Genomic DNA, 72089 nt, shown 5'->3' on the forward strand with positions numbered 1-72089 from the left:
GGCCATATTGTGATGTTAAACCTATTTCTATGCAATAGTTCCACTGACTCCTCATTAAAGATGACACATTTAAAACAGAGAGTAGCAGAGATGAAAGCTGCAGCAGGAATGTTTCTCCCAAGTACACAGCTAGACAGGCAGTCTAAATATGCTTACGCCTGCAACTTTTGATATGTCTTTTTTTAAAAAAAAATATTTGCAAGATTCTGTGTGTTTTACCATGATTACAATAGTAACTCAAACTCATAATAAAAATAACTGTGATGTATTATTGACCTACTTTTGATTAAAGTTGGAAACATTATAATTTAATTAAAATAAGTAAGATCAAGAAACAAATCAACCCCACTTGAGGTGCAAAGAACCAGATTCAAATTATTCTATTTTGGACACATCATGTGAAGAACTAGTTCTCTGGAAAATGCTCTGATGCTGGGAAAAGTAGAAGAAAAGAGAAGATGGCCCACAGCAAGGTGGATGGACTCAGTTACATTGGGGATTGGTGCACTGCTGAAAGGCTTGAAAACTCAGGTTAAAAACAGATTGCCATGGAGAAAAATCTATGTGGTCGCTAAGAGTTGATACAGACTTGATGGTACATAATCAACCAATCATCCATCAGATAAATAAATACTCCCAAAGCTACTAAGAACTGTCAGGTATACCAAAATTGAAGGTCAAGCATGATGAGATATCCACTCTTTGCTCTGATGGTCAATTGCAGCAACATAGCCATTTTCCTTTTATTTTCACTAGTAAATTATACTATTGCTATGATCTTTATATCAGTGGCCCTGAGTTCCACAGTTTAATATATCTTATCAGTAAAACGTAATATACTGAAAATGCATGCTATCAATTTCATCTCCTTACCACACACTGAACAAATATATTCTGCTTCTGTTCTTTTCTTTTCTTGAAGTTTTGTTTCAAGGCATAAAACATATGCCTCTAGGAATAATTATTTTGTTTTGCAAGATAACTCTTCTATTGCAGATGCACCTGTGGAATATTAAAAGACATCATTTTTCTGAAGTAATATAGCTAAAAGGCTCTTTTGTTTATATATGTGGATTTCTGTGCTTATTTCAAATGCTCGGACTGAAGAAAAAATGAGGTAAATGGTTTTTTTTTCATTTTGATAAAACTTTGAAATATCTTTATCTCTCAAAAGGCATTTTCTTTACCATTTCACCACTATAAAAGTGAATTAAAGAAACCCTTAATGGAGAAGAGCAAGAGGTCAGTTCTTGCTCTACACAGTATAGTAAAAAAAGAAAATGATTTTGTACAAAGGACTAAAATGCTTTTCTGTGAAGAGTCTCAGGATTGCCCCCATATAATCATACATTGGTTGTTTGAGGGAAAATGCTATAAACCTCAGCAACACACAAATGCAAATAGTATTATATTGCTACTGGATCAACTGTGAGATACATATCTATATTTTTTGTATCAGTGTGGCACTCTCAGAGGTGGCTTAACTACCGCTCCCAGCATTCTTCAGCATGCTGACTTTGCGCTGTAGCTCTCTGTAATGTGATACCCTCAAATTTGACATCCTTCTGGGATGCCTGGCAGAAAAAGGGTTGGAAGATTCTAAGATGCTTCCCCAATTCTTCCTCAGAGATTGGTTACGAAAGGTAAAAGCTGGAAGAATCATGTTCAGCCCCATGATATTAGACTGTAGCATTCCTCAGAGTTTGTCCCTGCTATTTAAAATTTACCTGAAATAAGGTAAGCTGGCAACCTCATCAGGAGATACAGAATATATTGCCATAAATATATGGATGGCCTGTGCCCTTGCTTTTTTTTACAGCTGCTTCTATTAGGGAAGGGAAGGATAGCAGCAATGGGCCTGATAAGAACTAATAAAATAAGGCTTAAATCTGGACAAACTCTGAATGCCAATGAAGGAGAATATTTGCAGCTCAGGGTTGAAACTATGAATGCTCCTCGTCAGTACACTAACTTAGGAAGTCATTTCCAACATTTTTTGTGGGGGGGAGGTAGGGATGACCCCAAAATAAGCTCGTAGTCCGGGGGTGCTTTGGAGGTTCATATGGTAGCTGTAGCCAAGAATGCCTTTCCCAGCTTAACCTTTATGCATTAATTCCAAATGAGACCTACCGGTAGCTATGGTGATACTTAGCTTTGTTGTCTTTGTCTTGAATTAATGCAAGATGCTCTACTTAAGGCCATCTTAGAAGGGATGCAGAAATTGTAGCTGTGAAAATGGTAATAACAGTTTTTATGCATGATTGTATTCTGCTTGTTTTAAGCAAACTTCAAAAAGTATTAATCCATTTTGCACCAACTGAAGTTTCTGTGTGGTTCTGCTTTCTGGGAGGCAGCCTCATGTAGAAGCTCTTATCCAGCTGTGTTGGGGATAAGGGTTTATTTGCCATGGCAAATTCCTTCTGCTCCTGGCAGCATCCTAACTGTCACCCTAGTCAAACCTGGGCACAGGTTGCATTGGCCATGCATGGCCTCTACTTTCTATCCAGTAGTAGCTATGAACTCAAGCTCCCAGGCTCTAGACTTGTTCCTTCAAAATGGCATCTCTTCATTCAGAGTTAATGTAGGAATTGGCAGAGAACCTCAGTGAAGAAACAGTACCAATTCTACTTAGAAAAAAATACATTATAAAAGTAGAATTTGTAAATTTGTTAATTTCAGAGAAATGAAGGCAAAAGATTTATATTTCTGTTGAAACTAATATGGGTTATGTTTAAGTGCAGTATTTTCCTAACAAGATGCGCCAATGTATTTAGATCAAGGATCAACAAATAGAGAACTAGATTAGATCATGGAGAGCAAGATAGCATAAATTGCTTGATGATAGATGGAAGAAATTAGCTTCATGGCTACTGTTGCTTTCATGGTATGCTATGTCTTTGATAATTAGTTATTTAGAAAAGCAACAGCAGTTGGACTATATTTCTTTTCCTTCCCCAAGAAGAATAAAAGGCTACCATTTAATTACTGAAGAGGAACAATATTATTTTTCTTCCTTTTAAAAAAATGTATCCTCCCAAGACTAATTATAAATCACAAGAGGATGATCTACTGTAAACATTCCTAATGTTGCATTTGATATATCAAATTATTTTCTTTTTCTACATAAGGATATTTCTGAGGTGTGACCTGAAATATAATTCTTCTTGCATGAGTGACTTCTGATATGAAGCAAAGAACAAGCAAAAATACTAAGCAAGAGGCATTGTTGGACAATCTGATGGGACATCTCGTGGAGAAAAGTTATCTCCTTGGTTGCTAAGAAGCAGCACTGACTTGATGGCACATAATCAATCACTAGGCAATAGGAAAAAAGGATGTTGCAAGAGCAACCAAGGCAAAATCAGAACTTAAGTACAAAATAAATAGCTAAAAATGAGCAAGCAACAATGCTCACAAGAATGCTTATGATGCAAAAAGCAACACAAAGCATTTTGATACCCTCTTGGGACACTGCAGAAACAAGACCTTGGCATGTGATCTTTTACACTAATCTGAGTCAATTCACTTAGATATAAACCAATTATCCACAGCCTATACTGATTATGTGCCTTCAAGTTGTTTTTGACTCCTAGCTACCACATGGATAGATATTCTCTAAAACAATCTATCCCTAAGCTATTTTTTCAAGTGTCCCAAAAGCACACTCTTTGCTGCTATAACTGAGTCCATTCAACTTGCTATTGGTTGTCACTCTATTCTCTTTCCTTCTAGCTTTCCCAGTATTAGAGTCTCTTCCAGGGACCCTTTGGATAATGTAACTGGATATAATCTGAGCCTGGTCATTTGTGTCTCAAGTGAGATTCATTCAATGACCTATTGGTTTGTTTTCTTGGTTGTCCAAAATATTTTCAACAGTCTTCACCAACACCAAAGTTCAGCGGTGTCAACAGTCTTTCTATCTTTTCTATTCTTTAATGTCCAACTTTGCTTGCATAGAATGTCACAGGGAATACAATGCCCCACATGATTCTGGTCTTTGTAGGTATACAAAGGCCACTCCTGTTTTACTGAGTGCTAGTCTATGATATATTTCTTGACTGCTCGTTCCTCTCCACAGCCTATATAGTAATTTTAATTCTGATAAATGACTGACGGAATGCATGAAATGCTCCATCACAAAGGACTCTAATGGTGTAAAAAGGCAAAATGTGACACAGGACAATCAATTTCAAATTGTACTTGATCATAAAATTCCTTATAAAATATCTTCTGTATTAAGGCATGGAGCATAAAACACTAATCATCATATGGGACAACTAATTGATATAATTTGGTCATTGACTCACACTGAAGTCAAGAACTGTTCTTGCTATATACAGTATGTCAGAGCATGCAGTCTTATTGCGCTGAGGTAACCCAGGAGTAAATATAGCAAACAGTGGTTTGTATTAAATGTGGTTTATATCACACGCTATCTACAAATATACACTAGGAACAAAATACATGATGATTCAGCAAACTCCAACACACAGCAATTACAAAAGGAAAGGGATGAGAGATAACACAGCAGCAAAAACCTTCCCTTTTATACTCAGGCTCTTAAAGGGATACAGACCCCTGCTGAGTCATTCCTAACATTGCATCATTCATCTCACATTATACAGATAGCTTCTAAATCATTACCTTGCCACAGTATTTCTTGACTACGAAATCAACAGATTCTTTGTTTTTTTCATGTGCCGAGTAGCAAACAGTGTGATCTTCTGATTTCAAGTGCCTAATTCCAGTACATTTCAATTTAATGATGCCTAAGATGTCAACATGTATTTATTTCATTTCATCTTTCTATAAGCATAAATTAATTATTTGATGGATCATTGGACTCCAGTGATGTATGCCTGACTGGTACAAATTGATAGGGCAGGCTTGTTTTTTGCTCCCCTCAATTAAACAGTGACTTTCAGTACCTAGGAAGTGCACCTTAGCAATAATAGCAATAGCATTTAGGCTTATAAACCACCACATTTATACCATTCTGTGGGCAGTTTACAATGTTAAGTATTATTTGCATATTGCCCCCAACAATTTGGCTCTTCATTTTACTGACCTTGAAAGGATGGAAGGCTGAGTCAACCTTGAGCCCTGCCAGGATCGAACTCTAGGCTGCGGGCAGAGTTTGCCTGCAATACTGCACCTTAAACACTGCGCCACCAGGCTCCTCCTCCACTTTCTGTGTAATGCGGTATGCCCTCTGGAGTGACACACCCCAAGACCCATATGGTTCTACTCTAATGATAGATGGACTTGAAAACCTGGCTGTTTTTCAGATATTGGTGTAAGATGGGTGGAACTCCCTTGTTTGTGATGTTCTACATTTTATGGTGTTGTCTGGCCCTCTTGCAATTACTTTGTACCTATTCATCTAATTTGTTTGGTCTAATTTACCGTATTTTGTTGTTATGTTGCTCTTTATTTTTGTGTGCTCAAAGTCTGTTGGAGTTTCATTGAAATTGAATAAAATAAATTTTATTTATAAATATATTTATTTATTTTATAAATATATTTAACTTATAGGAGAAATGTCTTCACAGTTGGAACAATCAATCAGTGGAATTGCTTGTCTTCAGAAGTTGTGCGTGCTCCATCACTGGAGATTTTTAAGAAGAGATTGGACAACCATTTATCTGAAATCATACAGGTCTCCTATTTGATCAGGGGTTGCACTAGAACAGGGCTTTTCAACCTTTTCACCAATTGTACCACTTTTAGGATATGGCAATATTCGAGTACCACCTAGCAAGGTGTCAAAAACCTGATGATCAAAAACAACAAAAAACCTGTTGAAAGTTGCAATTGCACTGAAATGACTTATGACCATTTTTCACACTTATGACCATTGCAGCATGCCCAGGGTCATGTGATTTATATTTGAATGCTTGGCAACTGATTCATATTTATGATGGTCACAGTGTTCCAGGGTCATGTGATCCCCTTTTGCAACCTTTTGACAAGCAAAGTCAATGGCAGGGCTGCTGGTGGCCAAGTGCTAAGGCGGGACTTCCCTCCCTCCCTCTCATTCCCATCTCCTTCTGAAGGAAGAATTTGAAACCCCCCCACCCCCCCATATTTTCTCTCTTCCATATATTCATCAAACAAAGAAAAGCCTCCGGAGACAGAAAAGACCAGCTGCTGAGTGAACTAGCTTAAAAAGGCACATTCCCCTTTAAGAATTAGCTACTGGCTAGAAAGGAAAGTTAAGCAGCCGGCACTTAAGGAAGAAAAAAAAATGTAGTAAGTACTGGCTGCCGGCTAAGGCAGCCTTGCCAAATGGCTCCATTCTTAAGTAAAGGAATGCTACAGGCAAAATCCATTCAGGAGAAAAATACTTCAAAATCCCTTGCAGCAAAACTTACAGCTAACAATGGCAGAGCAATAGAAGCTAACACCAGCCATCAGCCAAATAGAAATTGCCAAACACTCTTTAAGAACAGAAAGTCCACATTGCACAAATCCCAGGACTTCAAAGTCACAAAAGCACATACGAATCCTTCCACTCTCCATCTCCCTGCCTCACCTCCAGCCATTGCTGCCTTTTTTCACTCCTCTTGGAGGGCAACCCCTCCCCCACTGCATTTCTTGCCTGTTTGCTACTGCCAGTACAGGTGGCTGCCACAGCAGTTGTAGATCAGCTCATGACCAGCCTGCTTGATCTCCTCTCCTCTCCCCACACCCTCCTTCCCCTTCTTCTTTCCCTTCAGTGCAGCTAGAGCTGACTCTGCCTCCTCCCAAGGCTGCTGCTTTTTTTCGCTCTCTCCCTCTCCTGCCCAAACTGCCTCCTTTTATAGCCTCTCCTGTCTCCGCCCCCTCCTCCTCTTTTCTCATGGGGGAGGGTGAGCCAGAAGTGAGCCTGGGGCCTTTGCCTCACCCCAGCAACTCTGCAGCTCCGGAGGACTCTCTCACAGTAAGTCCTTACCTGCGCTGGCTCTTTCCCTCCCCCATTACACTAGGCTAGGCAGGGCTATGTACCACCTGCCACTTGTTAATGTACCACAAGTGGTACGCGTACCACTGGTTGAAAAGCCCTGCACTAGAAGACCTCCAAGGTCCCTTCCAACTCTGTTATTCTGTTAAATCTTTCACTGTGGTGAGCATTCCCATGTTTATGCTTCTTATAAGCCATGTTCCATGTAATTTTGTCTTTGCAGCTTCGGATTTTCTTTTCCTACATGTCAACATCAGTTATCTGTCTCCAGTATCTTCCTATATTGCTTTTGCCCAATACAGATGCCTGCTTGCTTTAGATCAGTGGTTCTCAACCTTTTTAATGCCGCGACCGCCAACCGGTCGTAAGTCAAGGACTAAACCGGTCGTAAGTCGAGGACTAAACCGGTCGTAAGTCGAGGACTACCCAACCGGTCGTAAGTCGAGGACTTTCCCTGCCCGGGAGTGCCGCGCATGCGTGGTTCCGCCCCCTGCGCCAGCCGAGGCGTAGCTGGCAAGTGGCAGAGACGGAGCAGGCCGACCACCAGCTAGCCCAGCCCAAGGGAGGTAAGGCACCCGCTGGAAAAGGGGGAAAAAATGGCGGACAGCCTTGCTTGGCGACCCCCGTGAAATGGTTGATCGACCCCAAATGGGGTCGCGACCCATAGGTTGAGAACCGCTGCTTTAGATGGGCAACTGGAATGACTTGGGTGACCCTACTGAAGTTATATTCTTTTGGTATGCATTCCCAGCATTCTTTGCTCATCCTTCCCAAATCCATCCTCTCTCCCCTGCCATGATGAGGCAGCACAGCAGAGTGTTGGATGGTAGAGTGTGTGGAGAGAACAAAATAGAATACAATAAAAACCTAACACATAATAACAATCCTTCCTGACACTTTAACCAACCAAGAGAACAAAGGTCAGGTCCACAAGTGGCAAAGCTAAAAACCTTGTCTACTTCTTCTGTATGCACCGGATCAAAAATCTCAGATAACATCACAGGATGCTACCTCTGATATCTCAGTGGATCCTGTCTATCCAGCTGTCAAAGTGAATGCAAGCAATTTGATCCATAGAAGGATCAGCCAATTAATCACAACTTGCCATCCAGACTATCTCTTCCAAGTGCACCTCTAAATGGTTCAGTTGGTTGGCATTCCTCAGCTGCAATAAAGCAAAGAAGTAATTTTGCTTTGCTGCCATAAAGTTGGCTTCAGTTTGAGCTCATGCTCATATCTAATCATGCATGCTTCTTATCCTCCACCAACAATGCCCCAGGCATCTCTTTACCCTCTTGATCATCCAGAACTCCTCAGAGATTTGGCAGGAGCAGAGAGGATGCTCAGGAGCAATCTTCTCTAGTGCCATCTTTGCTTTTTCATTCCAGAAGCTAACAAAGCATTCAACTGAACCGCTCTTTTATTGGCAGTCTGTCAACTACCTACCATCACAGTTTCAGTTATTTAAATTAATCCCCACCTCTGGAAATTTTATGTAACTGACACACACACACACACACACACACACACACACCAAGAAAATATAGTGAGCTAATGATGTAGCAAGAGCCTGCAATTCACTGGGTCAGAAATGTGAATATACCCAGCTTGTTGTGCTTCAAGATATGAGGAACCAAATAAAATGTTTGTGATTGAAATGTTCTTGGAATTTAAAATGGGAATATGCATATAGAACTGGTTTACAGGTAATGTGGACATTGGAGAATCCATTTTAACAAGGGATTTTTAATTTAAGAAGTATATTTAAATTATTTCAGTTGCTAAAATAGGTAAGAAGCAAAGAGGTTCTAATCTCTGGCCCTGTCTGCCAAGGTCTGGAGAGCCATCTGTATTCCTCTTTTTGCGCCCTCTCTCTATATTTATTATTATTTATAACCAACAGTTTACATGCATTAAATCAGGGGTACCCAACCCTTGGTCCATGGACTGGCACAAGGCCAAGGCATGCCAGAAACTGGTCCGCGCAAACAAGCAAAGCCCCATTAGCGGGATGCAGGCACTACAAGAAACCAAACCCGCTCCAGTCCGCAGAAAAACCTCTCTCCATGGAACCGGTACCTGGTGCTCAAAAGGTTGGGGACCTCTGCATTAAATGATCATTGGGTCTAGCTGCCTCCCACAGTACTTTCCTTCCCATTTATGCAAAGATACGTCAATTTAGATAAAATTCGTATTAAAAAAAGACAAGTGAACTTTGCCATCTGCACTATTTATATTCAACAGATAAAGTTATTCTCATCATAGAGAGTAACCTATATAGCTGCCTATCATAGTGGTCTTCAGTCTAGATCAGGGGTAGGCAACCTTGGCTCTTTTATGACTCGTGGACTTCAACTCCCAGAATTCCTGAGCCAGCATGTTCAGCTTGGAAACCTCTCCCTTTCCCCTCAGCAGGGCTGGCTCAGGAATTCTGGGAGTTGAAATCCACGAGTCATAAAAGAGCCAAGGTTGCCTACCCCTGATCTAGATGATACTGTTCATCAGCTGTTTTATTGTTTGGGGACCACTACAAAAATGAAGGAAATAGTGGCCGTGCTTTCCCCTCCCTATCTCTCCCTAAAAGAAAACCATTAAAAATTTGTATAGGTGGACAATAAACCCAAATGTTAAATTAAGCATTGATGCAAAAAAAGATTGGAGACCTCCAGCTTCTCATGTAGATGTTAAAGAAAAAAACAGCTGAAACCTACTTGATGGAGCAATTGGAAACAAAAAGAAGTACAAAGGAACACTCCCGCTCTAGTTTAGATTCTCCATTTTTCCACAGCAGAGAATATTCAGGGCAGGTATTAAAATCTAAAGAAAATCCCCAAAGTGTTAAAAACATTGATAAGTTTACAATTACATGAGTTACAAAAATATTTAGCAAAAGAGTTTCCAAGACCCTCCAACAATTGTAAATATACACTGGTGATGAAACGCCTAAATGGTGATAGTATAACTGTGGGGCACCACAACAGTCGTAAAGGGAAGGATTGGTCACGGAGCTGTTTTTTCTACACTAATGTAACTGATGTAACTTTTAATGGTTGCTAAACAAGGCAGTTGGTAAGCAAGCAGTACCTGTACATCACTCAACTCAGAGGGTTCTTGAAGAGGATTATATATGTATCCAAAAGTTCTTCCATACAAACAACACATACGCACAATAGATAACCGAACGTTTTCCTTTCTAAAGGATATTTTCATGGTTGGTAAAATGAAATGTGAGTTTTTGGAGGAGAGACTTACAGGGTTGCTGGGAATATACCAAGTATCAAATATTAACCACTAGATTCTAGCCTTTTGTTTTTCTGTTGGAAAAATGAGTTTTTCTCACAACACAAATGTAAGCTTCATTCGGGACAGAATATTTAATGTAATAGGAAAGAACTATGATCCTAAGGATGATGCCCATTAAGACGAAATAGACAAACAGTCGAACATATCTGAAGGAATCACCAGTTTGATTTTAGCAGCTCATACAAGTGTTTGATTAATAATTTCTAAGCACACTGTATGTGAACTGTTGCATTTCCTCACAGTTTTGAAAAAAATGCTTCAAGTACTGTCCTTAAAATTATTCAGCTGATTAAATAATTCCTTAGAGCAGCCGATTAGTCTAATTTTAGTGGGAATTGAAACATAATCTTATCTAATGTTGTTATCTAATACTGGGATAAATTACACTTAAAATAGAGACACAAAATGGTAGAAATTTAAAATCTATCTCTACGGCACCTGAAAGATTTTGTGACACAATATTCTACAGGCCCCAATGACATTAACCCAATGTTTTTTCTCAGTTTCTCTAGTTTTCAGGCAACTTCAGAAAACAAGGAAAACTGGGCTTAATTTTCCATGCAGTTAGTGATGGCAGAATCCCATTTTAGGAGCATAAATATTAGTTCAAGTCACATAAAGCTGCTTTTACTTCACCTTTAGCATTTTCTAGTGGTGGTGGTATAAAAAAACTGAGCATGATTGAGAAATAACTTTTAAGCATTTTATAAAGGAGAGAAATAAGCAAATATTCCAATAATTGCAACAATACAATTCTAATTTCCTAATATATGTAACAGGAAAATATTGTTAAAATAATGTAGCAAGCCTAAACATTTAAATACTTAACATATCTAAAAATACTTCGCACCATCACTATCAACTATAAGAAACCAATTAAATTCTCAACTGACATATATTCTGATAATAAAGAATATTTAAAGCAAATTAGATGAAACAAAAAAGCTTAATTTCCACTTTTCAATGGAAAAACATTGACCTATTGCAAATGGGATATCCAGTAAATTCTTCTGTTTTGCGTTGATATTATTTGCAATATATTTGTTTACTTGTAAACAAATATTCTATTATAAAATAGAAATAGCTTATGACAAAAATATTTGAGTGCATTCTAGTGGAGATCCTACAGGAATACAACTCTTCTGATTGAAACATAATTAGGAAAAACAAAATGTGCAATTTTAAATCAGTTCCCTAATAATGTATAAAACATCAATATCTCACATTTTGACTGGCAAGACATATTCTTTTGAGAAATTGCAAAGTAGTTATACTATACTGGAGTAGACTGTCAAATGGTAAAATAGGGAACCTTGCTTTTCTATATGAGATGGGGGACTAATAACTGAAAGGCTATGAAAAAAGCCAAACTTCCTTATAATGCCTAATGGGATTCACCCAAAATAAGGAAGAAAATCTCTAAAAATTATTTATTGTTTGTATACTTAAACCGTAACTCTCCCCTTTGTGGAGAACATGCAACGAGTCACATACAAATCTGAAATTAATCAGAACTGAAAAATGCAAAACATCAAGGCGGGATATTAAGCTACTCTCTTTATGAATGCAGGATCATTTATATTAAGGTTTTCATTCTAAACATGACTTAAGTATAGAGCCCAGTTATGAAATTGAAGATTTCTTCTTATTTAACTAGATTATAAATTTACTTGCTTGATGTTAGATCTGACAAGTGCAATTATAGCTTCAAAGTACATGCTTTTAAGGAGGAAAGGAAATGAATCCTTCAATAAATAAATATATAAATTACTTTTGCTTTCAGGCTAGTATATGAATTCTTCAATCTCTCTTTACTATTAAATGAGGGAGAATAAATCAGATGGGGATGACTATAAACAAGGAAGCTAGTAAAATATAATTCATGAGAAAACAGTCGCCTGCCCTACAATTTATGACCATAGATAAAGCTAAAACTGTCATCGGTTAAAGTGAATATTGGCTCCACTTCACTGTATGGGACACCGTCTAGGTATGGATTGGAAGGATGAAAATGTCTGTTTTAGACCTTCTGACAGAAAGGGCTCATCTCATTTTGGTAAGCTTAGCCCAGGAACCTAGAAGAGGAAAATTAGCTTTAAATGGTTCCAAAACATGGATCTTAAATCTTTGTATTTCTATCATTTTTTTAAGAACCGTCCCCAGAAAAAAATGGAATTATTCTGATGCTCAGGAACAGTTTTCATGAATTATATATTAGCATTTGAATTTTGTCAGCAAGGCATTTTAATATTTGAAAGATCCTCTCTTATGAACTGTTGAGATAGTTTTTCAATCTTATTAATTTTCCTGCTTTTTTCTACTAAGACAAAAATAATCTTTAAAAGCTTTAGAAATACAATGAAGAACTTGCCAGTAAATACAATATTCTCATGTATCCATAAAAACCCTCAATATAAGGGTCTAAAATTAAAAAAAAACTAATTTAAATATCTGGCTCTTTATATTTTTAAAAGGAAAAATTACTTGTCTTTCACATTGTTAGATATATTTTTTAGTGGTACAGCACACACACCCACACACACAATAATCTCACATATACATGGACACACACAACATGATCTTTCAATCTCCAAATAGTGTGTTGGCACCGGTATACTTTTCCCCTTGACAGATTTAAAAGTGGCCTACATCCAGAAGTTGATCCATCTGGGACAGAGCAAAGGGTTACCACACACACACAGCATATAGATCTGATTTGGTTTTGCCCATTTGCTGATTCCTTGCCCTCTTGATTTCCTAGGGTCAATCCAAACAAGATTGGATGCACACCTAATTCTTTGCACTAGGGGGCTTCCCCATCCTGCTGCTGTTAGGCTAACAAAGAGTGTGATAGTTTCACATAGGTTCATTTCAACTATGCTATGTGATGCCCTCTCTGATTGGCAAAACCATGGGATGTCAATATTCTTTTTTTTTTCAGGCTGATTAATCTATCTAGTACCCAGAGCTGATTGGAACATCAACCAAAAACTTCTAAATGTTAAAAGGAGAAAAATTCTGACACTTCATATGAAATGGCATCTCAAAAAGCACAACAAAAGCCAGAAATATGGTGGTGTGACTTATAAGAAAGTGCTTCTCAAGAGAAATAAAAGAAAATCCATGGCAAACAGCAACAGCAGTTTCAGGTGCTTTAATTTATGAATCTCTACTTATTTAAGATAGTTTAGAAAGTGTCATTCAGTACCAAAACAAGCACATTTTCCCCCCTCTGTCTCCTTGGAAAAGCCAGTTTATCATCTTTAATTCATGAAAAGCTACCTTAGATACAAGGCAAGGAAACAGATGCCAGAGTGCTGGTATAAGACTGTCAACATGACAGATGCTTTAATTGGCAGGACTTCCTCTTGTTCAGGCTGCTGGCAGAACTTCAATATTACTATCTATTACCCTCCACAAAGTGGACATATCCTTGAAGGTACCGATCACCAAAAATGTGAAGAGTTTGGGCTGACTTACCTTTTGGATGCCATGGATCTGTAAACTCGTATTTCCCCACACCAACAGTCCGTAGCATCTGCACCCCATTTGTGTTGTCCTGATTGCCCGTCGGGTTAGGAGGAAGCTGAGGAGCAGCCTGCCCATTGGTGGCTGGAACACTATTAGGTAGGGCAGCTGAAGGCAAAGCAGGTGGTGGTGGAGGCAGGATAGGACAAGTCATGTGACCATTCCCTACTGCCCCATGGCCTGGGTGAGTCACCTGACCAACCCCAGTCATAGAAGACATAGTAATGGGTTGACTGTTTGTGTACAAAGGCTGGCTTTGCAGATTCACAACCATGTTACTGAGAGGCCGTGAAGGCTGCTGCGGAAGCTGGTAATGAGCTGGCATTAATGGAAGCTGGGGGGTAACATGTGGAGGGAGTGAGGGTGTGACTCCAATGACAGGGGCTTGGACGTTGACTGCTGGGCTGAAGGTCGGTGGCTGATTCATCCCATAAGAATGAGTTATAAGAGTTGGTTGGCTACCTGCTGCAACTGTTGTAACCCATGGAGCTGTACCTGGAAAAAGGAAAGCTAGCAATAAGAACAATTTTTGCAAAAGGTCAAGTCCCCAAAACAACTCCCTCTGCAAATGTGATTCTGTTGAGTCTGTCCCCTCCTCCCTTATAACGAGAGGGATGGATTGACATCAGTCCAAAATGGTAAGTGCAAAGCAGTAAATGCTGTAATATGGCAGAAAAGCACCAGCGTTAAAAATCCTGATCAACGTGCAGGACAGTATGTTTTCTGTAATTTTCGGCTTCCAAGAAAATTAACCTCTTTCTCCAATGTGTTTTTGTGGCTCCCTGACAAACACTCAGTGTGTATAATAACCATGTTCCAGCCACTACAAAGAGATTATAATTAGGCGCCAGGCGTAGCTGCACAATGTATGTGTCAGGAAGCTGGAAAATGTTTCAGGTGGCTCTGGACACAAAAAGAGACTTTATGTATTAAACGCATCTATAATAACACCACAACCAAAGGACTTAAACCTAAAAAGTATTATGCAGTGGGATTTTTTATTATTATTATTATTCTGGCACAGAATAAACAGGAACAGAAAGGGCAGAAGAAAGAGCTTTAACAAACTTGCAGCATCTTAATACTTTTGTATTACCCATGGGATAGGAGTAACCTGAAGAGGTCTTTGTTAACTCGAAAGCAAAGCCAGCTGTGATATTTTAAGAAAAGGACTCATGATAAAGCCTTATTTAGAGTGGAATTGGAAAGAGCACACTGAATTTGCTTTGAACAATTTTCTCCAGCACAATTGTAAATAAGGCTGAAAGTATACCTGGGTTTTCAGTCTCCCTCATTTGTTTAGCTGGTGGCTCATCTGTATCCCAGGGAGTAGACTGATTGATGGGTGTCTGTCCCCATCTTACACTGGTTGCTAATCCTTGTGGTTGATTATCTGTCTTGGAAATGGAAAGTGTCTGCCAGAGAATGAAAGAAAACATATTAAAATTAGACATATACATACAGAATCCTTATGGATTTTTGCATGTTTTTGTATAAAGTTTTATATTGCATTTAACTAGGCCAACATTAGACAGAGCAAGCTAAATATATTTTTTATTGTTTGGAAGGTATTATGATTAATCCAACAATTGATACTTTAAAGCAGGCTGTGAAAAGAACACTTCTACTCCCAATCTAATTACTTGCCAGGACAATCAGTGTATACCACCGTAGAATTTCTGCAATGTTACTATCAATATGCAAGGTATTGGACAATTTGTGTCCAATACCATTTACTACTCATCACAGTTATCTGACTTTCCCCAAATTAAAAAAAAATAGCTATCTGGGGGGCATAATTTCATGCTGGGATCTTTTCTGCATTGTCCCTATTCCAATAATGAAAAAGCAAATGCCATTTTTGAAGAAATGGACTTTCTCCAAAACCCAACTGAGAAGTTGGAGAGCCTTATTGTATAAGAATCTTTAAAACTGAACTAATAATACATGAAGACAACATAAGTTGCACCAAGTCCGTACTGGCTATTTTTCAGGGTATTAAAAAAATGAGCAGAAAAGAGTAGGGTTCAGTAATACAAGCAAAAAGACAGCTTTATATAACTATCCAAAGGAAAATAAATGTTTAATATGATAACCAAGGTGCTTCCCAGTTTCTCCTTATGTCTCTGCTAGAGAAGGGAATTAGGCTTTCGGTATTATATGCCTCCTTGCACAAATCTAACAACAGTACAGGCCTTCTTCATCACCACATAGATACCTAGCCAGGTCCCAACAGAAAAAGAAATTGTCCAAAATATGTGTGTTCTAATTTATATTCATTTGGGGAGAAAATATCATATTGGTTAGATTAAACAGAATATCCTGTCAGTCAAAAAATGCTTTTATTCTGCCTCCCATCAAAACATGGCTCACAATTCCTGGTTCTTAATAAGTAGGTTTACCTGACAGAAGATAAGCACACTCCCAAACTAGTATTGATTCAGTCACAAAAAAGCTACAGATTTTAATTTACAGTGCCTAATAATCATGGGGTACAATGCAGGAAATGAAAAGATAGAGAAGAAATAATCCAATAAAGTTCTTGATTATTTATTAAATGTTCAATGCTAAATAATAGACTTATTTTTCTGTTAAACACATTGTTGTTTTAGAATGCTACATTTTGGTGGTCCAGAAGATATAAATTATTGTTTTGGAAATTCAGAGCCACGGTAAAAGGAACGTTTTGTCTTTGGTAGAACACAGGAACATTTATTTTAGCTTTAATTATCTGACATGTTCGTTGGCCACTGTAAAGAGATGGGCTTTCTAAAATGTTCTGTAGACATCACAGGGACTAATTGGATTATGCTGTACTTTGCTTTTTAGCTTTCATGTCACACGCTTATTTGGATTAAATAAGGAACACATGAAAGAGGTAAATTGCTTGAAACACACTTTCAGGTGTGCATTTCAAAAGGAAAGGAAAGAGAGGCCAAATGTCTACTTGCTTGAATAGACAACCTCTGAAAGGCTTTGTGGCTGTGATACTTCAAAAGCATGTACTTCAGGAAGAGACAGAAAAGAAAGGTATTAAATATCAAGATGCCCAATGGCATTATTTTGTTTATTTACTTATAAGATTGCTAAGCCTGCCTTTCAGTCAATAGATGCACACCTTTCAGGAAAAAATGTTTAACAATATACACATAGACAATTTTTTGAATCAGTCATAAAAAATAGAACAGAACTACAGAATTCTTCAGACAAAACAATAGGAAGAAGATAAAAGAAGCTGGTCTATTTCTATCTGGGAAGAGAGTTTTACCAGCTGAGGGTCATCACCAAGAAAGCCTCCAAAACTGGGACCTTGAAAAAAGGACTTATAAACTGAAATAACAAACTGGTTCACTCTTGATGGTGGAACCTAGACAATTTCCTCATGTGATGAATACAGTGGGTGCCCTGAGTTATATCCTTGTTTTTAAAATAATAGAAAGTCAGTAGATGGCCTTTGGAATAACCTGGCCCCAATCTAATTAGGGCTTGAAGGATAAGAACCAGAATCTTAATTTGAGCCCAGATGCTTATTGATGTACAATGTTAACATAATATGTATCCCAACAGTATTTTGGCTGATGTAATCTGTCAAATCTATCATTTCGAACTGCTTTCCAAAAAGAGCCACATGTAGCTCATTGTAATCACCTAGTTGAGATTATGTACAGTAGTGGTCAAAATTGTGGAAACCTTTTGGGAAAAGTGTATTTTTGAGGTTTGATGGCTAATAACACCACTTTTTTTTCAGAGTAGTACCGTAAAATTATATATCAATGGAAAGATAATTGAGTCAAGAATGTACTGCAACATAGTTTGTTCAATTATCTGTACTGTATTCTATGAAAGGTTATAGCCAAATAACTAGAAAAAGGAAGCACAACTTGCTTAGGTTGATATCAGGTAGTTTCCTTCATCTGATTGTAGCCAATGAGCATGAGTGTTTAGAGAGCCAATCAGGTGTCATATTGTTTTGGCAATGAGCCAATCAGATCACAGTAGGATTCAGTTATTGATGTCATGTATTGAAGCTGAGAGGAGGACATTTGTCAGTGTGTTAGGTGATCACTATCAAGTTGGTTGGGTTTTGTTTTCTTTTATTTAGTGAGCTTGTAAAACGTAATAAAATTAAAGTAATGGTGCAAAGAGTTGACTGGTTGCCCAGAAAGCAATGTAAAATAGTATTATTAAGTGAACAAGGCTACAGTTATAAAGAAATTAGAAGAAAAATAGGTGGAAACTTAACCAAAGGTGGCATTTCTTCTGTGCACTTTTCCCAAAAAGGTTTTCCACAATTTTGGCCACTACTATAGGTGTGATGGTCACCTATTTGTTTACAAGCTGTTTTCCTATGGTAGCCACACTCAAAGTACCTTACTAGATATCTTTTAACACACTTCCCAATAATTCATTTGAAAACCTGTAATTGTCACACACCTATCAATAAGTACAGTAATCCTCTCAATACCATGCACAAATTGGACACCAAAAACATGAGGAAACAAGCTGTGAAAAAGAGAAGGCTAAACTGCTAAGCTAAATGTTCTAAAGGTTTGTAAGTTCAAATTGTGGAAGAGAATGGATGGAGTGTAAGTAATATTCACATACAGCCAGTGAAAAACATATATAACTAAGGCTGAACTTGCCACTTTCAATAAAGGTGAAGCATCTCTACAGTTACAATTGCACACTGTATTGATAGTGAAGAAAACATTTGTCTCAATAAACTACATTCATTCCACATCAAATAGATAGGATGGAGAAGGTCTCAGCAATTAAATAAAAACGATGAGTCTCTCTTATTATAGAGGTAGTCCTCGACTTACGACCATAATTGAGCCCAAAATTTCCATTGCTAAGCAAAACAGTTGTTAAATGAGTTTTGTTGCATTTCATAGCTTTTCTTGCCGCAGTCGTTAAATCACTGCAGTTGTTAAGTTAGTAACACGGTTGTTAAGTAAATCTGGCTTCCCCATTGATTTTACTTGTCAGGAGGTCACAAAAGGTCATCACATGACCTCCAGACGCTGCAGCTGTCATATATACATGCCAGTTGCCAAGTGTCTGAATTTTGATTGTGTGACCATGGGCATGCTGCAACAGTCATGCGAAAAATGGTCATAAGCCATTTTTTTCAGTGTCATATATTTGAATGGTCATTAAACAAATGGTGGTAAAGTCGAGGACTACCAGTCCTAATAAATGGTTTCTGTTTTGCCTGCAGCAAAATAAACGGAATTCTTTTCAATGAAACGATCAGATTCTAACACTTTTTCAAACTAAAGGCATATGTACAAGTAAAAACCAAGCTCTAACACAGATGCATAAATTCAGGGAACAAAGGCTGTTAGGTTTCTTGCATTCCTCTGATGTTTTTACAGCTGTATTAAACCCATAATGCAAGAAATCTAATGAAAATGTTCTGTAACAGTAAAACAGCTGTTTCTTATGCAAAGTAAAAGTTTTACTTTACTTCAGTTTATTTTTAGATTTTTGTTTTGCCATTTTCTATCCTTGATTGCAAATAAACAATACATACTTATCTCTTAAAAGCTGTTCTATCACTCTGCACTAACCCATGGCAAAAACAAACAAACAAACAAAAAATGTAAAGGATGTGCCTTGGAAAGGCTTTAAAGGAATGTAGGGTTACAGCCTAAATTGTTACACCGTGTTAGTTGTGTGTAGACTGTAGGATGTAAATTTAAAACATCTGTTTGTATCCCTAACATTTTGATATCACAGCCTTGTGCTAAGCCAGTGGTATGATGGTTATTGTTGAAAACAATGATGAAAAATGGAGCACTAATCTCCTGGTACCTAATTTGGAGCTTATATTGTATATCCCTGAATGGTCTTACTTTTTTTCTCCCCATACAGTCCTTAATATGGGGCAAATGATCATATATAGACAACTGAGAAGTTACCATTTGAATCATCTTTCAAAGTATTTTGTGCATTAGAAACAAATGTTCTATCTCAGATGAGTGAAAGCAACAGCTTTTTGTGACTGGTGGCATGTAGCCATTATGGTTTAATGCTTTGTTCATTGTTAGACGACGGCACAACTAATGCCCATAAACACTGTTAGATGCAGGTGTTTTTCCAAATTGTGTTATAGATCTTTTAGGATAATCCTTCCTATGAAAGGTAAATCGCCAATCTTGTGTCAGCCTGAATATGGTTTGTATGTAACATCTCTTTGAAACAATCTGGTTAGCTCCTTCCTCTCATTGTCCAATATACAAATGTAATTATCTTTATACACACACTTCTTCATGTTTAATTATCAACTACACTAAAAGTTATACCATTAAATAATAGTCCCCAGAATAGAATATGTGTATTGAATAAAGAAGACACAAAATGATGATTCATATAGAGTTCTTTTTAGAAAAGTCAATATATAAATTTCACAATCTTTTTTTTTAACCTAGCTATCAACTTCTTACATCCTTACCCTTCATTAGTAAGATGGTATCTATCCAATTATGCCCCCCAACTGCTTAGCTATACCTAGATCAGTGGTGGCGAACCTATGGCACGGGTGCCAGAGGCGGCACTCAGAACCCTCTCTGTGGGCACGCGCGCCGTCGCCCCAGTCCTAGGCCTTCAGCTGGGTTTATAAAACCTTTTTGCTTTAGGCCTCCGCCGCTGTGTGCAAAAAAAAAAAAGGTTCAATCAATGAGTCAATTTCAACTTCTCGCGGGAAAAAAAAGATCTTGCAAAGTTGGAATTGATTGATTGAACTTTTTAGTCCCACCCAGTCTGCCGTTACCACTGCAGCCACGCCCACCCAATGGGCCACACCCACCCAATGGGCCACACCCACCCGGCACCCGACAATGCATAAGTGGGTTTGGGGTTGCAGTTTGGGCACTCAGTCTCTAAAAGGTTCGCCATCACTGACCTAGATGATACTTTTAATTTCATTCTCCTTAAGAAATTTGCTTTTCACAAAGAATATGCCGACTGTATTGGGGGAAAAAGTTTTTGATCAGTTATCTGGTAAAAAGAGCCTGCAATTCTAATACTTTCTTAGATCTAGTTACAGTTCTAACTTATCCAATCTTAGTATCTGGAATGTAGCAGTATAAAAAGCAGTCCAATTGAAATGCTTTAAGCAAAATGAAGAGGGAGAGGGAGAGAAGGAAGGAAGGAAGGAAATGTATATATATATGATTTGCATCTAGGGAGAGTGATTAAAAATGCACCAAAAACAGGGAGATGGAATGAGAGGAGCCATAGCCTGAAGGAGGCAGGTGCTTTAGAGTCACAATATGTTAGTTGGTTTATTCTTAGCATGGAATGTGCAAAATATCTGCTAGGATAGAAGCAGCTACTGAACAAGGCAACAAAAATGAACGAAACCCAATTACTTCTGCTTCAGAATACATACTTATAAAGACAAGGTATTATCAGAACACTATTCTGGCGCTGTTCCAGCTCCATTATCTAGTGGCAAATAGTGTTCTGCACTCATTTTGGGTTTACATATGGAAAATATTTCAAGTGCAAGTAGCTTTTTCTCTGTGAAGAAGTATCATGGCATCACTAGAGATAAGTTAAAAAACATAAAATAAGAGCAATGCAGTAAGACTGCAACAATCTTCAGAATGAAGTTTTCACAGCTATCAAGTAACCATACTGATATTTCTTCAGCTATGATTAATTTCTCAGGAGGCCTATATTTCTGAAAAGTTTAACAGTGCTCCAACAATAATCATGATGCATGCCAAAGCCATAGTTCCCTTTAGAAAAAGGTCGGGATGACTGACAGTCACAACAGTAATTATTTTCATTACAAAATGAAATGTATCTAACAATAAGAAGCCAAGTGATATCATCAACATGCAGGCTTTTTGGATACTTGAAATGCGGGAAGAGATGGTGGGAACTAGGTAGTTACATAAGGATGTACTAGAAAATCAAGATCAGTAGACAGACCATCAAAGATTATGGTCCTGGTCATCTGACAAGCTCATATTTTGCTTCCTGCTCCTGATTTTTTCCCCTCTTTTTAATATGGTGTAACAATCAATACACAATAAATGAAATGTGTGTTCCTCAATTACCATTTCCAGTACTTTCAGCAATGAATCTCATAGATAACTGTAATCCAGACTTCCCTAATTTGGATTCTTCAGATGTATTGAGAATTCAAATTCCAGAAAGTATTTAGCCATCTGGGAGTTATCTATAATACATTTCATCTTTCTACCTTTCCTTTTTTTCCCTTTTCTTTATTTTACAAGAGAGAGTAACAACGTATCTGGAAGACTGCTCTCCCATGTGCATTACAGGCCAAACCTAATGTATGTTTGTTCAGTTCAATAAATAATAAAGAAATTCAGAACAGTGCTTCCTCCTATCTTTAAAATTGGGCTAACACATTTGCCATGGCACATAGTTACTGCCCATCAGGTTTCAAGTTGCGCAGCATTGTTTCCTCAAGATTATCTCTGTTGTTTTGATGTTTCAGCTCTACAGCAAACAATGTATTACGTTTGTACCCTAACAAATGTATAAATCAAATATACTAAATCAAACACATTCTTTTCTGTTTGCATTTTGAGCACTTTCAAGGAAGAGACATTTATAAATGTTTTTATCTGGCTTTGTGATCATATCGAACATCCTGTGATCATATCTTTATGTCAAATATCAAACATGAATCAGTCAGAAATTCAATGCATTTGCTTGTAACCTCATATTTTTTAATATTTGGGAGATTCTACAGCCCTTCACATATTACTTTACTGCAGTAATTTCTACAATTTTTACAGCAGAATGGCTTTTCTTTCATAAAATCATGATTCTTTGATGAGTAGAAGTAATCCTTTCCGGGGGTAACATGCATGGCCACTTCTTGGAAGAAGGTAGACCCAGGGCCAATAGTTTTACCTATTTCAGTCATCCTACTTCCTACTGATTAAGCCCTCAAAGGGCCAAGGATGCATAGCAATGAACAGCAGCCTATTTATTCTTGCACAGATTATACCATAAATTATTTGCCATGCTTACTTACAATAGCTGAAAAACTCTTTTTTATTTCAGTTTTAGACAGATAGATAATTCCAGACAACACACACTCACACACACTATGTCAACGCTTGTAACATCGGATGTTTTTGCATTGACAACAAATGGAAATGTAGCCATCTTTTACCTTTTGCTTTTAGAGTTAGATAAGGCTGGGAGGGAGAATGTGAGTGAGAATCCAGCTAGACATAACAACACTGGACCCAGCGTGAGAAACAAGGTTTTTGTAATCAGAGCTGATAAGAAATTGGCAGGCTGGAGAACGGGAGAGGAAGCCTGCTCTTCAAGCTAATTGGGGAATGTGATTTATGACTGTTAATTGGAGGAGGGAATTGTGCTTTGATACTATGTGCTCAGGGGAGGGGAATTTAGTTTTTGGCTTCGTTTATGCCAGTGCTGATGCTATGCTACTCAAAATAAAGATTCTTTAAGGTAAACAATGCCTCGAAGTTCTTTGAAGAGATTCATCTCTTGAAACCATGACACAGTATTTACAATGCAGTATAAATATGAAATTACATTTTAAAAAAAGAAAAACTGAAAGAAAAAGAAATTGGAAAATTATATAAACAAAGTAATCCCCCAAACTTTAACCAGATTCTCTAAAGTCTTCTTCCCTGTCACATTCAAGTAAACCAAGTGTGTCAAACTGCCGGCCCACGGGCTGGATGCGTCATGCCGAAACTGCGCCCACCCCACTGCTGGCAATGGAAAAAAAGTCACGATACATCGCGACACGTCATGCGATGTTGTGAGTTTGACACTCCTGAAATAAACAGACAAAATAAACAAAAACTATCAAATGCTGATAAATAATAAACCACACATCAATAATTCTATATAAATTTATCAAGTATCTAAAGAAAACAAGGCACTGCATACTGTAATAATGATTTGGGGCAGCCCCTCTCCTCCCCCTCAGTCTGCAAGTCTCAATGTGTTAATAAATTATTGAGGTTTTCACTGCCTGGGCCAGGTGAAGCAAGTTGGTTGTTTTCAAATACTGTTAGGTCACAGTGCATATTTTCATAACTGGAAGAGATGTCATGGGACTGTGTGATATTTGTGGAAAGAAAGAGTTGATCTTGTCCTTTAGGACTGTTTGTGTTATGATAATGCCAGATGCCTACTGTTGTAGGCGTTCTCTGAGTTGGATGTTCAAGTTTTTTTTATTTAAGAATAACTAGAAACATGCTCTTGTGGTTATTTTTAGAGGACCTTTCTCTACATGGTACTGAATAATAAGATATGTGGAATCACTTGGGCCAGGAGGGGGCATCCTGATGCCATCTCACCATTGTTGCCAAGGCTGGGAGACTGTGTGACAGCTCCTGATTGCCCAATCTTAGTCCTCATTTACAGCCATTTAAATTCTGACAAACAAAATAACAGAGTTGGGAGGGACCTTGGAGGTCTTCTAGCTAACCCCCTACTCAAGTAGGAAACCCTTTTTCCATTTCAGACAAATGGTTGTCCAATCTCTTCTTAAAAACCTCCAGTATTGGAGTACCCACAACTTCTGAAGGCAAGTTGTTCCATTCTGGTTTGTTTGGTTAGGAATCATAAATATTTGCTTTAATGCTGCAAGATGCATGGAAAAAGGTGATTTCTAGACATAGCTTGGATTCTTTTGCCTATGAAAAAAAAATACATTATAGGACAATTCCTCTGTAAAAAATAGCTGGCAAATTGATTCTTTGGGTACATCGGGCTTTCGCATTACTACTTTGGACTGTTTTAATTCTGACATAATGTCTTCCAAATTTTTGCATTGATTCTATAAAACCTTACAGTCCTTCTTTATGGGGCACCTCAGGGCTCAGTACTCTCTCCCTCCTGTTTAACATCTACATGAAAGTGATGGGTGAGGTCATCCCATGTTTGAGTTTATATCTTTATATATCTTTATATTTCCATCCCAGGTGACCTGAGTGATGCTGTGGAGGTTTGTATCAGTGCCTGGAAGTTATGAAGGCCTGGATGGGGCACAACAGGCTTCAGCTCAAATTAAGCAAGACTGGGTGGATCTGGGATTTTGGTTCCAGGTACTTTCTATCTTTGGTTCTAAATTGGGTGGCACTGCCCCAGAGAGGCCCAGTGTGCTGTGATTAGGAGGGCTTTTGCACAGCTTCAGAGTCTGTGTCAATTGCACCTATTCCACAGGACCCTACTCATGGTCTTTTATGCCCTCTGGGTTGGACTACTTCGGTGTGTTAACATGGGTCTGTCCTTGAATATTATTCGGAAGCTTCAACTGATGTAAAATGAAAATGCAAAATGAAAAGAAGGACTAGAGGTGACATGATAGCAATGTTCCAATATATAACAACAAAACAACAATAATAATAATGTTGGAAGGGACCTTGGAGATCATCTAAGGGGCTGCCACAAAGAAGAGGTGGGTCAACCTATTTTCCAAAGCACCAGAAGACAAAATAAGAAGCAATGGATGGAAACTAATTCAGGAGAGAACCAACCTAGAAGTAAGGAGAAATTTCCTGACAGTTAGAACAATTAATCATTGGAACGACTTGCCTCCAGAAGTTGTGGGTGCTCCAACACTGGAAGCTTTTAAGAAGAGATTGTCTGAAATGGTATAGATTTCCTGCTTGAGTAGGGGTTGGATTAGAAGACTTCCAAGGTCTCTTCCAACTCTGTTACTCTGTTAAAATGTGGCAGTGCAGGCAGATACTGGTACCAGAATATTTGACCCCACTGCTTTGTGGGCTGCATTGGCTTCCAGGTGTAATTCACCTTTAAAGTGCTCATGGCTTAGAACTGGGTTGTTTACAAAAACTATAGTATCACTCAGGACATTTTTCTACCTGTCCTATTTGATCTGGTATGCAATGGGTATTGTCAGCTAGGTAGTGTTGGCTGGCATTGCCCAAGAGGAGAGCCTCTTCTGTCATGGTACCTGCTTTTTGGAACATCATTTCTCCTGAAATTTGATTGCCCTAATGTCTATTGGTCTTTTGTAAATCCTTGAAAACTTGGCTTTCTGCTTGAGTCTGGGGCCCTAGTTAGAGCCCATCTCTTGATTGTATGGATGCTAGGTTAGATAATGCTCACCTGCTATGTGTTTTTTTGCTTCCTAGTATGTATTTTGTATTTTTATTTGTTTATTGTAAGTTGCCTAGAGTCATGGTAAAAGTGAGATGGGCAGCTATAAGACACGTCTTACTATTTCCCCAACTTGGATTGAAATTCATAGAATTGGTAACATAGTTTTAAATGAATTGTTGCTACTTAACAATGCATACCCTCTGCTTAGCTCCGTCCCCAAAATTGAAATCTATCAATAAATATACATTTTTCATGAATTAGGAATAGCCAAAAATTTTACTCTACAAAGTTGAAAATTAAATATCTATCAAGTTGTAGAAAGGGATTTCTGATATGAGTGATCTAACAATGTTTGAATTAGGATTTGGGGTTTTATAATAAGGGAAGAAAATAGCCAACTTTGCTTTCTTTGAGATATACTTATCTCAAGAAATCACGTTACCCACTACTTTTCTACCAGCATTCATTCATTCCCATTCTTTAGAAAAACATTCTGCCATTGTAGACAAATTAATTTACATCGTCTGATTTGGGGGCATTTTTGTGTAACCTATAGTTCTCCACATCATTTTCATTGTCAAGCACAACCACTGTAATCTTCAATATGTTAATTTTCAGATCCATATTTTGTTGCATAATGCATCAAAACATCTACGACAGATCATTTAGATTCTCTGTACTGGTCTTTGACTGTAATGAACTGAAACATTTATCTTCTCAACCAAAAATAGCATATTATCTAGAAATGTAATGACATGCACATTTATGTTCCTGACCAACTTATTTCTAGTGTTACCACAAGCCTTCCTTATACTTTTTCCCATGAATATTTGAAAGTTAATTCATATGTTCATTTTTAACTTTAGAAGTTAGCTTAAATAAGGGGCATGGAGCTCAGTGACCCTGGAATGGCTATAGAAACCAGAACAGCTGCCCTTCCTTCACAATGTGAATGGAATGCTGTGAAAGGATGCACATACATTAAACATCACTGTTTATTGAACATGTTGATCATATCTAACAGGATAGAATCCTAATAGTGTAAAAAGTTACAGGCAGGTTAATTCCGGTAGTTTATCAAAAGCATTCCAGCTGTAAAGGTTATATTGTGATAAAATATAATATATAATAATAATATAATATATATAATATTATAATATATATAATCTGTAGCTTTGCTTTACTCAGAGCTTTGCATAAAATCAATATATACTGTAAGTTTTTTTCTTACAATCTTACATTCTTCACATTTCTGACATGCTATGTCCTGCTGAAGATTAAAAAAAAATCCCCTGCATGTTACCAAGTTGCATTGTACTTTCCAAATTTTGCTTATTGTCTTGTAATTTTTCAATCAGAATTCTGCCTAACCCTTTCTAGGCCTACTTATTTATGAATCATATTTATATAGCTGCCCATCTCCTTACAACCTAGGTGGTTCACAAAGAATTAAAAGAATATTAAAAACAACAAACCCATACAAGTAAACAGAATAAAATCATAAAACAAAATCCACAGCTGAGGTAATTGTCTCCATTTTTCACAACAAATATAGTCACTGCCCATTGGTACAACCATGTTTTTAAGGTTTGGAGAAAGACCAGCAAGGTCAGGGCCAATCTGATATCTGGGGGAATGCTGTACCACAGGGTAGGCACCATGTCAGAAAAGGCCCTCTTTCTGAGTCTCACCAGATACAGTAACAGATGGGATCCCAGAGTACGTCCCTCCTACCTGAGCTGATGGGATGGACAGGTGTGATTGGAAAGAGGCAGTCCCTCAAATAATTCATTCCCACACCATAAAGGACTTTATAGGTCATCACCACTACCATGAATTACACTGGGAAGCAGACTGATCATCCATCCATCCCACAGTACAGGGAAATAAGTGCACTAATCAAGAGCCACACTTAACTGCCAACACAACTGCATACTGCACCAGCTGAAGCTTCTGAATATTCTTCAAGGCTAGTCCCATGTAAACCACACTGCAGTAATCCATACGAGAGCCATGAGGAACTGTCAGCAAGGCCTTCTAATCTTAATTTAATGGAACTCACAGAGAATTCATATGCATTGGAAAAACGTTCCAACCTGATTTATATTTTTGTGTCGTGATGTCATTATTCAAATAATGCTTATTATTATACTTTATTGTTTAACCAATATTTAAAAGTAAAGACACCTCTGTTCTTAATTACATCATTGGTTGAAATAGGCTTTCAGATAATGTTTTTAGTAAGATAGGAGTAAATGGGTTACTTTAATTATACCTGCACCACATGCTGCAATTCCTGTTAATACCGTGTTTTCCCGAAAATAAGACCGAGTCTTATTTTTTTTTGCCTCCAAAAGAGGCACACCAGGTCTTATTTTGGGGGGGATGTCTTACTCGCCTCTGGCACTGATAGCCCTGCCCAGCAGGTCCACTTCTTCTGGGGCCAAAGGAGCAGCTTCATTCTGCAGCTGCATTCTGGTCTGCATTTTGCAGTCAGGCCTTTCTGGAAGGCCTATGCAGCCGAGTACCAAGCTATGGATTCAATTCATAGCTCGGTCCTTGGCTGCAGAGGTCTTGCAGAACTTAACTATGGATTGAATCCATAGCTTGGTTCTCAGCTGCACAGGCCTTCCGGAAAGGCCCGTGACTAAGAAATGCAGGCCTGGCTGCAGAAGACGCTGCAGAAGAAGTGGGCTGTTGAGGAGAGGCCTGGCTGGAAGTTAAATGGTGCGGGCACATGGGGCAGATACACACCCCTACTGCTGCCCTAGCTTGATTTTTAAGTGTGTGCCTCACCCCAAAACTAGGGCTTATTTTTGGGGTAGGACTTATATTAGGCCCATCCCCAAAAAAATCAAGCTAGGGCTTATTTTCAGGGGAAACATGGTAGCTAAGTATAGTACTGGACAATTTAGGTATATTTTGAGCAGTAAGCTCCAAGTGTCATCAAAGCTCAGTTTTACTCCAAACTTGCTCACACTATTCTAGCAATCTTGATTAGAGAGATTATGTTGCAAGACAACATACTGTTGCCTATATCCCAACAACAAAGAAGTACAAGCAGTGCATTTATATGCTCAGGATATTACTTGAAATCTTTTAAAATTCTAGATGTTTATAGTCAAATGAAAAATAGTGAAAAAGCAGTAATATACAATAGTACAATATACTTTTCCATCAGTTCTGAAAATGGAAAAATATACTTCAAACTATAGTTATAAAGGACCTGTATGCCTAAACTTGTTGTGGGGTCAATGAATTAACCAAATCCCCAAGGTCACATGGTTCCTTTAGAAACTTCACATGATGGTGCTAAACCTCCATAGCACAGAATCTATGGTCAAGGATCTTGATTTTCCACAGCTGTTAATTTTACTGACAGCCTGCATAGACAAAATAGCTTTGTACTAAAGAATTTCATGTCTATTAAATGAAAAGTCAAAATGGAGCACGAGATCTTGCAGGAAACAATAAATGAACGGGTTAGCAGCCAAGCACATAAGAGGTCTATGCAACAAAACATGTAACCCTTGCCAAAGGGTTGTCTGTAAAGTAAGAATGTTAGCGTTATTCTATAGAGCTTATGAAATTACTGGTATGGTTTATGCTCTGACAAGACCTCTACAATGCATACATGAAATTCTTTGAAAGTAATATCTATTTTTCATTCTGAAACCTTTTACTTGTGTGATATGTATTGAATATTGTTTTTATTTACATGCAGTGATTATTAGTTTTATTAATTCCATATGCAAAAACATTAATATAGATTAGAATTCTGACTTCATGCATACTGTAAAATGTATTGAAAGTGATTTCAAGGGAAACATGGTGAATTGAAGATGGCACAAGCATGGCAGAAAGAAGAGGTGGTGAATGTATCAGCTCTCCCAACTGCTCTCCAGATGAGGAGAGGATTTGGGATCACCCATAGTGCTTCACACAGATGCTCCTCACAATGAGACCATAAAAGAAAGGTTTCTAGCAGGTTTTAGAACTCTAGGAACTGGAATTTTGAACTTTGCCCAAGCCGCCATTCAGAGCCTTCAAAGAAACACTGGGTTCACCCACTTCCTTTCTTAATCACTTACATGGAAATAGGTTGTAAATTGGATATTCAGAAACATTAGAAGGAAAAGTTTTATCAGACTGGATGATTTTCCTTCAATTCCCAGAAAAGGTTTTTGTTCAATCCTCAGCAATAGAAGCTCCTGTAAATTTAAGAGCTATTTTTTATTTAGAAATTAGCAGCAAAGGGGTGATTAGAATGTTGATTTTGGAATATTTAAATGGACTAAAGGGCCAGATTGACCAGAAATAAGATTTTGTAATAATTATAAGACTACTTCCTGTGATTTGTTTAAAATCATATTAAAGATACAAGAAGATAAGTGTATTGGTAACAATACACTCAAAGCTTTATTTTTAGATTATCCATTACTATAAAATGGGTTCAAAAGAGGAGATAGAAGATACAGGCTCTTTTGGATATGGATTTAAAATTGACAGGATACAAGAATGATATTGACAAAGATGTTACACGAGATTTACAAATAAAACTACTGCATGTTTTAATAGGTAAAAGGGGCATACAAATAATGACTTGGATTTCTACTCAGAAAAGTGATTTTTTTTTATTTTGCACGTACAAAAAAGATGTGATATACCTATGAAAGAATTCCTGAGAAAAGATAGAGTGAATGAAAAGAAATCACCTTCTGGGACATTACTTAAAAGGAATAAACATCAGAACTTTTAAAAGGAAAAGGATTTATAACGTTCTCTTATTCAACCAAAGTTAAAGTGGATATGTTTTTTTTCTTAGCAACTTTTAGTGGGTTTTTCTTACCAGGATTGAATGATGAGGCTTTAGAGATTTCTTTATGGATAAGATATGGGAAGAAGAGATTTGTTTTGTTGTATTTTAGAGAAAGTGATAAGCTATGGTATTAAAATTGAAGGAAAGTGTTATACTTGCAAAGAGGTTTCTGAGAGGAGATGAAGATGATAAAAATTTCTGAGACATTATTTGAGGGAAATGGTATTTTGCTGATTAAGATTGAATGATATGATATATTATTTGCTAATAGATAAACAATAAGATATGATATGAACAGATTTCGGCTGAAATTAGAAAAGCTGATAAATTACTGAAATGGTTTGTTCTTGTCTTGATGAAGGTGGAAGCAATTTCTATATATTTTCCTTTTTTTTAACATTCTAAACCCGTTTTTTCTTCCTTTTTCCTTTTTTTCCTCTCTGTACTTTTTTTTGTATTTTTCTTACTTTGTATTAGATTTTTATCTTTGTATTTCTAAATTTCAAGAAATTATTAAAAAAATAAAATGTATTGAAAGTAAATAGCTTTAGATACTTCATCATCAAAGAGATTTACCATGCAGAAAGAGTAAATAACAAGAAAGACTTGCATAAAATACTGTATGTAAGTGCTAACATAAACATAATTGTAAATGTAGTAACAATTACAACAACCTAAATAAAAACTGCAATGTCATGTCATGTCATATTATTATTTTAGAGAATTCAAGTATGTCTCCTGTTTAGATTTGAACTTTTTAGAAAATGATTTATATTTTACAGGCTTGAAAATCTTTTGGAAAGAGTACACCTTCAACAATCTAACTGAAAACCTGGGGGGAAATCCAATTTTCTGTAAATGTAATTTTAAGTTGAAATTGGCACCTATGGGAAATTATTATGAGTTGAATGATATATCTAAAAGATTAAATAAATCCCAAAATTACCTGGGACACAATACTTAGCAATAATATGAAGGCATTACTGACCAAAAAGATGAAGTGTTTCTGTTATTCAAGTATGTTAACCCAGGGGTCCTCAACCCCCGATCCGTGGCATGCCAGCAACTGGGCCGCAGAAACAAGCAAAGCCCCATCTGTAGGATGCAGGCAGCACACAAAACCACGCCCCCTCTGGTCCATGAAAAAACCTCTCTCCACGTAACTGGTCCCTGGTGCCCAAAAGGTTGGGGACCTCTGTGTTAACCCATAGCAACAGCACTTAGCCATATACCACTTCATAGTGCTTTACAGCCCTCTCTAAGCAGTTTACAGAGTCCACATATTGCCCCCAACAATCTGGGTCCTCATTTTACCAACCTCAGAAGGATGGAAGGCTGAGTCAATTTTGAGCAGGTCAAGATCGAACTGCTGGCAATCGACAGAATTAGCCTGCAATACTGCACTCTAACCACTGTGCCACCATGGCTCATACTTAGTGTGCAAATGACATTTATCTCAAAATCTACTGAAAGGATGACCAATCACACTTAATTTGATCTGTTTACACTATATCACTATATGCTTCAGACAGGGTAAATCCAAAGTTACATGACCTCCAAAATCCTTACGTGCCATTCCAAAGCTCCTTCAAAAATGACGCTGAATTGTAATATTTAGTGATGAGTAACACATACATATGAAACAATACTATTAACATCATTTAACTGTATTAAAAACAAATTAATTTATTTTTCATGTTAGAGCCACCCATTCTTATTTATTCTTGGTAATGCTCTTTTGCTACATCAGAATCTGCCTTGTCATAAGTCAATCTTTTCTACTAGCACAAAGATACCTTTTAAAAGTCACTCCTTTCAGAAGGTAAAAAAGTGTTTGCTGTAACAGCACTACACCACGATTGACCAAAACTGTAATAAAAGAAAATCCACAAAGTGATTGAGAGGATCTGATAAACTGTAAAGGGCAAATTTAATTTTCTGTCAAAATTCAGCCCACTCCAAGCTGGCGATGGAAACAATCTGCAAGATATAAAAAGGCAAAAGCACAAAACGGTCCTTTTTTTTTTTTTTTGTAATGATGTAAGTGGGCCCCTCTACATTAAAATCAATCTAAATGGCATGTTAGGAATTGCTTCCATGGTAGATGTCTAGCACAGGTCTTTTCCTTGACAGGCTAACAGCAACTGAATTACTGAAGAAAGAATCAACCCATCTGGTTACACTATTATTGCTAAGACTTTGTCTGCCTAAGTGCAAAGGTCCAAGGCATGGTGTTCAGTCTGAGCAATTCAGTTTCATTAAATTGCCATTTCAACTACTGAATAGCTATTTCTAGAATTAAGAGTGACATTGTTGGTACAAATTGATCGAATTTTGAAAAGTTTTTACAAAGTAATCTTACTTGTATATATGAGCCTCTGATTAGTAACAGTAGGTGGTTTACCTAACTAAATGCATATGGTAGTGATTTTTGCAAACATTTCTATTCATTTTGATTATATGCCAGTTTTAAATTATAAATAGGTTACTTTATAACCACTTTTCTTAAGGAACAGGTATTCATTCATTTGTTTTATAGCACCAGTTGGTAAAATAATTTTTAGGTAAGTAGTTTGTCTTAATGCTTGAAGTATACATTTTTCTATTATTTCTTGTTTTATTTGCATATTTCTTTTCCGTTATTTTTTTATTACAGGTAGTCCTTGACTTACTACCGCACTTGAGTCCAACATTTCTGTTGCTAAGCAAGGCAGTTAAGTGAAGTTTGCCCCATTTTATGACCTCTTTTGCCTTTGTTGTTAAGTGAATCATATGGTTGTTAAGTGAATCTGACTTACCCCATTGACTTTGCTTGTTTAAAGCTGGCTAGGAAGTTTATATACATGGTGATCACATTACCCCAAGACAGTGTGATTGTCATAAATACATGCCAGTTGCCAAACACACAAATTTTGAGCATGTGACCACGAAGATCTGCAATGGTATTGTGAAAACCAGTCATGTCCCCTTTTTTTTTTTTTACTGTTGTTGTAAGTTCAAACATTTGTAAATTGAGGACTTCCTATATATTATTTTTCCCTATTCTTCCCCAGCTCATGATATTTCCTAATTGGGAATCATCATTTAATGGTGTTATTGGCTCAAATACATAACATTAATTTAGCCACATGCATTAATCTGCAACTGGTGGTGAACAATTCATTGAAATGTAAAGAACCCATTATATTTGGACCAGCCAGTATTATATTTATACTACATACAAGGGTATAAGCCTATAAGGATAGTTGTTTTATCGTAACACCTTCTCTATTTTCCCCCCCACTACAATGGCTGGGAGAAAAAGTGATTGTCCCAATTAATTTTCATGGATAAAAGTAGATTAAGAACCTGGTTCTTCTTAGTCCTAATCCAATATCTTAACCTTTACACCACACTGGCAGTACACTGTTAAGGCCATGACAAGCAATTGACATATAAATAGTAGTTTGTGGCCATATAGATTCTATAATTAATAGTCAGATTGAAAATGAAGGGAATATGACTTTTATTCAGATTTGTTACTATCTGGCACATCTATAATAGTGATATATTAAATATAAAATGTTTAAGATTGCTAGCAATTAATAAAAACACAATTGCCAATTAAGTAGTTTATCTATTGAAAGAATACATAAAGAGAAAATACATTAAGAGAAAAAATTAAATAACTTCTTTTGGATTATGTTTGATTTGGTTAAAATATAGATTGTGTGTATAATATAGCAACCGCTAAAGCTATTTAATTCAGAGTTTAATACTAATTTATATATTTCAATATATATATTGAAAAACATATGTACTTTGAGGATCATTTTTTTCCTGATGTGTTTATTTCTTAAGCATACTTTCCCAATAATTGTGGAACTTGTAATCTTGTAATCACTCATTTCATAGCAAAAGTCAATTGCTAGAAGAGAAAATCTCTGGAGATACTCATACTATAAGTTGATATATATCCTGGTGAACTCAGGATAGCTATCAAATGCAAACAATTCAGATGAAAACAAGAAAAATAGAAGCCAGCTGTATACTCATTTAAAAATTGCAATATAGAAGTTGAACCCCAGGGAAGTATAACTCAGCCTGCAAGCCAAGACAACCAAATCCCTTCTCCACATCAGATCTCCAAATAAAAGCAGCTCCTATTATTTCCAGAACTTGTTCTCTCCCTGCCTCTCTGTATTTTCCCCTAAAACTGGAGCAACTCTCCTAATTTCTTTCTATTCTTTTTTTTAAAATTCAGGCAGAGCTTGCTATTATCTTTTTTTTGGGGGGGGGGGGTTGAAGTGAGAATGGGAAGAAAATATGTTCTGCAACTATGTCCTTGATCTTTGGGAGCTGTTCACCCTCAATTTCTTCAAATAAAAATTGACTGGAAACATAGTGTTACTAAGGAATCTTTATCATCATACTAACTGTATTTCCAGCCCCTGCTTTCAAACTCACAATATTTTAGTGTAGCATAGTGGCTAATGAGTAAGATTTGGCAGATTTGATTCAAGTTCCCAAATCTCAGGCTCACTAAATACAAAGCTGGCAAAGAGAGTCAAATGGATTTTGAAGATGAGACTATAATCAGGAACTATCAGGAATAAATTGGAGTAACTAGGAAGATTCAGGATATTTTTAAAAAGTGGTCCTTGAGAAAACAGAGAAAAAGGATCTTCCTGCAGTGCTGACAACACAAAAATAGGCCAAGGTAAATTATGGTGAACAAATATGAGCTACTGGGAAAAAAACCCCCCACACACAATAGATGTTTTCCTGGTTATCAACCATTTTTTCCCCCAAAAGTAAGAGCTTCTGGGAAAAAACCCAAAAGAGAAATTCTTAACTTACACACCGATAAATATGGGATGAAGTGATTATTTACAGATAAAGATTCTACAGCTCTATATTACAAAAATTAATTCCTGCAAGAAAATAACCAAACTTGGACTGCAGCAAAGACCCCCCCAAAATTAATTTCTCAAATATCCCAATCCATTTTTCCCTCTTCACAACTATGCTGGCTAGGCATCATATACTAAAACAGCTCATATGATGAAGGTTAAGTCAAGAAGCTGAAGTAAAAGGTCCTTAAGAAGCAAGGCTCCACGGACAGCAGTGCAATGGTTTCTTCTTTAACATATCACCTCACAGCTGATGATTCATCATCATCATCATCAATGATTCATCATTGGCATCCATTTCAGTGGTGGACAGTGAAAAGGAAGAAACTTACAGCTAGAGGTCAAGTTCTTCAAAAGAGGCATGAAATGAGATCCTCTCCCTTAAAAAAGGACAGCACATGTGTGCTCGTACATACATGCTCATCAGTCACCTCCTTCTCATTTCATGAACAAATTGAAGCAATAATATCAAATAACAAATCATTTTATCTTAATTTCTTGTTTGATTGCTGTGAACTCCCAGAGTTGTTGGGAATCAGGTGGTATATCAGTTTAAATGCTAACTAGATACCCCATGCCACATGGGGTCAACCTTTCAAATATATCTCCCTATTTAAACAGAGAAACAGAATGACCACAGGAGGGGAAAAAAGCAACGGGAGTGGAAGCAACTTCTGACTTCCTACTGGCTTCCCCACTGATGTGGGAAGCTTTCAGGAAAAGTTGGAAATCACTCTTCCTCCTTGGCTGACCTGTGGAACTGCCTGCCACTTTGCTGGGTGGGAGGGGGAACAAAGGGAGCCATGGACTGTGAGGAAAATTGCACTCTTATTCTCTCACCCTGGGGTGTCTCCAAGGGCCCCTTCCTTCCAAGGAGGAAGAGGCCTCATCCATTGACTGTTGAGCTTCTCAAGCAGGCCTACCTTGCAAGCAGGCATACAAGAGAGTGTGAATACACCCCTTCCCATCTTCCTTTGTGTCACACAACCTACAGGGTTCTGAGAAGCATAAATGGAAGGCTCAGTGGTGCTGAAGCGGCCCACAACTTTGCCAAATTTCAATCCCATGGGAATAACGAGTCCCAGATTTTGGACACATTCTGCAAGTTAGCCCATTTGAGGTACCTTGGCTGAAAAATTGTTGTCCTATGATGCACTGTTTCGCCCAACTGAGAGTTACAAATAAACAGACATGAAAGTTTTAGTAGTCTATAGTTAATAATAATACAATTCTTAAATAATTCAGCTATATTTTATAGACTTTGATTGCATTTTTTTTGGGATTGTGAGATTAACTATTGGTACATGTCACAAACTCATGTAAATTTTCTTGGACTATAACCTCTCCATTGGTTGGCAAAAGAGACTGTATGTTTCCTCCTTGAAAAAAATCTCATAACATCAGGATATATTGTGGTAGACTTGTTCTAAACTGCTTTTCTTAGCACACTAAGCTATTACATGCTGGGATTGGTTTCCATTCTGTCAATTTCCCTAATGACTCATAGGATTCATATATATCATAGAGATTTATATCTACATTTTTAACTGATAACTAATGCAGCTGATTTTTATATGCTAATACATTCTTAAGGTTGATCCATTGAAAGCATGCATATGAATGCAGTGCTACAAATTTTGTGTTTTTTACATTTACAAGATTTACAAACACATAACTTAAATCTATAGCACTGACTGTATGCATTTCAAAACACAATACAAAATGCTTAACACAGGATTTATTATTGTAACCTTTTATTTAACAAAGGCGTTCATTATTTGTTCTTGATTTCTGTTTCTTTGCTGATACATTATTATAAAGTAACACTATGAACACATTTTCAGTGCACAATAGAAGCAGTTCATGAAGTAACACAAACTAGGAATTGAAAAGGTGCCAAATAAGGTAACTCAATTCTTTTACGGTACTTTAGAATTTCTTTTTTTCATGATGTATTTTGTTCAGTTAGGCAACTCAACTTTGTTTTGCACAAAAACTATTTCCCTTTAGAACCTATTAATGGTTATTGTTATTGTCCTCATAGTCATATCCCCAATTTCATTAATGAAATTTATTAACATTTACAGTATATACAAACTTTTATCCAAGCTTTCATTTTATTATTACAACTTCACTGCGGCTTACGTAAATTATACTTTATACATTAGTTTAGGAATCAAAGCTATTCTTTTAAGACCCAAAGAATTTGTTATGTATACTTCTGTATGGAAACTACAGGTAGTCCTTGGATGATTAGGGTAAATAGTAACAGAATTTTCATTGCTAAGCAATGCAGCCATAAAATGGTGTCATGTGACCCCACTGAATAGTGATGGAAATCCCAGCAGACCTTGTTGCCATAAAAAATGAATCCCACTGGTCGTTAGGTAAGGACCATCCCGATCCAAATCACTCCCAACTTGGCCTCTCCCTGCTCTGAGTCTCAGTAATTTAAGATGACTGCTTTCCCTGCCTCCTCTTGAACTCCCCCTAATCTGCCTATCTCCCCACCCACCTTCCCTGCCCTTTGGCCTCCATGCACAGAGGAAGGTAGTGGCAGTGCGGGGGCCTTCAGCAGTCTCTACTGACAGACTCGCACACTGCCTTCTCATGATGCTTCTAGAACAGTGGTGGCGAACCTATGGCACGTGTGTCAGAGGTGGCACTTGGAACCTTCTCTGTGGGCACGCAAGCCGTTGCCCTAGCCCTGCCTCCCCCTGCAATACCTTCCTCACCAGCAGCCTGCCTGGAGGAAAGTCTCCTCCAGGCGCGGCCCATGCGGAGCAGCGTAGCCAAGCACATGGCAGCCAGGCAGCAGGGGCAAGACTCCGTCCTCGTGCCCCATCATGTGCAGATGATGCTATGGGGTTTGGGTGGAGGGCGTGGCTGCCATGGTGCTGCAAAGCTGCCTGGGCGATCTGTGGTGAGTGGTCCTGCGGGGGGGCGAAGCGGGGGGCAGGATGGAGGTGGGCCGCGGCGGGGCGGTTTTGGGGCACTCGGTCTCTAAAAGGTTCGTCATCACTGTTCTAGAAGGTTACTGAGGCCTTCCATAACTCCCCAAGAAGGCAGTGTATAATTTGGAGACAGGTGAGCACAATTTGGAGAGGGGTAAGCGTGGCTTTCTTGAAAGCTTTTAGAAGGCCTCAGAAGTCTTCCAAAGCATTGTGAGAAGAGCAATATTTGGAGAGGGATGAATGTGATTTGGAGAAGAGTGTGTGCAACCTTAGGAAAAAGGCCTGGTGTGCATTACATAGGGTCAGGATGTGCGCACCTCATCAGCAACAGAAGATGGCCAAAATTCATCTTGGTGTGGCAGAGCCTATGGAATGCAAGGCAGAAGTTGCAGTGAGGGCTTTGTGCTGTGGTACTAGGATGGGGATTCAGGTGGCACTCCACTGTGGTAATAGTGATGGTGCTGAAGTTGAAGTAAAGGCCCGGGTGCAGCAGTGGCCGGCTGAGACTGCTGAAGACCCCAGGCTATACTTCATCCCCTGCCTTGCTGCCACCACTTCTGAGAAGTGCTGCTGTGCAGAGTGGCCAAAAGGGCAGACATGGGGCGATGGCTTTGCTTTACACTGCTTGGGCTTCCTAGAATGCAGGGGCTAGGCACTTTAGACAAACAATAGCAGAATAACAGAGTTGGAAGGAACCTTGGAGGTCTTCTATTCCAACCCTCTGCTCAAGCAGAAAACCCTCTACCTTTTCAGATAAAGATTTAAGGCTTCCAGGGCCAGCTGTGATTTTGTGCTGTGGTTCAGGGGCTTCTTACATCCCCTGTGTTGTAGCACATTTGTATAGGCATATACATATATGTCGGATTGCGGAAAAAGAACACAGTGTTATATAGTTTAGAAGGAATTCAAACCTTCTCTTTAAAACTTTGGATGAAAGCTTGACATCAATACCCATTTAATTTTCATAAGATTGAAGACTGCAATGGAGAGCCAGTTATCATTCAAATGTTCAAGAGGCTCTTGTGCCTCTGGTTTATTTCATACTTCACAGAGAACTTCTAAATCTTTAAGTCACACTTTAATTGTACTAATTGGTACTATAATATAGGAAAATAAATTTAATGGCATGAGTCTCATTTCCCCTTTGAATGATTTTTAAAACTGCTATTCTGTAGGAATTTTACTGAAAGTAATCTAGCTGAAGAACTATCAAAGCTCCATTTTCAGGTTTATTAAAGAAACCCAATACAAAACCATCATCAGCTCCTTTCTTCACACTTCAACTTCTAAAATAATAATAACAAAAGAAATTACTGTTCTACAGTATTTCTAGGATACATAAATTTATGTCTTTTCCCTCCCTTTTATTTTTTGAACAATAAGTAGCACAATTTCTTAATATATTAACTTTCCCTCCAGAATAAATTGTTTTTAATATATTAGCAGATACCTTTTAATTCACTTTCTCACTGTCTATTGAAGTTATTCTGGAAAATCAGAAAGAATGCCTAGCTTTCAAAGAGTCTGAAAGATTATATTTAAAAATGACTGGTTACTTATCTGTAATTGTATTTCTTTAAGTGATTACCTATAAATTCAATGTAAATTTTCCTCCTGCATTGATTCACATTAGAATGTTCCAGAGCTCAAGTTTTTTAAAGGAAGCAGAAATATGCTGCAAGAGAAAATAAGACACCCCCCCCACCAATTCCTTTCCTTTAACAGACCAAGCCCAAGGTATTCTTCCTGATTTTGAGCAGGAAGCATGCATAGATAGGGCAAATTCTGACACAACCAGTCAACAAAGCACAATAATTATTTAATTAGCTCTTCTTCTTTAAGACTCAGATACTTGGATCATTATCATCAGTCCTATCTGAAATTGGGAAATATAAAACTGGGAACAATACTTCTGAAATAATGGCTTTAATAAAAGCAATCCTTGTAACCAGGTTGCCTCATGTCAAGTACAACAATGAGGTATATCTTACAGGAATGCTTTAATGGAATGCCTCAATACTGGTAGTCCTTACTTCACGATCCTAATTAGGACTAGACTTTCCATCACTAAGTCATTAGGTAAAACATCATGTGACTGCACTGCTTAGCAACGGCGGTTCTCGTAGTCTGGGTTTAAGTAGTTAGGGGAGGACTATGCCCTCATAAGGCCGTGATCTAATGTTTCTCCTGTCTTGTGCAAACAGGTGGGTCTATCCTGCTGCCTTCTCCTGGGCTTCCCAATGAACTCTCTTTGGCAGATGAGACTCCATCATCTCACTTCCAATTCAACATCCACTACCCACCTATGTCTCCCCATCTCTGCCTTTTGGCCACCCTATATTCTGCTGTCTCCCTTTAGCTTACTACCCATCCCCAACATCCCCAGCTGACCTTCACTATCTTCTTCCTCCTGTTGCTCAGCTGGTCCTTTTGGCTAGACTTCTATGATGCCTCTATAATGCGGGTGAGCTGCTAAGTGCCGGGTTTTTTATTGTCTGATGCAGAGGAGCTATAATGACCATAACTTTGTGGACCAGTCATGGCCTCAGAGCCAGGCTGCACGATGTGGCCAGCACCAATCTTTCTTTAAGAAATGCGGGTGCCAAGAAGTTGCCATACACACACATGTGCTTTCTCTTACTTCTCCTTCTGCCTGTTGCTGCTCTCTCTGCAGACAAGCCTTCCTGACATTTTACAAGACTTTGTGCAAACGAATTGGGACAGAATCAGATCGCTTATTCAGTAATCACTGAAAAAAAAAACCCACATCTGAACCTTTTTTAAAATCAGGAAATTGTACTTAATATGCACAGTTCTCAATATTCTGCAGATATTGCCCCCAAATTTACAGCTTCTTGTCAGTGCTAGAATTGTGTTTATGAATGAAAACTTTGGAATCTTCAGGTGTCAAACTCATTGCATAGCAGGAGTATAAACAAATAGAATACACACACTATGAATAATTAAAATATATTATTCAATGGATACCTTTCAACCATCTATAAAAATAAACTTACTGAATAATTTATTTGATGGGTGACGGCATTATTATATTCATCCATAATATTATTCAGCAAAAAGTGTTCAGCCAGCACTGATTCAAAGCATAAAAAGTAAATATAGATAGTTCAGACTGTGGTTTCTGCTTCTGGAAAAACAGAGAACACCTAAGGTCACTCTGTATTAGAGAAGGTATTTCTGAATTCTAGTACACTTTTTATCTTTATTTACTAAATTTTCTGCCTTTCATTCAGCAACTTCTTCTATTTTTTTTCCACAGTATAAACTCTGCCAAGAAGAATGGCCTGACAGCATGATTCAAAATCATCCAGTCAGTTTCCAAGGCTCTGGGCCTCCTTGGTCTTAATTCAACAACTTAACTCCTACAAAGGCAGCCTATACTGTTCCTTAGGTATTATACCCTTAGTAACATAATATATAAATTTGATTTATATATATGTGTGTCCCATTCTCATCAACACAATACAAAAAGGATGCAGAGGAACTGGAAAGAAAGCAGAGAAGAGCAATAAAAATGGTAAGAGATTTGGAGGCTAAATCCTACGAAGAACAGTTAAAAGAACTTGATATGCTTATTATTTTATTTATTTTTCATTGAATTTTTATGCCATCATCTTACCCTGTAAGGCAATTCTGGGCAGTTTACAGATTATAAAACAAGTAGAAAAATAATTAAACTACTAAAACATTAAAACTATAAATTAAGGTTTTAAAAAACTATACTGAAACCAGAACTAAGAGATGGATGGGACGGGATGGGGATGAGGTCCTCTTACCCTATCGACTACCTCCAGCAGTAAGTACCATCCTCAGGGCCTTAGGTCAACTGGCAAAGCCATGGTTTAATACCCTTCCAGAAAGCTGCTGGAATTGGATATGTCTAGTTTAATGAAGAAAAGGACGAGGGGGGACATGATAGCAGTGTTCCAATATCTCAGGGGCTGCCACAAAGAAGAGGGAGTCAAGCTATTTTCCAAAGCGCCTGAAGGCAGGACAAGAAGCAACGGGTGGAAACTAAGCAAGGAGAGAAGCAACCTAGAACTAAGGAGAAACTTCCTGACAGTTAGAACAATTAACCAGTGGAACAACCTGCCTCCAGAAGCTGTGAATGCTCCAACACTGGAAGTTTTTAAGAAGAGACTGGACAGCCATTTGCCGGAAATGGTATAGGGTTTCCTGCCTGAGCAGGGGGTTGGACTAGATGACCTCCAAGGTCCCTTACAACTTTACTACTACTACTACTACTACTACTACTACTACCTACTACTACTACTATTAAGCCAAAAGGGTGGGACTAGTTCTCACCTCCAGTGGTAGAGTGTCCCACAGAATGGGGCCACAGCAGAAATGGCTGTTCTCCTTGAACCCACTTGCTGGAATTCCTTAGCAGATGGAATTCATATTCGGCCTCTTCTGTGGTGTAAGTGGGATGGGCTAGTCCTATTGGAGAGAGATGGCTCCTTAGATACCCTGGACCCATGCCATATAGGGCTTTAAAGGTAACAACCAATATCTTGAATTGGATCCAGAAGAAAACTGGTAACCAAAGTAAAATTAACTCAGTTGTGTTTCTTGTTTGGTTTACCTGAAAGGGCTGATAGGATAAGACAAGAACCAGTGGGTTAACAGAGAGAGACCCAGACTTGAAATAAGGAGGAATTTCTTGCCTGTGAACACCATTAAGCAGTGGGACATCTTGCTTCCTGGAGTTGTTGGTGCCCCATCAGTGGATGTTTTCAAGAAAAGGTTGGGCAATCACGTGTCTGGGATAGTATGAGGATTCTGGTATTGGGCAGGAGATTGGACTAGATGATCACCTTCCAACCCTATGATTCTAAATTAGGAATGGCATTATTCTACTGTTACTATATGAGGTGCTTTGTACTGTTTACGAATAGGGACCTTTCTGAATGGGGTGTAGCTAACTGTGTAGCATCCATCATGTGTCTGAGAAACTTGGCTAACTCTGGAACACCGTGATATTAGAGAGGAAATACAGAACAGCAAGATGACAAGGAGCTGCTTGAACCTCTCCCTTTCCATCTCCCTTCACCAGACTTTTGGAGCTGCCTTTGAATCACCAACCTACCTGTTTCCAGTACAAATCTTATTGTGCTTTGCAGGGAAAAAAATTGTTAACTAATCCTATTCAATCATAGTATAAATTAACTTTGGATGTACTCAAAGCCTGGCTGAAAGATAATAGTTCCTTTTGAACCAAGGGGAACCAGTTGATAAATTATGGAGATAAAGTCTATCATATTAACCACAATAGTAGAGTTGTGCTTTTCTGTTCCTGCCTGTAGATGATAGATCTACAGTATATGAAAGGTAAGCATGACAAAGTTGGTGCCTTCTGTTATCCATCTACATTATGTTCTTCTCTAGAAGATATGTGTAAACATTAGATGTAATAAATTGCAGTATGGAATATAACTGTACACCCCATCAGTAACAGAGTAACATGCCTTTGAAATTGTGGCGCTCCCCTTCCTTGACATGTAAGTCAACTGTAAATGTATTTTTGAAGTGTGTCCAAGTGACATGGCTCTTTTTCTATTTGCAATAGCAGTTGCTTTGAGGCAGAGCAATGACAGGAGAAACAACTGAGAAAGGACTGCAGCAAGCCATTCAGAGCTGAGTGGAGCTACTGTATCCTTCCTCTCTGTTTCATATTTTTCTGAAATATAAATACCTACTTCCAATAAATGGGAGCGTAGTCCCATCTAAATCTGCATTTTTTTTAAAAAAAATATTCATTGTACATGTTCTACTGCTTCCATTTACCCCAAAGTCAGTAAGTAACAAACTACTCTTATTTTTTACATTTTGCAGCTTTCAGGATGCACCGTGTCTGATATGTACGATTTCATTATGATTTAATTTTATTGAATATGTAATGCAAAAGAAAGAGAGGGAGAGAATTAATGCTCTTCTGTCAAAGAATATGAAACTTATTGGAGAAGCTGATAAGGATAATCAAATTTAAAAATCTGCAGAGCTATTCTTTACGAGGTTTACTTAGGAATCTGGGCTTCATATGTCCAGATTCCTAAGTAAACCTCGTAAACAATAGTTCTGCAGATTTTTAAATTTGATTATCCTTATCAGCTTCTCCAGTAAGTTTCATACTCTTTGGCAGAAGAGCATTAATTCTCTCCCTCTCTTTCTTTTGCATTACATATTCAATAAAATTAAATTTTATTTTAATTTTAATTTATAAATTATTATATTATATGCTGGGTTTCCAATTGTTTCTAGGGTTAAATAGAATAACAATCTCATAAATCATTTAACTGCATGACATGACATGAATATACAGGTAGTCCTCGACTTACAACCGTTCAAAGTTACAACGGCATTGAAAAAAGTGACTTACGATTATTTTTCACACTTATGACCATTGCAGAATTCCCATGGTCACGTGATTAAAATTCAGATGCTTGCCAACTGACTCATATTTATGACAGTTGCAGTATCCTAGGGTCATGAGATCACCTTTTGTGAACTTCTGACAAGCAAAGTCAATGGGGAAGCCAGATTCACTTAACAATCCCATTACTAAAATGATTAGTAATCATTTTATTACTAATAAATTCAGTAATACTATTACTGAAATGATTTACGTAACAAATGTAGCAAGAAAGGTCGTAAAATGGGGCAAAATTCACTTAACTGTCTCACTTAGCAACAGAAATTTTGGGCTCAATTGTGGTCATAAATCAAGGACTATCTGTATATGCAAGATTAATTTTGTTTAGTACATATGTTTTCTTTCTTTCCCTCATTCTCCCATCTTTTTTCATATAGTTTTAAGTTAAACCCTGTCAAAATTTAGATTTTTTTCTCACTATGCTTCCATTTCTTCAGCAAAGACTGCCTTTGGCAGCTTCTGAGGAAGAGAAGAAAATATTTCCAGACTATAGAGGTCATTTGAACAAAATGTAGAGGTCAGAGCATCTTGAGTGTACTAAATAATAATTAGAGTTTCCCTGACTCAACATGCACCATGGAATTATTCAACGCATTCTAAACTTCCATCCAGAACATTTCATAACATTTATATTAGTAGAAAAGTAGCAGGGTGATATTTCCTAGTGACTGACTACCCCCAGGGTCCATAAGCTTCACAAGAGTCTTGTCTGCTGCTGTGGTCTTCCTGAGTTGCTAAGTTTCCATTTTGGCAAAATGGACTACACTTCACGAGCCAGCAAAATGTCTGATGATACTAACTAAGGAAGATTCACTATGACTTAAAATTATCATAAGATACTTTTCTAAGTTGCTGTTCTGTTATTATATATTTTTCTCTAGTTTTTTTTTTAAATCTTCAATAGTAACCATACATATTAAAACTATATTTTATTATCAAAAATATTTGGAGTGGTCAAAAACTTGAAGAATAGAGGAGGCACAAACAAAGTTAAATGAGCTTATAAAAACATCAGTACAAGAAAAGAGCATAACAGTACGATAGAATGTTTGAGGAATGGAAGGTTCTTAGGGGTATCTATGAAAAGCATCTGAAAGAGCCCATTGTGAGTGGGCAAAATGCTCTCCAAATAAAGCCAGGTTTTGCATCAGACCCTGACAGTAAGTCTTGACTTTCCAGGCACTCAATCTCTTATTTAGGAAGAGACTTATCCTGGCAGAAGACTCTCAGCAATGACTTGGCTAGATAAGATCCTTTATTGCAGACAAGAAGGAAGCCACAGTCACCCAAAATATTTGCTCCCTGCGAAAAAGGCAAAGCTTTTGTTTTAAATATAACTTCCAAGAGTTCAAACCTGGTGCATTTTCCTTCCTTCCTTCCTTCCTTCCTTCCTTCCTTCCTTCCTTCCTTCCTTCCTTCCTTCCTTCCTTCCTTCCAGTGGCCCATCTCAGTCAATGACTCCGGGTGGCTTACAATTCCAAATATATATATTAAATTTTAAAACAATAAAAATCCAGAATAAATATACATAGCAGCCAAGATACTTGGCCTGTTAGCAGTGCAGCCAGGAAGTGGGGCCCTTAACATATTTAGTACCCAGACTTGGGAACAAAACCAGGTTTTTAGGGCCTTATGAAAGGTTAACATGATTGGGGGCCATTCTATAAAGCAGGGGCCACTCAACAAAAAAGCCCGTTTTCTAATACCCACATTCTTTGGCTGATGAAATCTGTAATATGCCCATTCTATTAGATTGGTTTGGTCAGATAGAGACTCTTGGAAAAAAGTGATCTCTCAGGTAACAGTGAGTTAATAAACACTCGTTGATTCACTTGGTATCTTAGGCAGCTCAAGCATATTTATGTAATGGTCTTCTTTAGCTTGGGAACCACTCAATGCCACGTTATCCCCAGAGTCACTCTCTCAAAGGTTTGGGTCATGTGGTCTAAGACAATTTTCTAGTGTTTTGGAAAGGAGTATGCAGCTACTAGAATTGAATGATGGGATGAATACTAAAATAAACATAACTATACATCAACAAAGGGCCAATAATTTTGTGCTTGTCTGAAAGTGTATTTCAGAATATTCTTCACTGTTTTCCTCCTGCCATCTCACCAATTTTCATTTTTTTATAGAAAATAAATAACAAGAGGGAAAAACAATATAGTCCTGTGGATTTCAGCATTATTGGCAAAAAAATCAAAGCAGTGCACCTTTGAACAGATTTCCAAGTTGCAAGAAATAACAATTTTGGCCTCTGCACAATATAGGAATTTTAACTTTAATGTCAGATTAAATGCAAACTACTTAAGGTCACTTAATCAAATGTGCACCAATGGATTCCAACTTTAATTTGTCTATTAAGTGACTTCTAAAAGTTATTATTACATGTTCTGATCCCACTATTTTTCCCTTATCAGTTTTCACCAAGCTTCCTCTGTGAAGCCCAGATTTTCAAACTCTATTTGGGCATATGTTAGGTTGCACTCATAATTTCTCTGCTGAGCCAAACCCAAATTAAAAATGTTATGGTAAGATAGGTGAAGAATATAAATTCAGAAATACAAATGCAAAGTGGCATTCTGCTGTTAGAGTGCTAAACAGCATTTCAAATGTTTTATCTCTCCTTCCCCCTGGCTATTTTGTTGATGAGCACCGTTAGTCTCCATTGGTTTGACATCCCTGATTGCTCAAGTCTGGGAAGCACAAGAGATTTCTGAGCTAAAATATTCCATGCTTCTGCAGAAGAAAGGCTGTAAATATCAACACGGTCTTGCAACACAGGAGTAAGATGAGCAATGCAAATGCAAGGGCTTAAAAATAAAGAGATTTTAAAATTGGTCCCGTGATTACTCTTCTGTTTAAGCTTAGAGTTTTCAGCTGATCAAAATGCACAAAGCTCATTAATTCTATTTTTGTAATGTTTGTGGTTTAGATGCCACAGACCCTAAATAATTTGAGTCCTGCTGCAAACAAACAAACAAACCAAAAACCTGAGCAGCTGAAGATAAATTAATCCCCGCTGGGCAGGCATTGAAGTCACAAAGTGCTACATCACAACTTGATGGCTCTCCAAGATTTAATATTGGTGAGTGAGCAGTGTTGAAAGGCTAGATGGGTTATAAAGAAGGTACTGCAGACATTTCTAGGGATAAAAACAACCATAATCAAAATTATGTACGAGTGGTATAAATCCTATATATTCTACAGATTTCAGTCTGTTTTCTGCACAAAAAATATGAATCATATGTTTAAAAATTCCTCTACTTTATAATTTAACCAAAAGGCAATAGTATTAACACATAGGACTCTGACCAGGAAGACTGAGGTTTAATGATAACACAGACATTAACCTTCCTACATAATTTGAGATCAGTACATCCCAGTTTACTAAATCTCATTTTATATCCAATCTTAATTTCCATGGAGAAAAGCTACTGCTATAAGATATATAAATAAACCTAAGAATTGTGATATCTGAATCCCTAACTCTGCAAAAACTGTGAAACATGTTTGGGTCATGTGCTTAGCCAATTGTGTCAGCACAATGTCATGTTTACAGTGTTGCTTACAACTTATAAGGTTAACCAAGTGTTTTTTTGCTGTGCAGTATTGCAGACAGAACATATTACGCAGGAAACAGCTATTTTTTCCACATACTTAATAACATTGTGTAAAGTATTATGAGGCACAAGGCTCATTTTAGATGAGAAGGCACCGATAATAAGTTTTGCACAACTTTTTCAAAGAAGGAAACGTACACAGTATATAATAAACGCTGCAGATGATATTGCACTAATGATCTTCCTAAACATGTCTAATTTGGATCTCACATTGTACATCACAGCTCTAGCACGTAAGTCAACAACACATCAGGATTCATCCAGGGAAATAGGTTTGAATACTTGCACAAACATGATTTTTTTTCCTGCATTTTTTTAAGGCTAAAACTTAAAAGCTATTGGCTACAATCCAGTAAGTTAGAATTTCAGTGACATCCAGCTTGCTGTGAACAAACCAGTGTAGCGTGTGTGGTATAATTGCTCCTGCATGGCTTCTCCTCTCAGGAGGAGCAGACAAACAGATCATGGGAGTGCTCTTTGCAGTTTGTTTATCATGTCATCTTGACGAGTTTTGATAGCCTGCCTCATAGAACAAAAACTAAAAAGAAACCATGATTTCTGACTCATTAGTGAATAACTAGTCAGGGATCCTGGTTTGGGTGTTCTGAAACACAATCTGTACAAGACGTTCTTATAATCTATTGTAATTGAACAGACATTGTAATGTTTATATCTATATTACATCTGTATTAGCATCCGAGTTCCTTATTCAGAGCTGGAATTCAGTCTAGGGTGTTTCAGGGTAAAAGGGTATTGTGATATAAATCACAGTGGTAAGCAGAATTGCCACAACTGCTATCAGAAATCAGCACAGTCATGATGCCATATTGTACAACTGCACCCTTTAGCAACACAGAGTTTGTTGGTCGCAATTAACGTTATTAAGCAAATACTACCTGTACAAGCACCTTCCTTCTTCTGAGAATGAACTGCAGGCTAGTGTATGACACCAATTTGCATATATAGCTTAAGGGCTGCAGTTTGGCCCAGTAGATCATGCTACTAAAAGACATGATCAAGCAACTATTATAAAATATACCTGAAACCGTATATATACCCTTTCCTTTAAACAGTTTTAATCTATTTAAATGTGCACCATTGATTTTAACCTACTAGTTCCAATATACATTTTTGTTGATTGTACTATATTTACTATTCTACTAATCTCTTCAGAAATGCAGTACAGAAAACAGGAATAATCAGAATTCCAACAAGCATTTATCAGCTTTGGTTAATGCTTTGGTTTTTTTTAAACCCTTTCTTATTTCCAATGAAGTTTTCCTATATCACAAAATATTAAATGTTCAAAGTAGCTTTGAAATCATATCTATTCAATAGTAAAATAAAACCTGAGCATTTTTTGAATTTTTTTAAAAAAGGTTTCCATTTTTATAGGTTCTTTTCACACATCCATTCTTCTGAAGTTGGCTCATGAACACAATGGCTTCCGTTTCCTGTGATACCTTGATGTAGAAAGACAGACGGACTTTCAGACTTAAACAAAGGAAACTTGTGAAATTCCTTTGAAGGAGGAATAGCACTTTTTTCAAAAGCAATCCCTCTTGCAAATCTGACAAATAATCTTTCAGCACTTCTTGAAAGTGATAAAAAAACCAATGGTCAATTGGAAATCTGTCTCTTATCCATATATCTAAAGAAGTCTATCAAGACTGGTTGCTATTTTTAAATTAATGGAAGGAAAGGCACTTTTTTATTTCTTTCTTTAAACATTCCTATAAAGAGAATGATCACTATTCCTTTGAACTAACAATTTTGAGCAGGACTAAATATAAATTCTGCTGCCTTGTAGCTTCCCCCCCCCCATGTCAAAAGTGTTTGCAGTCATATCACTAAACAGCCTCAAAGGCTAAAACAACTTCAGATCATATTGGGTTTGGTTGCTTCAAATAGTGTTTTCTTTATCCTCCGCCAATTGTAAGGCTATCCTTTTGGCCATTTTGTATTACCTTTATGATCAGAGGTCATTGTAAATACTTCTAAATAGTAAGCATTATTGTGTGATGAACTATTCATCGTAGTTATCATCATAACATCACATAATGTGACATATAAAGAAGAAACATTTTCCCTAATATAAAACATCCCCCCACTGTCGCAACTGTTTTCTCCTGGATGCCACTGACTTAAAGTTAGAGTTAGTCACTTTACACTCCATCCCTAATTTAAATAGGCCAACTAGAGCCGAAAGGTTTTGTTTCAAATTAGCCAACCAATTGCATCAGATAAAACATTGTTGTTTCCAATACCATTTGGATGTCAAAACATGGAACGCTGATTAGAAACAATTAAGGAATAACAGAATGGGGAAAAAAAACCCTTAGGCAGCATTGGCTCCAATAAATATATTGTGACTACCGCATTCGCCATTAAATGTTAAAATGCAAGAAACGAGATAGTAACTTTTGATTCTGCAATTCTGCTATTAGAACTAAGTGATTCTTACACACAGAGACAGACACACCGACAAATGCACAAACAGCCCTAGAGCATGAATACGGCTGGCTTTTCTGTGATATAATGAAACTCAAAAATACTTCAAAGCACAATTCCAAATGCTTTTTTTATGTTCAACATAAATAGAAAAGTGATTTTATTTCTGCATCAGAGAGAATTGTTTAATCATAAAACAAAAGCTAGCTTGATAAAAATTAAGTAAAAATATTTGTTCCACCAATTCAAGCATAAACTGTTACTATAATGCTTTCAGTCTTTTCTTCAAAAAGCGAGGATGATATAACTGAATTGGAGAAAAGGTTACTGTGCCAGAAAATAGGTGAAGGAAAAATAACTTTTCTGTTAAGAATCCAAAAGATGCTATTAAAGCGCAGCCCCAAAGCTTCATCCCAAAATATATTTTTAAGATTCTATGACGTGTAATATACAAAGAAAAAAAAATGAAAATATATTTCTGTAAGGTGCCTTTCCAATTATTCCAAAAGACAATATGGCCAAATACATTATAAGAATATTTTAGTTTAATAAAACAGTTACCTTGCTGGGATTAATTCAGACAGATGTTTTAGTAATTATGAATCACTTAACTAATTATGCCAAATACCTTTCTAGCTATCACTGACTGGTATGATAAACACCTCAAGCCAAATTATGCTAAGCAAGGAACACTGAAATTGTACAAATTCTTGGCTTTGGGAAAAGATAGGCTAGTATTTAGGATCTAACAATTACTTTAATCAGCATTATAATAGTTCTGCTGGAGTATATATAATTTTTGTTGCTGACATTACATTATTAGATAATTAAAGTAATTTAAGTAATTACTTGCTAAAAAGATTAATTTTGCTCATCATCATAAAAGGTCTTGGAGCACAGTAATAGAAAGAAATTAAGACTTCAATATGGCAATTTTGGGAGAATTAAAATCTCTGAAATGGAAGCTGAAGGAGCTTTAAAAAAACCCAGAAAGCTATTCCTTGGTTAAACTGGAATAAATCCTACACCCAGGATACATGCTTTGCATCCTTTCTTATTATTTAAAATATTTCTTTTTATAAAGAACACTCATATATTCCATTAAAAATAATATCATCAAAGGAATGTCCTCTAAAGAGATATCACTGAATAATTCCATATAACTACAGAAATAAATTAAATAAATTAAAACATTTGAAATATATATTTCTGAAGACAAAGTATGTATCTATGTGTATATATATATACACACACACACACACAAAGAGAAATATATTTTTGAAACTTTTTAATAAACCTAACAAACTAATATAAAGGGGAAGTCATGCTGAAATTAACTATTCATGAATTATCATGCTTTTTTCTTATATTACTCATTACAATTTTGCAAAACTGCTCATAACTGAATAAACAAGTGTTCTAGGTCTAAACCAAAATAGAGAACACCACACTATACTTATCAAGAAAGTCCTTTTCCTACACTAGAGACAGGCTATCCATGAGTAAGTATCATTCTTCTACTCACTTGGGATTCAAGGCTAGGAAAAGTTTTGAAAATGCAGCTGGTTGGAAGAAATGCAAATAAAGAGTAGTCTCAAAGTACAGAGAACTTGGGAGCTATAGATAGAAAAGGAGACTAATTAGAATATATGAATATGTTTGCAAACCTCATATAATCCCCTTTCTCTATCTCTTTAATACATGCGTGGGCTAGATGCCCTGACTCTTTCTTTAAAAAAGGACTTCCACAGTAAAAACAATGTCAGGGAATTGCACAGCAGCTGTCCACATGAACTCAGAGACACTGACACAAACTTGTAGTTTTACATAACTGCATTTGCATTTATATTTATAGGAGGCAAGATAGTCAGGAATGCAGGAACATCAGGAGGTAAATTCAACAGTGCACATGGAAGAAAAAAGGCAGGAGAAGGGAAAACTCCCCCTTTACACCCATAGCAACCAATCATAGCGTAGATTACCTCACGCACGAGCCAGAACTGTATGTTCTGGCCTATTGTAGCTAGTGAATTTAATATCCTAACAAACAATATGCAGTTTTCCTATGGCAGAGCCAGAGAATTGTGTCTATGGAGATTCTCAATCTTCCAGGTCATGGTTGCCCCAAGGCACTTTTTAAAGGGCAACTGGACTTTCTTGTTTTTTTTTCCTTGAAAATGTTTAGCTTCTCGTCTAAGAACTGAAAAACTTCTTGGATGAGAAGCAAAACGTTTTCAAGGAAAAATGTCAAGAAAGCCCAGTTGCCTTTTGAAAAGCACCTTGGGAGAGCCAGAGTATCCTAACCCAATCAGAGCTATCTTTAGGGGCAGGTGATTATACGCTCTAGTCCCTACTGGAAATTATATTTTGTAGCAACCTGCTGAAGGAGTTTCATCCTAGGCATACCAATCAAACCTGTAATGCTTTATAAAGGAAGACCACTGTAGCCCTACAGATATGACCTGGGTGCTTTGATGTGAACTATAGCTAAAACTATTCTAGGGAAGGGGAACACAATTATCTATGTGGCAGGTTCATTTTGAGCCTTGTAGGCTTCTTTGATGCAAGCTTTGATTCACCTGGAGCTGTTCTGTAAAGCTCTGGGGCCCAGGCAAATCTGCCAGAAGGAGACTAAGAGGTCGTCTGAAATGCTTAATTCCTCTGTTCTGCTCAGAGAAATTACTGCTCACCTGATAGCCAATTTGTGCCAATTATCCTCTAAAGATGAAATGAAATACTCAACCTTGCAGGTAGGGTTGATAGAACAAAATGGAACTGGCTTTCTAAAGGTTAATTTCACTTGTTCAAATACTATGAGGCTGAGACTGACTCTCTCTCTCTCTCCATCCTTCTCTCTCTATTCTTTTATGTCTGTCTGTCTGTGTCTGTTTGTCTCTACCTACCTACCTACCTACCTACCTACCGTCCATCCATCCATCCATCCATCCATCCATCCATCCATCCATCCATCCATCCATCCATCCATCCATCCATCCATCTATCTATCTATCTATCTATCTATCTATCTATCTCATTTATGAACCACCCATCTCCCTCAATCCTCTCATTCAAGAGAACATGAGATATGGTCAAACTGGCAAATTGGAGATACCAATGGTGGCTGTATTATCTATAGCTATATCTCATGAGCTTTGTGTTAGAGGACTTCCATTTTTCTATCTTCTGGGTGCTTGCGGGGTTTTTTTTTGTCCTAATTTAATATGACTCCCATACCAATGCTGCTATGGGTACATCTTTGGGGAGTAAGGTGAGCACGTTCAGGAAGCTATGCAGAAAGTTATAACCTGAAGGAAGCTATAACCTTTGACTGTTGTTCTAGTGGTTCCCATTCTGCCTTATGGACTTTGTTGAATGATTCCAGAAAGGGGAGGCATGAGAGAGTATTCCTGGACAAAGAGAACATCTTTGCTGCCTGTGGATCCATCAGTGAATTCCTTGGGATCAGTGGTTCTAGCCACTTTGGAATGTCCTGCTCAAAAGGCACTGGCCATGTGTGTCTCTGAACATGCTTCTACCAGCAGTTTTTCAGTCAGAGGACACATGCAGCAGTTATAAATCTCCTCCCACAACCACTCAGTTTAACATTAACTGTAACACTCTGAATTCTTGGGGATTCGGGATCTCTCTGGAGCAAATTTTCAGGAATCTTTTTCAGAAAGATCTGAAAAGGCTAAATTTCCCTGCTACTACCGGGGCCTTTTACTGGCAAAATCTGTATTTAAGCTGTTGTATTTAGGAATCCATATAAGGAATCCATCTAAAGTTCTGGAAATGATTATAATGAGTTATTTTTTAATTAACTTTAAATGGTTACTAGAGAACATCATATCTTTAGAGAAATCTTTAAAAATCAGAAAACTGATTGCAATTTCAGTTAACCCAGCTTACATGAAGCTCTGACACTGGTCTGCAAATCTTCACATGCCATCATCGTTTATCAGAAAGGACTGAGGTACTATGCTGAATTAGTTGGAATATTACACTTTGTACGTTCTTCCAAAAGTACTATCTCTTAATGAGGGTAGCTGAAGAAATACCAGATTCAGTTAAATTAGAACAGTTCACTCACTGAAGGACAATATACATACATACATACTTACATTCAGTAAATACACGTCCTGGAAAATAAAAGGTAAGCAGAGCTCAAATTATATTCTGAGAAATATGTGGACTCTCAAGGAATGAATAAATTACATATCTTATTACATTTATTTTTAGGAAGAAGAACAAATCTAAAAATATCCAAGAAAGGCAGAACTGCACACCTTGATAAATCATCTGTCTGTGACTACAAACACAAGGTGGTTGTCATACTCTTAGCAAAATACAATAAAAAAAACCTCATACTGTATTTAGTTTGGTAGGCCACATATTGTGCAGGCTTGGGAGCTTAAAAGAAATTTTATATAATTGCAAAATTATTTCCAACTAAACACTACTGTCACTGTGATGCGATAAAGAGCTTCTATTCATTTTATACATATTATCCCTTACTCTTTCAAAATGAACAAAATATTCTACATAGTACTGTTTCCATGGTAGGTAAGGACTGTAAAGACAGCTTTATCCTGTCCATGCTATTTCTCACTCTCTGGCAAACCCCACATGGTTTTAGATAGTCAGTCAAGTCCCTGTCATATATAGATCAGCAAAAATGTTGCCTTTCCTTAGTTCCATCCACCCCAGGTTTCCATTTCAGTGACCATGGGGCCAAGCTTGAGATATGCTTACAAAATTTCCCAGGCACAATTAGCTGCCTCCAAAGTCTCCCTGTGTCCTTGTGGGTGAAACATCCCTTTCTTTTAATGAAGCTGGAACTCTGAACTAGGCTGAAGTGTGGGGAATATTTTCCACCTCCTGGATCTTGCATAAGTTATGATCCTTCTCTTAACACTTCCTTGAACTGCTCTGCTTCATTTTGGAGAACTGCCCCTGACATTTCTGTCAGTTCTCTTTCCTCCAGAAAGCTTACTTCATCTGTAAAAAGTTCAGGTGGGTTTAGATGGGTGCCTATTCTATTGATAATCTGTTTTTCCACTTCACCGTATACCACTAAGTGTCCTGAAATTACAGGGGATAATAAATCCAGTAAGTAAAGTAGCAGGATATTTAGGTTACCGTAAACTGCTGCAGCCTTTGGTATTTTACTCTCTCACCTCTTAATTGGGCAACTTCTTTATATTCAGCAACTAATGAGGTACCACCTTTAGCGTATTACTTAAGATGTTTTATAACAAATATGTAGGTATGAATGACTAATGGCCAGCACCCATTTCAGAACTACAGTACAGTTTGTTTTACCTTGCTGGCTGTGGTGCCGTCTATCCAATTTACAGCTGAAAAGCAAAAGGTTATATATGCTGAGCTTTTTCCTCTTATCACCCTTGTTTTCTACCAGATTTATGTTTTCTACATCAAAGAAAGAAACAGTACTACAAATAATTAGCTTCAATCCTTCCCTGCTACTTCTGCAGTACAAACAAGGAAGATGCCACCACTCTGAACGGGAAGGAATTCTGAGAAGGATTTGGGCTGCTTTATTTTTTTACCTTGTTAGCCAAATTCACGTATCCCTGTTTCATTTTTCTCCAGCCATAAAGTTTATGCTATTAGCCTCCCTTATGATAAATATTTTGCACTGATATGATTGCATTTGTGTAATTATTAGCAAAGATTTTTTTTACTAAGGCTTTACCATCAGTAAAAATTAGTAAGATTTTTTTTAAATTGAACATATCATCCTACAAGTTTGTGCATAAAATACTGCTAATGCTTTGAACTGTTAACTGTAATTTTTATTAGCCTAACTGCTTGCCTTTCTAAGGCAAGAAGACTTTCTCCCTGTCCATAGCCATCCTATGTAGCCTTTTGTTCATTCCAGGTGGAATACATTATTCGATTCCTTCATAATTTTGTTGCTGTTAAAGCCTTATTTCCTCTCTTCACAATTCTTCCTTGTTAAGAAGATCAAGTGATATAAGTATCACTTGAATTAGTCACCTTGATATAAAACAGTTGATGAAAGTTAAGTATTTTCTTTTCAAAGTTGATGGCATCTAGTGATTGGATGTCAATATGAAGTGCCATATTTCAAGAAGAGGCATCTTCAGGCTTGTGGATTAGAGAAGGCAGTAGGTTATTTTTGGAGTTTTACCCTGAAACCCAGAAGTCTGTTTCGAGGAGGAATAAAGTATCCCATTCACATACAAGGGGACCTTTGCAGGAGAAATATTCCTATTGTTCACTTGATCATTAATTGAGATAAAAATCAGAACTCTCTTTTTCTCTATGTTCCTTTCAACTTTTGTATGTTAACTAGTGAATGCATAACAAATGGGAGATCTAAGAGAATTAAGCAGCTGTTGCCCTTGTGTTAACCTCACGGTTTTGATTCTAATTATAATTAAATTATCATTCTATTTAATGTTTTACAACTAGAATTTGTATTGATCTTCAAACCAGTGAACTTGCTTAGACATCAGAGTGGGCAGAAGCTATGCCTAACAGTCAGATAAAACTTTGATTTTTCCTTTCTGTATCATACTTAATAAAAATTATTAATATACTCCCAGCATCCTAATAAAATTAGCTCATAAAATAATATTAAACTAAGAGCAATAGCTTATTTCATTAACATATGATATGCAGCATTTGGCATAATGGCTAGCATTCAATTTTTGGCATTCTTTCTGTTTTTTCTTTCTTAAAGTGAAACCCAGGGTGTAGCAAGTATTTTTTTTTCATAGTTTGTTTCTCACATTTCTGAAATGTTTATATTTCAGCCATTTGAGACTGTTTTGTCACTGTTGTCCTGTTTGACTGCTATATTTTTGGCTTTACCCAATGAATGTTTATGTGATATACACAATGCTTTAATTATTTTACAGGTAAGTGGTGGTGGTGATGATGATGATGATGATGATATCCTCTCAATCATGTCCGATTCCCAGAGATTCTATCGAATCTCTCTCTCCACATTTTCTGATTTTGTACAGTTTCCTTCAGTTGTTTTTATGCTCCGACTAGTATTAAAATTTCTGGCAGCCTCGTTTCCTTTTACAGCTGATCATTCCAAGCATAAATTTAAAGCCCTTCCTGGCTTGGGACCAGATTATTTGAGGGACTGTCTCTTGCCGATCACATCCACCCAACCCACTAGAGCGGGGAGGCAAGGAATGTAGAAGGTCCTGATCCCTACATCTGGCAGAACCCAGAAGAAGGGCCTTCTCTGTCATCCCTGCAGAATTTAGGCTGGCCCCCATTTTGACAGTCTTTCGGAAGGCCCTGAAGATCTGGCTGTGCAAGTGGGCCTGGAGAAGCCAGAGTGCAATGGAGCCCATGAAATGGCTTATTTAATCATGTGGGTGGGTTACTGGTTTTTTTTTTTCTATTTTGTGTTTTTGTTTGTAAGCTGCCTAGAATCAATGTGAGCGAACAGGCATCTATATAAAGTTTCTAAAACGAACAAATAACTGCCTTTTGGAGTGAGTTTGATTGTGTGACGTGGCTGAAATAAGTAAGAACAATCTTTGCGACACATCTGGCTTTATATACCCCAGTACTTGCTTGTTAGTCACCTTTGCTGTCCAAGGAATATGCAGGAGCCTTTTCCAACACGACAGCTCAAATGAATTTTTCTGTCTAGTTTTCTGTCTACTTTTTCTCATAGTCCAACTTTCATAACTGTAGGTAGCTATGGGAAATACGATAGCATGAACTAATCTGCATTTAGTTGCGAGATAGAGGTTATTGCTTTTCACACTTGATTCAGGCAGTGGTCATGAGCTTACTCTTTGTGACATTCAGCAAGAGGCCAACATTCTTGCTTTCTTCTTTAATTCTTTAGTTCTTCTGATTAGATTTTTTAGGCCTTCTTTGGTTTCTAAGAGGAGAGTTGTGTTGTCAGCATTTTGAAGATTATTCCGATTTTTGATTCTTCAAGTTCTAGCTTCTTCACGATCACTTAAGCATACAGGTTGAATTTTAAAAAATGAAAGAATGCAACCTTACGATGCTCCTTTCACTATCTTGAACCCACCACTTCTCTATATGGTGCTCTTGGTTTGTGTTCAGTGACCGCACCAACTTGATCACATGGTTCTAGGACACTCCATAGCTTGACATGATCAACACAATTGAAGGCTTTCTTGTAATTAATGAAGCAGGTGTAGAGGTTCTTTTGATATTTTTCCATGATATAAGAAAGTAAGATACAGTAAAAAGAAATACACTGCTTGGAAAGGTGTCTCTCATTCTGTTTATTGAAAATATATTTGTGTAGTAAGGAACTATTCCTTTAAATAAGGAATGGACAGCAAACAGGCTTCCATCTGACCATCCTGTCTCTCTAAAAGTATCCCACTTGCAATGGTAACTGCACATGAACTGAATGTTCTTTTATGGCTGCAGCTTCCCAAATCACAAGGCCAGATTGCAAAGTTCATCCCCTCTGTTGCTGTCACTTCAAAAGAACTAAACTGCAGTACTGTCAGCTAAAGATAAGATGACGTCCATTCCAATCAGCACCTGCCAGTAACAGAGAAATCTGTTCTTATCTTTGTCCATCTCCATGATCTATCTCAGTGCCAGTTTCAGAGCTTCCAATATGGTTCCATCTAAACCAATAGATGCAACCTTTGGCCTTATGGAATCATGTATGACAGCATTCCAGTGCAGTAAAAACATCTATCAGCTCTGTTCTTCTCACATTACAAAATAATTATTGTAAAAATATTTATCAAGAAGTCCACTAAGAAAACAGCCACAACCAGGCCTGAGCTTAAAAAACAACAACTTGGTCATAAGTGTAATAAAATCATTATGGGGATGTATTTCATAGGCCACAAATATTTTTAAAATGCACAACACATGTGCTGTGCTGCCATAGATATTTGTGACCTTGTAAAAAGGAATTCTGTAGCATTCTGCTTAAATAAACAAAATGAAATTCTCAAATTTAGAAGACAAAAATATATAACCATTATTTATATGTATCTAGGACTAATTCAAACACAAAGACCAGAACACACTAGATATACCAATATCACTTGGGTTAGACATGTGCCACAAATACTCATGTTTGAGATCAGCAACTGTGTAATTTTTGTATTTGTTACAAATATTTTTCCACCTCACCGCTTGAACAAACCAACGCATGAGATTAAGATCAAGTCAGCTATTCATTGTACTATGACAAAATAAATAGGTACCGTATATCAACTTTTGAAGCATCACATGTTATTTATTTGTCAGACTGATCTGGCAATGAAAAGCTCGGTATCTTTCAGTTTATCTGCAATATCTGAATGAGACTTCGAACAGTTTGGAAAGAAGATAGAAAAAGATGTGTTGAAGCTACTTCATTTTACTAAGTGGTAAAGTAATGCATAGATAGGAAAGGGAATGAGAAAAATATAGGAAACAATGAATGAGAGAAGTGAACCAACAAACATTTATCACTTTACTGCAAACAGCTAGGAACTGCTTCTTCAACCAGGACTTGGTGATGAACCCTTCTGATATCAAAGATTAAGAAACACTCCATTTTTTTACTTTTGAAACTTGTAAATGGTGAAAGGACTATTGCAAAAGAGATTTTTTTTTTCACAGCAAACAAATGGTGAAAAACTGAATACAAGGAAAAGTAATTTTTTGTTGGGTGTAGAAAATAAACTTTGCAAAACTCTTTTGAAATCTCTACCAAGACTAAATTTCTCCTGCTGTGTGTTCTTTATTCCAGTTATATTTTTCTATCTCCTCAGCAGTTCAGCTTTGGAGATAGCACACAATAGATCACATACTGTAGTAAAAAAAAAAGAAAAAGGGTTTTGTACCATTTCAGATTACAAATTGGGCATGCTTGTTTCTCAGCATAAGGGGGGAAAAATCCTCTATCTCAACATTTCAGAGATAAAATTTAAACTCTTGTACTTAACAAATATATAACATCTTCCTTCACTCTCTCCCAGAGTGAACTAAGGTTTCCCAGAAACTGTTTTATCTTAATATTCTATTTGCATAATCTGGACCCTAGCCTATTTTTCTGACCTATTTTGTTGTTTTTTCAACTTTATTTCTAGATGCTTTAAATAAATTGTTTAAGAAGAGCATGACATGAAATCTTGACACACACATGCACACACACACACACACACACAAAATCAAAGAAACAGCATTTTCTAAAGGAATATCCCCAGAGAATCAGGTCAAAGCTCTCCCCTTGTGTTTTAACATGTGAAAAACCTGAAAGCAGCTTTGTTTTAGAAAATTTAGAAGTTGTACACAATATTGATAATTATTTTCTTCTGTTGTAGCTTTTGCATTGATTTTAATCCAAAATCTGTTATGCATCAAAGAGAGGGTTGTATAAGTTCCTTTAAAGGAAAGGTTTGGACTTTTTTTTTTCTTTTTAAGCCTCAAAAACTGCCTGGAGGAACGGCATCCCAAAAGAAAACCAACAACCATTGAGTATAAAACAGCAGGACACAGAATGGCAGGAGAAAACTAAAGAACTTTCTTCTCAGAAAGTTTAGGAACTTGGTAAACAGGAATTAGTAGAACAAAGTATTTTGCTAGCAGTTTAATTTATTTATGTATAATCTTTGCAAATTGTCCAAATAATTAAGACTTTGGGAGGCAAAGGAAAACAAAGTAGGAATAAAATAAAGCAACAATATCCATTTTTACACACACACACACACACACACACACACACACACACACACACACAGAGAGAGAGAGAGAGAGAGAGAGAGAGAAGCAAATATATCTACCTTGTTATGAGAGGATTTTTAAAAATGAATTCTGAATTTTTTATGTTTCACACAGAAAAGCACAATGGCAAATCTATAAAATTGTAGTATTAATACATATCTCTGAACTTTAAGGAAAACCCTGAACTGCTATAGAAATGGTAAATCAAGGGTTGTATAAAATTGGGAAAACATAACTGGGGACAATGGTGGATCCTAAATAGTGCATGAAATACATTCTGAAAAGTGGTGGTGGTTGGGGGAGAAATAAAATATTTGTATTTTTTTCAGCAAAAGAATAATCAATAAAACTTACATCATGCATATATAGCTGAACACCATTTTGATATAGAGATTAAAGGCATTGGACTAGAAACTGGGAGCTCTAGTCCCAATTTAGGCACAAAGCCAGCTGGGTAACCTTGGACTAGTCACTTCCACTTTTCCCAAAAGCTTGCCAAGAAAATTGCCGGACACATTCAGGCAGCCACCTAGAGTCAAGACTGACTTGAAAGAATCATAAATAAATAAACACAGAAAACAAAGCAATGACATCACAAATAACCTTAATGTATGGGTTAGGTAACTCTTTCCACCACAGATGTAGTTTTTTTGAATAATCAATGTCGAACAGGCCTGCTGGCTCCTCTCATAAATAGTGTGGCTGGCACACTTTAAACTTAAACACCCCATTCAATTACCAGAAAGAGGCTATTTCTGACTAGAAAATGTAGCTCTCATTTCTCTTAAGTTTATACCCTCTAGTTTTTATTGACAGAAATAATCTGAGTCCCACATTTCAATGCCGTAGTTAATTCTAAAAAAATCACACAAGCTAAGCCACATTGCTTGCAGAAAGAGCCATCGGGCATATATAATTTTTAATTATAAGCCTAAATAAATGTGACGTGTGAACTGACCTATCAATCAGCAGTATTTTAAAAAGTGTAAAGACTTGCCACGCAAGCTTGATCCCAATTTTTCCTCGGTTTTATGCAGCCAGATAAAGCCAGGAAGCAGGCTGTTAAGCCCACTGTTCATTCAGCAAAGATGACTAAGAACTTATATACTATTGCCAAGAAAACTAGATATATGCATATCAGTCCTTCAAGGTAGAATTAATTAGGAAATCAAGGTCATGCATTTTTTAATTGGTTATGGTAATGGAATCTTGCAAGTCTTAACTATTACCCCTCTCCCTCCCTTTATCTTCATGACAATTAGGGAGGGTTTTGTTTAAATGTTTTCTCAGGTTACAGTTCTGCCCTGGACTCAGATTTATAGTAATAATAATAATAATAATAATAATAATAATAATAATAATAATAATAATAATAATAATAATAATAATAATAATAATAATAATAATCATGATGATGATGATGATGATGATGATGATGATGATGATGATGATGATAAAGTTGGAAGGGACCTTGGAGGTCATCTAGTCGAACCCCCTGCTCAGGCAGGAAACCCTATACCATTTCGGACAAATGGCTGTCCAGTTTCTTCTTAAAAACTTCCAGTGTTGGCGCATTCACCGCTTCTGGAGGCAGGTTGTTCCACTGGTTAATTGTTCTAACTGTCAGGAAGTTTCTCCTTAGTTCTAGGTTGCTTCTCTCCTTGCTTAGTTTCCACCCGTTGCTTCTTGTCCTGCCTTCAGGCGCCTTGGAAAATAGCTTGACTCCCTCTTTTTTGTGGCACCCCCTGAGATATTGGAACACTGCTATCATGTCCCCCCTCGTCCTTCTCTTCGTTAAACTAGACATACCCAATTCCAGCAACCGTTCCTTATATGCTTTAGCCTCCAGTCCCCTAATCATCTTTGTTGCTCTTCTCTGTACTCTTTCTAGAGCAGTGGTTCTCAACCTTTTTAATGCCGCTACCCCCAACCGGTCGTAAGTCGAGGACTAAACCGGTCGTAAGTCGAGGACTACCCAGCCGGTCGTAAGTCGAGGACTTTCCCTGCCCGGGAGCGCCACACATGCGTGGTTCTGCCCCCTGCGCCGGCCGAGGCGTAGCTGGCAAGCGGCAGAGACGGAGCAGGCCGACCACCAGCTGGCCCACCTCAAGGGAGGTAAGGCACCCGCCGGAAAAGGGAAAAAAAATGGCGGACAGCCTTGCTTGGCGACCCCCGTGAAATGGTCGATCGACCCCAAATGGGGTCGTGACCCATAGGTTGAGAACCGCTGTTCTAGAGTCTCAACATCTTTTTTACATCGTGGTGACCAAAACTGGATGCAGTATTCCAAGTGTGGCCTTACCAAGGCATTGTAAAGTGCTATTAATACTTCACGTGATCTTGATTCTATCCCTCTGTTAATGCAGCCTAGCACTGTGTTGGCTTTTTTGGCAGCTGCAGCACACTGCTGGCTCATATTTAAATGATTAATTTTATCTGACCTTTGTCTTGGTAGAGGCTCTTCCTCCTGTCTGTCAAGATTATTTCCTTCTGCCCATTACAATGTGTCCATGAAGTTGCCAAGACTGCTTGGGTTGAAGAAGATTTTATGGGGAAACAAATGTATAAAATTCAAGAGTATCAGTGCCTGGAAACCATGGTGGCAATATACTGCACCTGTATTAGAAAAATATACTTCTCAGTAACTGCTGGTGGCAATAATTATGTCCCTGCTGCAATGAAATTAGTTAAGATCTTAATGTTGCCGCTAATGGTACACAACTCTGTGTACAAGGACATATTTACCCTGGTAATAATTCAATCCAACTTTTCAAAGGCCATTCTCCGTACCTTGATGAACCACAAATGCACTTCCTTGTGACTAAAACTTGTCTTTGTCTTTTGAGGCCTATCCAAGAGTTTGCTGAGTTAAATTCTGGTTAAAACAAATATTGTGTGGTGAGTCTTTGGCCTTTCTTATACTTTGGAATAGTTAAAACTCTTTCTTCAAAAGCAAATAGATTTGGACTTTATTCATTGTGACCTATCCTTCCTATTTATATACATTTATGAATCCAGGTAAAGCAAATGCAGAGTCTTTAGCCTATATATCCAAAAAGATAGATACAATAATCTAGCATCTTTGTTACTTTGAGCTTGCCAGTTTTCAATAGCGACTATAGGCAAACATAACAACGTTCCATGCCAGGATTGCCTCTGTATGTGCCCGATACCAACGTGCACATATAATCAGACTGCTTCATATAATACATCTGCATATGGAACTCATTGAATCACTTAGTAAATCTTCCCATCTACCACAACCAGTTATTATAGATCAACCGTTGCAAGACTATCATAGTAAGCCCCAGTCTCAAAGATGGCATAGTGAAATCCAATTGAGTCCTGTCCTTTGTTTGCTTACACCTAATCGGCAGAATCTTGCCAAACTAAAGCTATCTCTCTCTACCCTAATAAATATATCCTGAAAGTTTCTAAGGTATGTCTACTCAGGACCTCTTCCCTGTCCACTATCAAGCTTGAGACTGCACACTCTGTTAATTTAGGCTTCTTTCTGACAGAATGTACTGCTTCCTCTTGGGAAAGTTCTGTGCTGCCAAGACTCCCTTCCACTGCTTCTCTAGGTGCACATTCCATCATAACTCTGAAGCAATGGCCACAAAAAAGGATGGGTTTGCTCTACAATTCTTTACTCTACAGATACCTATGTCTGGGTTTAGTTTTATATTCCACTCACTTTTAACTGTTGACTACTCTGTTCCAACTTCTTCCATTTATCTCTGGGTAGAGGTTTGCTACCCATATTTTTCAAGTCTCTCTTGACTTTAATTTATATAATGTGGGGCCAATATGATGTGAATTTATATAATTCACATCATATTGGCCCTTGTTGTATACTAAACAAAGTTAAATTCCTGGTTTTTACCTTCCTTCAATTACAAGTTCACTGAAGCTGATTCTTTTGGTCTACGACCATTCAACAAATAAATACACAAACACTGCTAATGAGGAACATCATTATTACATTCTTCTAGTAGGCTTCAAAATGACAATGTGAAAGACAAGATACTGGACTATAGAAGACTCTGGTCTGATGAAATGGGATTTTTAAGAATAAAGAATAATTTGCAAGAGCACAATTCTCATTTTCATGGTGCATGCACATCTACACCGTGTCTCTTTGACAGAATAAACAACGAAATTAAAAAGAGTCTTAAAAACAAGTGTAATTAATTTAAATTTATGTAAATGCTATTTTTCTTTCTATATGTTTACATCATGAGGAAGAAATGTAAAATATTTTTGCAATGATGGCTAACCATAATTTTCCTTTCTCAGTAACTAAGAGGAAAAGTAAGAAAGGTATGAAAAGGTTTGAAACCAGCCTGGATAATGACCGAAAAAAGCAAAACATAACAATAATTAACTGATGGGATTACAAAATAGATAAAATGGTAGAAAAAGAAGAAGGTAAGGGGCTCTGAGATTTTAAAATTAAAACAGAGAAGTACCTTCCACAACACACCCCACATATAACAATTGTTGATAACAAAGACCAAAAAGTCTAGATATTGGACATTGTCATACCTGAGACAATAGAAGAGAAGAGAAAGAATTGGAGAAAATCACAAAATATAAGACTTGCAAATGCAATTCCAAAAGTTCTGGAATACCACTTGATCACCATCGGCATTGACAAAATCCCATCAGTCAATTGCAAAAGGCAGCTTTAGTTGGAATAGCTTACACAGTACCCTGCAACGATACCTTTCACATAATCAAACACAACATCTGTCTACCTCAGTTCTTTTGAGAGGGATTTGATTGGTATCTAAAATGCCAAATCTAGTCTAAACATCTGGCTAATTATATGACCAACCATCAACATAATCTTCTTCATCATCATCATCATCATGATAATAATCACAGCCAATATACTTTACACCACTGATAAAGAAAAAACAATTAAATGTGATCTTTGGATTTCAGAAACTCAAGTTTCAGCAAACAATAATTTGAAAGGAGTTAGAAAAAAAAATATTTCTAATGAAACAAATATGTATAAATAGAAATATAAACTCATTTCCCAGAACTAATCCTGATGTTGTCCATGTCAAATTTATTATTCAATTTGATTAATTTGAAATCAGGATTTGATTGGCAAAGGTAGTACTTAGACCTATCATTACTTTTGCTGTTCTTTTAAGTAACCGTCATTCTAATTTTGTCAAGGATATGAACGTTGAAAGCAAAATAAATAATCAATAATACCATAATGATAATATTCATATCAAATTTAATACTCACCTTCGTTAGTTTGATTTCACATTCTGGTCAAAGTTAACCACATTTATCATTGCCCAAAAGGAAAGTATTAATGTTGCTACACAATGTTTAGAAGGTTGAGATGAAGAAAAGGGCTATTTTCAATGGAACCTGGTAAATGTTACATTACCGCTCACCAAAGATGAGTGTGAGGAATACATAGCTCTGAACTTTATGTGGCCCATAGGAGCCCATTTGCAACCTACCCTCACTTGCCAAAATATTCCAATCCTGGCTTTTGAATTTGGATACTCTAATTCTAATCCATGTAAATGACAAAGGCATCAATTGTATTCTTAAAAAACCCTGAAACATCCTCTAAATTTATTGCTATTTCCCGGGGGGAGGGGAAGAACCTAATGGGCAAAATGTCCACTAAGCCTTTGCAAAATTTCCTCAAGCATCTAGGTCAAAACTTTAGTTCCAGCCATTCAGACGTACAATGAATACCAAAGACCCCCCTGCCCCCAAACCCATTCTTTAAAACACCCCCCAAAATAAAGAATTAATGGTGTAATGTTAACTATACTGTTACTTAGGTCCTTGCTTATATCTAGTCATGTAACCCTCATCCTGAAAATCCCAGGCCCCTAGGTTCTTACTTATATTAGCCTTGTACTAATTCAGAAGTTCCTTCTAGATTTGATTCTATTTGGCCTTGTCTTTTGTTTATTGGGAAATGCTGAACTTTACTCTGGGACTAGGGAAGCTCACTCGTTCCGGCCTCAACTCCAGCAACAATCGCAACCTTCTTTTAAAACAAGCGACAATGATAAGAATAATTTTCTAGAAGAAGGCCCCATTACTTATTATTATGAATCAGATGCACAGTATTTAGCATTGGGGCTGTGTAAGCTGTGGGCATGCAAAGAAAATGGGGGAGAGCTGGTTCTTTCACAAAATGCCAGCTACGCTCACAAAACATCCATGTGGTGGAATCTCTAGCTCAGTGGTTCTCAACCTTTTTAATGCCGCGACCCCAACCGGTCGTAAGTCAAGGACTAAACTGGTCATAAGTCGATGACTAAACCGGTCGTAAGTCGAGGACTACCCAACCCGTCGTAAGTCAAGGACTTTCCCTGCCCGGGAGCGCCATGCATGCGTGGTTCCGCCCCCTGCGCCAGCCGAGGCATAGCTGGCAAGCGGCAGAGACGGAGCAGGCCGACCACCAGCTGGCCCAGCCCAAGGGAGGTAAGGCACCCGCCGGAAAAGGGGGAAAAATGGCGGACAAAAAAAATGGCGGACAAAAAAATGGCGGACAGCCTTGCTTGGCGACCCCCGTGAAATGGTCGATCGACCCCAAATGGGGTCCCGACCCACAGGTTGAGAGCCACTGCTCTAGCTAGACTGGAAGGAGATGTTAAGAGGGGACCAAACTTAGAGTCCTTGCAATGAAGAAAATAGCACAGGCCTGACCTTTCCCAGAATCCCTAAAGCCTTATCTGACCGTTCCCAAGCAAATTCAGTCATTCTGGCAAGATTCCTGTTAACATAGGTGACTAACAATAAAGCTTCTGTTTGAGATTATTCATGAGTGTTTCTGGTTGCTTACATCTAACATCGGTTCACCAGAAGCGCCATCTTGCCTGCCCTCTAAAGCCCTGTCTCCATCTGGATATCTTTCAACCTCAAGCACGCCTTCGCAGATAGTTACATCTATCAACAAAACAGGGGTCTGTAGTTAACATCTATTTATTTTGCACAAACAATAGGGCCTGTGTGAAATACAAGGGCATTCTTGAAAATAGACATATTTCAAACATTTAAAAAGTGGAACAGGGAAAGGGTGTGGTTGATGCATAAGGAAGGAGTTGTTGGCACAATGATATGCACAGACTTCACATGGGAGATCCCAGATCTAGGTACCCTCTGCAAACTGCTTAATGATACGATACAATGCAGCACTTATTTTCCTTTAAAATTTAATTCTTTGTACAGTACATGAACCAAGCCCTATCAGATCTAAGTAATACTCCTCTCTTCTCTGTAAGAGAACTACAAAATCATAGAATATTACACTGATGGAGTGTGTATCAAGTGATGCACAAAGGAGAGGATAGCAGAAGTAGAATTTCTAAAGTAGTAAAAAGCACTTTCTGCACTCAAGATAAAATAATAAAGAAATGAACCATGGAGTCAAAGTGACTCCTTAATATGAAACATTCTCACCGAACAAGGGGAATGGTGGTGGTGATGGGGCGGAATAAGTTTCTTTTTCCATTTCTCTCTTGCATATTGATATGAGGAGTTAATGAATACAATATATTGGCTGACTAACATGTATTTTGAATGCAGCTTCTGTAGAGAGGGCTGAGATGCATTTCATATACCATCCCACTATCAGAAGAGATACTGCTATTCTCTGTATATGTCTGTTCAAAAGAAGATCTCACTAATCTACCGATTTTTGCCTTGAGGCCAGTTTAAACTGTGTAGAAATTAGAATGCTAATTTCTCCAAACTACTTAATTAAAAGTTTTATACAGAAACACCCTTATTCAGAATTTTCAAACCTGCCTTGCTTTTAAACAATGTAGACTAGAACAACTAAACCCACTGTACCAAATGGCATTCACCATCACCCAATATAAATGTACTTAACACTAAATCTTATTTCTCCAGCACACATGTTTGGTTATTTTGCCTCTCTGGTTAATGCTCTACAGCAGACATGTCAAACTCGCGATGTCACGTGACATCGCGCAACATATCGGAGCTTTTTTGCCATTGCCAGCAATAGGGTGGGCACGGCTCTGGTATGATGAAACCGGCCCATGGGCCGGCAGTTTGACACCCCTGCTCTACAGCAATGTTGCTTAAACCTTTTGGTTTTTTTTAAATCTAGGCACACTTTTTCATTTTTAAAAATTATGGAGGACCCTGAAAGAACTTTTGTTGTAAGTGTTATATTTTCAATAATTACCGTATTCAAAATTAAAATTGATGTATTTGTATATTTATTTATTGAACAGTGTAAAAATATTAGACCCATGAGATATTAATATAAATATAACATTTTAATGAAAAGAATCCTATTTTTTTTAAAGAAATTAAAGATAATCAGAAGAGCGACATTGTTTTACATTTTTGCAAATACTTCCCATAGCTGGCAAATAATTTTGATTTCATGGACCCCTGAGAGGGTCTCAGAGGACCCCTCCCCAATGGGTCTAAAAACAAAACTTTAAGAAATACTCTTCTACAGAATATAATTTAAAGAGCTGAAGCGAATGTGGTTAGGACAGTGTATTACTCAATTTGGTAAACTGCACTCTGATCCCAAATATTACAACAGCCTTTTTTTGGTCAAATAAATATTTACTAATCAGATTTATCTACTCATAACAGTCATCTTTTATTGTTCTGTTGCCATTTACTCCATGTTTGAGTAAACCCCTCTGGCTTCTAAATTCGTATTTAATACAGCACTGTTTATTTTCAACAGAGCACAAAGCCCCTTTGTAGAAATATAAATGCTGAACAATATGGAGAAGGCTGCCAGCCATACCATAGAGCCAGTCAGTTTTTATATAACTAACTCCCTTTTGTAAGGAGGATGAGCAAATGCACCACGGCACCACTCCTGGCCCGTCTTTGGACTAAAACCGAACAGAGGGCTTCTGTTCAAAGGTCAAGTCATCCTACTAAGAACATTTTCCACAAAATCTGTCATGCTGCTAAAGACAAAAGTGACAGAAAGAACAACAGCCACAAACTCTATTCTTCATATTAAACAGCAGGATCTACTGATAAAACATTTTAAAAATACGTATCCAAAAATGTTATGGTGAAATGTTTTCACTTAATTTTTTTTAAATAAAAAAGATTGCATATTTTATCTGGATGCTTAAACCTCATACTGGGTGATCCAAAAATGTTACAGGAAGACAAAGGGTTATTTCTGTCCTTCAAACTCTATTTATAAAGGACAATCCAATTGTCTGAAACATGAATGAAGCATTTGGCTGAACTATCCCAACAAGAATGCATTAATAGCTATAATACCTTTTTGGTGGCAAATGTCCATTAATTTGAAATAAATGATCTTGCATTAAACTTACAGTTCACAAAAGAAAATGAGAATAGTTCACAAAAGAATATGAAAATTATTTTATGAAAGTTTATGCTGTTTTCTAAGTTCAATTATGGTATTAGTTGAATTTGTTTTTTTTAATTCAGCTCCTTCCAAAAATAAATTCAACTAATATTTACCATAACTTAACCCAGAAAACAACATAAACTTTCATAAAATTATTCTTTTAACTCCAAATTAATTAAACTAGAACATCAATACAAGCTTTAACTTCACATATTATTAAAATGGACTAGAAATTTCATTCTTCTTTCCTAAATTTATAAATCTAGTATGTTTTATTATTCCATTCATTAACATAATTGCTATGATTAACCATATTAAAAATACTTCTATTTCTATAAAAGTATTTCCAGATATCTCTACTGATATTTGAAACTTTCAAATATGTAACATAATGCTTTCTCAAAGCTAATTTGCCTTTCCCCAAGCAGTCACCCTCTTGTAAGACCCTCCTGGGTTTTGGGTGGTTCTGGGAATAGGTTAAGGCTTGAGTGTCTTCAGGGATCCTTAAAAATGCCAGGGAAATTTATCCTACAGCTCTGAAAGATTTAAAAAGTTTTCTATTAACTATTGCTACCCCTCCTCACAGACTATTAATAGCATTAATATATTAACAGAGTTATGATGCTGTGAGCTTACCTAAACATAATTCCATACCAATTTTTTTTCCCCAGTAGATGACATCAAGTATAATTGCTTGAATAACCCAAAAGTTCCTGTTCCTTACGTTAAGTAAATTATTTTATTTTTTTACTTTTTCATTTATTCTAATTAGGAATTTTGGGTAACATTTGTAACCCCATTTCTTCTGTTTTGTGTCTGTCCTCTCATATACTGGCTGGAATTTGGGAAAAACACTTCACTACCTTGTATGCTCAGATAAAGACCCGCTTTCTAGATT

At 37.3% G+C, this 72089-nt stretch overlaps 1 protein-coding gene across 1 annotated transcript; it reads right to left on the reverse strand.

Annotated features, from left to right (window-relative positions):
* Positions 1–13207: 13207 nt before the first annotated feature.
* LOC107296619 (kelch-like protein 29) lies at positions 13208–25725 on the reverse strand. Its single transcript, XM_015825965.1, has 3 exons — positions 25639–25725; positions 15048–15189; positions 13208–14269 (listed from the first exon to the last, which is right to left on the reverse strand). The coding sequence occupies exons 1-3, from the start codon at positions 25723–25725 to the stop codon at positions 13647–13649; spliced, it is 852 nt and encodes a 283-aa protein (XP_015681451.1). The 3' UTR covers positions 13208–13646.
* Between the last annotated feature and the right edge of the window lie 46364 nt (positions 25726–72089).

This window comes from Protobothrops mucrosquamatus, unplaced genomic scaffold, assembly GCF_001527695.2.
Source record: "Protobothrops mucrosquamatus isolate PMUCROS unplaced genomic scaffold, P.Mucros_1.0 scaffold2899, whole genome shotgun sequence".
NCBI classification, from domain to species: Eukaryota; Metazoa; Chordata; class Lepidosauria; order Squamata; family Viperidae; genus Protobothrops; species Protobothrops mucrosquamatus.

Bases quoted from the DNA above. Each gene is read 5' to 3' on its own strand.
- LOC107296619 (XM_015825965.1), bottom strand. From the start codon at position 25,725: ATGACAGAAGAGGCTCTCCTCTTGGGCAATGCCAGCCAACACTACCTA. The intron at 15,190-25,638 runs GTAGAAAAATGT...ATTCTCTGGCAG, and splicing joins TACCAGATCAAATAGGACAG to ACACTTTCCATTTCCAAGAC. The intron at 14,270-15,047 runs GTATACTTTCAG...TCCTTTTTCCAG, and splicing joins GAGGGAGACTGAAAACCCAG to GTACAGCTCCATGGGTTACA.